Genomic DNA, 71,760 nt, shown 5'->3' with positions numbered 1-71,760 from the left:
GTTCGAGTTGTGACCACTGACCTAGGCCATACTTGACCATCTGCTGAATGAAAAAAAACATGAATTAAAGAACCAAAGAGCATCACTCTTCTATTCAGGCTGGAATTATCTGATTTTACTGAATCTCAACTCTGCCAGTACTAAACTGATTGCAATTTTGCATAAATAACTTAACCTCTGTGTGCTTCGATGACCTCATCTATAAAACTGTGATAATAACGGTCAGCACCTCACAGGGTTGTCATGAGAGCTAAATGACAGTACTCAGAACCAGCCCGACATGTGAGTCAGTCACAGTGCTGCTGCCTCAGCCTCTCCTGTTTATTACTCTCTTTTGGATTTTTATAACATGATTTTTCCAAACTCTTCTAAAAAAGACTGTTTTGGAAAATGGATTTAATCTGGCTTACAACCTGTAAAGAATACATCCTCAATTGTGTGAAACTATGCAAATGTATTTCTTCATTACTAAGAAGTCACTTCTGGAGTTAAGTAGAGGTTCGTGCAGGTTCATGGATCCCTGAAAGTGGTGAGAATGACAGGCCCAAACTGAATTGACACATACTTGATACCAACACATTTCATGACTTAACTAGAGTTTCTCTGCATACGAAATCCATGCCCACCCAAAGTGGAAGTTATCTGAGGGGTTTTGTATTGCACACTGTAGTGCCTGCACAGCTTTGAACTAGATCAGAACTTATATGCCTTTTTGCTAGGAATGCTGTCCTGTTCTTGTCACATAGCAAGTTCTTCTTTCCCTTTTCGAATTTTCTTACGGAGTCACTTCTGTAACATGTTTCTGATACCCCTTCAATGTTATTAGAATTTTCACTGAGTTGTAACTGTTTGTTTACATGTCTGTTTCTGTCACAGCAAATTCCATGAATTCTGGAACATATGCATTTAACTAGAGAGGGTCTAAGCTGTAGGGCCAGGCTGCCTGGATTCAAATCCTGGCTCTGCCACTCATGGGCTTTGTGGCCTAGGGACTGATCCCAGATCTCTCTGAGCCTCAACTTCCACATCTGCAATATAGGGATAGTAACAGTATCTTATAGGGTTTTTGTGAAGAATAAATGGGTGAATAGTTCTAAAACTCTATAGAACAGTGTCTGGCACACAGAAGACATTTAACAAATGTTGGTAATTATTTTTGTTGCTGCAGTTGACTTGATTTTTCTCTTATTTACTTATTTTATCTCATTTCTGCCAGTTGCTCAAATTTACTGTGCTATAACTGAGGACAGATCTAATTGTACTGCTCTTCATTTCTAGGTTTAAGAACTAACCTTTCAAAATATGAATCACAATTTGATCCTGTAGAGATATAGAATGCTGAGAAATGAAAGTTACATATCTAGTGTTGGCAAAAGGTGCATAGTCACAATCCACATTTTAAAAAATTTTCCTGTAACTACTCCCCATTCCCTGATAAGGCCTTCCTATATATATCTTTTTGTATTAGTACAACATACTGATCAACAACCCATCATATCAGGAGCACTTGATACTAACATGACTTATAACTGATTATGTTAACCTTGATCGTTTTATTTAAGGTGGTGTTTGTAAGACTTCTCCACTATAACGTTAGTATTTTTCCTTTTCCATACTTTTATTTGTAAGTGAGTCATTAAGTTCAGGCTACAACGACGTGGGGGGGGGGGGATTAATCTTCACTTCCTAGAGGGGAAGTAGGTACATATATTCTTTGGATATCTTCTGTAAGTCTCTGGTGCTGAGCACACTTATTGCTGCTGGAGTGTCACTGCTTCCAGGTCCTCTCAATGGGAAGAGCTAGGAAACATATTTATATATACAAACCTATGTATGCACATGCCTATCATCTACCTATATCTATCTGTCTATGTGAATGCCCTAACCCAGCACCACAGCAGTCATTTTAGTCTTCTCTCCTTGCTTATTTGTGACTTTTTCTCTGATAACAAGAGACCTGGCTTCCATTATCTACAATTAAGTGTTTATTTGTTTGACCCTAGTATTATGGGTTTAACTGTGCCCTTCCGAAGTTCCTATGTTGAAATCCTAGCCCCCAGTCACTCATAATGTGACCTTATTTGGAGACAGTCTTTACAGAGGTAAGAGGTAAGCAAGTTAAAATAAGGACATTGGGGTGGGCCCTAATGCAATTTGACTGCTTGCTTTATAAAAAGGGGAAATCTGGACACAGACACATGCATGGAGGGGTGACAATGTGAAGGCTCCAGGAGAAGGTGGACATCTACAAGCCAAAGAGAAGGTCCTGGAACAAATCCTTCCCTCAGTCCTCAGAAAGGACCAACTCTGAAAAGAACTTGATTTCAGACTTCTAGTCTTCAGAACTGTGAGAAAATAAATAAATTCCTGTTGCTTAAGTCACCCAGTTTGGTACTTGGTTATGGCAGCCCCAGCAAACGAATACAAATTCTCTAGTATAGAACACAGTAAAAAGAAGAAAACAAAACTCTTCTTGTCTTTAGCTTTATGGTACATAGTCCAAACAGTTTTCCCAAAGTCAGTTCTTTTCCTACCCACTCCTTCAATGAGATTGGATTGTATGTTTGTAATAAGGTTAGACTGATTTATCACAGTCTGAATTCCATCCTAGGATTCCTCAATATCCAGGATGAGTTTTTAATTTGAATACAGCAAATGGAGTTTGATAAAAGTACACAGTCTATTGGTATAAAGTTTATTTAACACCCATTACCTACAGAGTATGGAACAGCTCCTTGACCCTAAAAAATCCCCTCCATCTGCCACGCCTTTGGAGCCAACTCTTCGTCCCTCCTGAACCCAGAAAACCCCTGACGTGTTTCCCATCCCTGGGACTTTGCCTTTCCGTTTCTTAGAAATGGGATTATACAACATACAGCCTTTTGAATTTGGCTCCTTTCACTTAGTGAAAATGCATGAGATTCATCCACATTGTTAAGTGAATTTGTAGCTTTTTCTTTATTTTTGAGTAGTATCCCATTGTACCCTTGTTTATTCCCTCCTGTGGAAAGATATCTTCATTGCTTCTGGTTTTTGGCAATTAGGAATAAAATTGCTATAAATATTTATCTCCAGGTTTGTGTGTGTGTGAACTGCAAGCACTTCATTTTATGGATTCATCCCTGCTGTCGTTACATTGGCTGTCCTGCTGCATGATACTCTGTGATGTGTATTCACCACATTTCATTATCAATTTCCCAGTAACACACCCTCTGATTGTCTCCAAATAACACCATGTAATTTATTTTCTTTATTCATTGTGATTGCAAATATTTCAGTATTTCTTTACTTTCGTTTTACCAGAAACTGTTTTATGGATGAGGAAAAATAATATCCAAACCATATCTAAGACCTTCTTTGCACAGACTGGTTTGCCAAATTTTTTCTTCCATATACTCTATGATAAATGTAGAATTGATGCAATTGTCTTCATAAAAGGATTATTTAATAAAGTATTATGGCTTCTGGTTTGTTTTCAATGATTTCTTTCTTTCCTTTCTCCCTTCCTCCCTCCCTTGCTTCTTTTCTTTCATTTCATTCTCTTAAATATTTACTGAGGGCTTTGCCCTGCTCCTCATTGTCCAAGCCAGGGGTATGCAATCACTCCCCGGGAGCAACTAACAATCTAGCATAGTGTGTTTTGGGGCAGAGGGTCACATGGATACACACACATACATATATGCAGAAGAGAGTCGTCTGAACACAAGGTAAGAGTGTGTAGCCACATCTGCCTTGGTGAGTTAGGAAAGGATCCCAGACAAGATAAAAATTTGAACTAGATGTTGAAGGATAAGTAGAAGGGGAAAACAGAGGGCATACAAACACTTGGCATGTTGAGGGTCTGGCTCAAAGTCACAAAATACTGAGCTCATGACAGTGGGTAGAGGCAGGCAGGTATGGCTGGAAAAAGTGGAGGGGTTCAGATTGGGATGAGCTTTGAAGGCATTTTGTCATGTAGACATCAAAGAGTCACTGAAGGTTTGGTGACAAAGTAGACTTGATTAGACTTGTATTTTAACCATAACTTTGGCAATGTAGATCAGAAAGGAGTGAGACTGGTATTAGGGAAACTGACTGCAAGTCTACTGCAAATAGTTCAGTAAGAAATACTGAAGACCTGCACAGAAGAAATGGTCAATTTTCCACCTTAGTGGTCTGTTTGTGAGAACAAGGAAAAAAAAAATCTGGGAAGATAGAACCATATGTGGTATGTAAATTAGAAAAAAAAAGAAAACAGCCACCATAAAAAGGCAACATAAGGGGTCCTTGTGGTGATGGGCTGTTCTGTATCTTCCTGTGCTGATAGATACAAATATACACATGATAACACTGTGTAAAGGTAAACACAAACACAAGTGGATGCAAGTGAAACGGGAAATCTGAGTAAGATTATGGATTGTGAAAAATTTAACTCAACTCACCCACAATTCCCCACTGGACCTTAGAGTGATTTTATATTAGATTTATATAATAACTTGGAAAAACAAGTGGAAGAAACCACCCAGATTTAAAACTAAGATAATAATTACTCAAGTATTTCTTGTGCAGTTTTTACGTAATTATGGCTGCTGAGGTTGTTTTCTTTTCTGTATATACCACAATAACAGTGTACTTCAGCAGTATAGCAGTATTACAACTCCTTTTGGGTTCCCAGCCTGATTCCGATGTGTGTAGGGGGAGCGGGGTCTTCAATAACAAGCAGTTCTCCAGCAGAGTGTCCGAGAACTCAACTCTATTCTGACCTATCTGCCCCGAGACAGCACCACATTCCCCAGGTTAAGGGCTCCATCCTATAAGACTGCCCTCCATCTCCAACTCCAGAATTCTGTCGGGATCCCCAGGCAGTTTCTTGTGCTTCTCACGGACCAGCTAGATTGGAGGTTCCCACGACCTCTCCCTTAGGTTCGATTAATTTGCTAGAGCGGCTCACAGAACTCAGGAAAACATGTTTACCAGTTTAACAAAGGATACTGTGAAAGATACAGGTTAACAGCCAGATGAAGAGACAGAGGGCAAATGTCCCAAATAAAGGAGCTTCTGTCCCTGTGGAGCTTGTTTCCCAAGCGTAGAAGATGTCTCTGAGAAGCAGGATCCCAGAGAGCCAAAAGGGATAATCTCTTCTCAGGCGTTTTTGTGAGGGCTTCATTGTACAGTCAGGATTGACTAAATTATTGGCCATTGGCTAATGCAGCCTCCAGCCCGTGCCCTTGGGTGGGGTCCAAAAGTCTCATTAACATGACAAACACCCATGTCACCATTAAGACTGCGGTGTTTTCAGGAACTGTACCTAAAACCCGTATATACCTGGGAGATACATATTTGATCATCTGAATGTCCAAATATATATTTCTTAAGACTCATTATATCTCTTGTGCCTTTAGACATTTTACATACTGATTAATGAGAGGGGAGGAAATAAATGTTTATTGAGTACTTAAAGTGCAAGTCATTGGTCTGGGGGCTTAAATATATCTCTGTATTTCATGCTAATGAAGAGGCAGATGTCATTATACTTACTAATGCATTTTACAGAGGGGGCAGCCTAAGGGTCAGAGGGCATAAATACTTTGGCTGGGTCACCGAGTATTGGGATTAGTCTGACTTTCAAGCCTATGCACTTTCCTACTATTTTGGGGCTGAAATACAGACATAGACACATTTAAGATACTGTTCCTGTGGTCAGCTTGTCTGGTTGATAGCTGCAGTGTCTGCATCTGATATTCAGAAATGTGGAATATATAGTACTTTGGTGGTAATTGGTGCGGATTATTTCAGCTCAGAAAAAATGTGTTTTAAAATTTGTGACAAGATAGCTTTGATAAAATACTTTACAAAAATATTATCAGATACTGTTAGAAAACTTCAGGGGAGTTCCCTCCATCTTTAAATAAAACAAAAACAAAAACTTCAGTACAGAATTTATAATGTTTAACTTTCATTAAGTGTTTACTATATGTGAGGTATCATGTTAAGCAACTTACATGTTGTTCAAAATTTCACAGCGAAATACAGATGAAACTTCAGCTGTTTGACTCCCAACCCACAGTTTTAAACTAGTTGACTACAGTGCTATAAAAGTCTACCAAATGAAAATAATGGGGGATGAAGAGAAAATGAACTTTAACTGAAAGTTTAGCACAGTCCAAGATCAGTGACCAGTGCCAATATTTACTGTAATTAAATTAGGTGTGTGACATATGTTGTGTGATTTGGGGGTCTTGGGTCAACATGAAAAGCTTAATGTTATTTGCAGGTCAGTCACCTTCTACTCCTTTGTTTCATTTTATTTTCCTCATAGCTCTTTTACTTACTAATATCTAAAATTATTTCATTGCTTGTCTATCACTTCCTCACCTCACTAGAACATAAGTTCAATAAAATCAAGAAACTTGCCTTTCTTGTTTAATGCTGTATTTCCAGTGTCTCTAGTTGTTCCTGACATATATTTGTTGAATGAATGCATCTATAATTGACCTTCCTGTGCTTAAATGATAAGGGGTTTAGATTTACAAACTGTGATTCAAAAGATCACATGAAAAAGCATGCAGTATTAGCAATTTATTAGTGTTGGTTCCTAGATTGGCTTGAATAAGCTAAAAGAAGGGAAGGAGGAAGCTGAAGGAGGAGGCTGGAGATAAGGGGAAAGAGTGAATATAAACTTGCAGTGATAAGCTCTTAAATATAGAGGTGGGGGTTGAAGTGTCCATCAGAAGTTAGGAGCCTGGGTCAGTGACTGAAATTGACGGGGCTCCCTGTAGTGAGATAGGAACTATCATGAAGGGTAATTTCTTAATTTGGTCTTGGAAGTTCTACAACTACAAAGGTTAATGGAAAGGAGGTGAAAGTCTTTTAGTTCATTTTTAATATGCTAATAACCTTGAATTGTTCATAGCTTTGATTAGAATGCAATGCTCTCGAGGTCCCCATTGAAATGAGTGTCAAGTGTCTGTACATACTGGGCACTGGTCTACCTAGTTTTTTGTATTATGGATTCTTCCTGAAGAGTCAATACTGAGGTTATTATAATGCATGTTAGCCATACATCATTGTTGAGTAGGATATATATGAAGAAAGGTGAGAGAAACAAAATATCATACATGAAGAACCAAAATGAATGAGTAAACTGAGGCATCTGTAGCATAGACTGGAAAAGGCAACTAATTTTAATGAGGCTGGGAGATGCCATGGAGAAAATCTGTATTCTTTAAAAAGTTACGGAGATAGGTGCTAAGCATGAGTACTACAGCATGACTTCAGGCAGTATGAAGTTTCAAGAAACGCAACAATTAGAGAAGAGATTTTCCAAACTTCTTGGTCTCAGGACCTATTTACACATAAAAGAGAACTTTTATGTGCATGATGAAAGGAAAGGAGCGACACACAGCAGCAATTCACCGGAGAACTCCGCTTTATTAGGGAAAGGTGCTGGGTTATATAGGAAGGGGCATGGGGTGATTGTGGTATCACTTCTACGGGGCTGGTGGCTATTGGCTAGGTGCTGGGATTAGGGGGGCGAGGGGTGATTGGGCTTCAGGTGGCGCCGGCGGGAACCGAGGACCCGGAAGAGAAGCAGGAGGTTCGCCATCTTATGGGTGGGGGCCCTTCATTCCCCCCTTTCTCCTCTATGGGGTTGTGGACGTTGCTTTCTCTCTGACTGCTTCCTGCTGAACGGGGGCGGAGAAGGGAGTGAGGGCTTGAGGACTGGGAGGAAAGGGTTGATAGGACTCCCCACAGTAAGGACGAGTAGATGTGGACTTCTTCAGGTTGGAAATCAATGAAGGTTCCCTGTAACCATAGGTCGAGGACTTGTTGATTCCAATGGTGCCAAGAGGATACGGGTGCCAGAAGCCTGGCGTCTGCGGCCATTGTTTCCAGGAACACTTTCCAGAGGAGAGAGGGGTCCATCTCAGCGTGTGGTGAGGAGGTTACGTGAGGGTGAGGGATCTTCTGTGGCTAAAAGCTGGTAGTTCCTGAGTAAAAGCTGGTTGAAAGTTTGATTAGAGATTTTACTGACTTGGGATTTGATAAACTTTACTATACAAGGTAAGAAGAGACAGGCGAGAAGAATGATTATTACAGGGCCTGCAATGGGCCACAGCCAGGTGAGGAAGGGGTTTGTTAGTATTGAAGAGAATGGGTTGGAGGAGTAATACTGTGGGTACCGGGAGTTACCCATATAGTGAATGGTGCAAGACCAGTAGGGACATCCCCGTAGGTGTCTGGCCATCGCCTGCAACAGGCTTGTTTTTGGTCATAGAGGAAGCAGAGGTAGGGAGAATAAAGGTAGCTGCTAGTGAACACCGGTGGAGGGAGGAAAGTGGAGGTATAAAGGCTCGGAGCAGCCTTTCAGAGGGCAGTCTGATGTGGCAATGAGGGCAGTAATTTTTGTTTGATGCTGTGTGTAAGTCTGTCTGACTTTGAATCGCCATACAAAGGAGGCTGGGGTGGCGGGGAAGACAATAGGAATGAGGAAAAAAAGCGAGAGAGAGCGAGGGAACAGTAAAGGAGGAAAAAGTCATGATTCGGGTATGGATGGCAAAGGGGGTGAACGGGATTTTGGAGGAAAGAGGACAGTAAGGTCAGGAGTCTGGAGGGAGGGAGAGTCTGTAAACTTTTGTAGGTTAAGAGATCCTTTAGGTGATGTGGGGACAGAATGGTAAGGGGCACCCCAAATGTCAGTTTATGAGCTTCCTTCTGCAAGAGCTGTCCAGCGGCTAATGCCTGTAGGCAGGGGGCCCATCCCCAAACTGTGGGGTCTAATTGCTTGGATAGATAAGCTACTGGGGCAAAGGATGGGCCATAATATTGGCCTAGGACTCCTAGAGCTTGACTGGACCTCTCATGAATGCATAATGAGAAGGACTTCGACAAATCAGGAAGATAGAGAGCTGAGGCTTCCACAAGGGCTCCACGGAGCTTAATGAAGGAGTGTTGGGGTGAGGAGGATAATGGTTCTTCAGGGGGGCCCTTGCTGAGGTTGTATAGGGGTCTTGCCAACAGGGAGAAGTTAGGGATCCACGCTCTAAAATACTCAGCCAGGCCTAGAAAAGAAAGGATTTCTGTCTTGGTTTTGGGAACGGGCATGTCAGAGAGGAGCCGTTTTCTGTCTAAGGTAATGGACTTTCTTTGTTGAGATAGAAGAAATCGGAGGTAAGTGACAGAAGGGGAAGAGATTTGAGCTTTGACAGGGGATACCCGGTAACTTCTGGAAGCTAGAAGGTTAAGTAGGGAGGCAGTGTCAAGTTGAGACTGTTCCCACGAGGGACTGCAGAGTAGAAGATTGTCCACGTATTGTAATAAGGTGGACTCGGAAGCCCTGTGGCAAAATTGTCTAAGTGAGTTGTTCAGAATGTCTTGTGTATGGGTCCGTCCAGGTGAAGGCAAAAAAATCTTGGGAGGAGGGGTCCAGAGGGATAGAAAAAAATGTGTCCTTGAGATCTAGAACTGAGAAGTGGGAGGCTGAGGCAGGGATCTGCGATAAAAGGGTGTATGGATTTGGGACTAAGGGATGGATAGGGACGATGGCCATGTTAATGAGGTGAAGGTCTTGGACAAGGCGGAAAGATCCGTTGGTTTTTTTAACAGCTAATATGGGGGTATTAAACGGGGAGTGAGTGGGTCTGAGGTAATTTTTGTTTAAAAGATCTTGAATGATGGGTTGGAGGCCTATGAGGGCTGAAGTGGTTAGGGGGTATTGGGCCTGACAGACATACTGAGAGGGGGTCACATAATTTGATAGAGGCAGGAGGACATAGAGCCACGGAGGACATAGAGCAAACTTTGGGATTTACAGGGTGTATGAGGGCGGAACTGGAACTTTCATTGGGTAGAGGGGGGTCGTCGGCTGTGAGGGCCATCAGAAAGGGAGTACTGGGGGCTGTGGGAGTGGATATAGTTATGGAAATATGGAGGAGAGAGAGGATGTCTCGTCCTAGTAAGGGGATGGGACACTGGGGTATAACCAGGAAGGAGTGGGAGAAAGGTATGGGATTGTCTTGGATTGTGCATAAAAGGGGGGGGTTTTAATGGGAAAATCTGTTAACCTCCTACCCCGACTATAGGAGTAATGGCAGGCGTGGTAGGGCCCCGGTATTCTCGCAAGACTGAGAAGGTGGCTCTTGTATCTAGGAGGAAGGAGATGGGGTGACCGTCTACTATTAAAGTAACCCTGGGCTCCTGTTTGGTGATGGAAATGGTCGGGCGAGAAGCCCCCGGGCCCCATCAATCTTCTTCTGCCAGCCCACTATGGAGGGCTTAGGATGGGGGTTGTTCGTCCAGCCTCCCCTTTGGGTGGCTGGGTAATCAGACCCCCAGTGGCCCTTTTTGTGGCATCTGGGGCATGGGGTGGTAGCCCTTGACCAATGTCCTTCTTGTCCGCACTTGAAACAAGCTCCTGTGGGGGGCTTGTTTGTAGAGGAGTGCCCAGGTTGTGGTTTTATCAGCTGGGCCAACATTTGGAAATTGGCCTGATCAGCCTTTTTTTACGGCATTCTTTCTCTTCCTCCCTGTTATGGAAGACTTTAAAGGCCACTGTTAGGACCTCCGTCTGTGGGGTAGCGGGGCCCTGTTCTAACTTTTTGAGTTTAGCTTTAATGTCGGGGTAGCTTTGAACTAGGAAGTATGTCGTAAGGACATGTCTCCCGTCAGGCGTTTCTGGGTCCAGGCTGCTATACTGTAATAGGGCTTGAGTGAGTCTGTCTAAGAACTCAGAGGGTGTCTCCTCCCTCTTTTGAATTATGTCTTGGAGCTTTTGAAAATTGACTACTTTACAAGCTGCCTTTTTCAGACCTGCTATTAAGCAGGAGGCAAAAATATCTTGAGAGCAGAGACCCACGGCGGTGTTATAATCCCAGTGTGGGTCTTGTTCAGGGACAGCGGTGGGGCCAGGGGGATAGGTGGGGTCAGTCCTGTGGGTTTCAGTGGCGTGCGTTTGGGCGAAGTTCCAAACTCGTCTGCGCTCTTCAGGAAGGAGGGTATTGGCCAGGAGCATGAAAATGTCATGATGTGTGAGGCTGTATGACTGGAGGGTCCATTGAAACTCCTTGATATATGTCGTGGGATCAGTGGAAAAGGAACCTAGGCGTTTCTCCAGTTGGGCTAAATCTCCTAAGGAGAAAGGGACGTGAACGCGCACGATGCCTTCGGATCCTGCTACTTCTCGGAGGGGGGCAATAATTTTGGGAGGCCCTCGGGACCGAGTCTGAGGAGGACTGAAGGGTTCTGGCTCAGTCTGTGGGGGAGAAACAGGTGATGGGGGCAAAGACAGAGGAGGCTCCTGGGAATTAGTTGGAGGGGGGCTGAAAGGCTCAGGCTTGATCTGCAGGGGGGTGAGGTGAGGGAGATGGTGGTGGAGGAAGGGGGAAGGGCTGTTGTAGGAGAGGAGGGGGAGGCGGCGGCGGAAGAGGGCGGAGGGGTTGTAGGAGGGGGAGGAGCTGAAGGAGGAAGCCTGTATGGCGGCGGTTCGTCGGCTGGGTCAAAGGTAATCGAGGAGGGACTGGGAGTGTGTGGAGGGGAGGGAGACAGCTTGCGGGCTAGGAGAACTTGGGGGGACGCGGGGGCAGGAGGCGGCGGCGGTGGCGAGGGAGGCGGGAGGAGGAGGCGGAAAGCTTCGGTGTAGGGAATCTCCTTCCAGTTTTTCAGGCGCTGGCAGTAGTTAAAGAGATCGCGAGTGATGTCAGGATCAAGAGCTCCCCCTGCGGGCCATTGGTTGTGATTGTCTAGGGGGCATGTCGGCCAATCTTGGGAGCAGTATTTGCAGAGAAGTTTTGGTTTTATATCAGGTGTCAGGGAGAGGGTGGCTAGATGCCTGAGCAGGCATTCAAGAGGTGAACTTCCAGGGAGGGATGAGGAGGCTCCCATGGCTAAAGGACAGAGAAGGAGACAAACAGGGGAAGATGAACGGAGACCCTCGGACTGGGAGCAGACCGCAAGGAGACAAAGGGCATCCCCGGTGATCCCTGGGGGGTCTGCGGAAACTCGTATACGAGTCGGTTTCTTAGGAAGTGTGGGTCGTCACCCAGACTTCTCTGAGAAGGCAGAGTGCCGGAGTCCGAGGAACCTAGTACTAGGAATTTTCGGCGGAATGAATGGAAGGAGGGGGGTGGGAAGGGAGCGTTCTCATCCGCAAAGGGGTCACCTCGTTTATGGCTGTTGGAGGAGGGCCTGAGGGTCCGCCGCAGCCGTGAAGGCCTAAGGCGGGGAGAGCTCCCTCCTCGTCCCCGAGCGTCAGGGCCTTGCCGGACGATCACGGTCAATGGCGCTGCGATAGCTCGGGGAAGAGCGGCCCGCTCAGAGGGAAAACTTACCCAAAAGCCAAAGAGGAGTGGTGAGTGTGAGGAGCCAGCGCTGGAAAAAGAGGACGAGGGCAAGCTGCTGCTGGTGTTGGGGGGAAGATGGGGCCCAGTTGGGGTGTCCCGTCTCCCGGGTTTCAGCACCAATGAAAGGAAAGGAGCGACACACAGCAGCAATTCACCGGAGAATTCCACTTTATTAGGGAAAGGTGCTGGGTTATATAGGAAGGGGCATGGGGTGATTGTGGTGTTACTTCTACGGGGCTGGTGGCTATTGGCTAGGTGCTGGGATTAGGGGGGCAAGGGGTGATTGGGCTTCAGGTGGCGCCGGCGGGAACCGAGGACCCGGAAGAGAAGAAGGAAGTTCGCCATCTTATGGGTGGGGGCCCTTCACATGATACTGATCTATATTAGAAATTAAAGTTAAGAAATTTGAACAATAGTTAGTTTTAAATAGTAAACCAATTAGATGTTGACATAAAAATATCTTTTATGTGCAAAGTAACTACTTGCCAAAACAAAAAAGTTGAGAGCCATTGTTTTAAGCTTTAGCAAATATCTTTCATGTCTGATTTAACAGCAGATGACTGGATTCTAATTCTTGCCTCTGTTTTCAGTGTTTCCATGTCACATGTTATGTAGGTTGTGGAAAACTCCACTGTACACTTGTGAGAGAAAGAGTGCAAAAACCAAATAACGTTTTAGTATTATTATGGAAATACACTTGCCCTCCCACTTTAAAGGATCTGGGCACCCGCGGACCACATGGTGAGAACCACTGTTTTAAGAATTAATAGTAGTCAATCCATTATCAATTGACAAGTAGCCATGAGATTTCACAGGCCCGAGGATTTACACAGGATTTACTTTTTCAGCAAAACGAAACAATGTCCTCATTAAAAAGCGTCCGGTGAATACACAAATACGCCAGTTCATTCACCCAAAGAACTAAAGCAGAAATGAGGGCTCGTAGGTCAGGTAAAAGGATGAGCGATGGGGATGGAGAGCTCCCCCGGAACCATGCAGACCCACTATCAGGAGAAGCCAAACCGGCAGACGCTGCGAGGTAGTCAGAAGGACAGAACCGTTTTCTTGGGGGCAAAGCTAGGTGGAGAGAGAAAATGGGGACCGGGGACTGGCGAGCTGCAGAATTAGGCCGGAGCAGGGCCGGGAACTAAAGAGCGCTCGCCCTTGGTCTGCGTCTCGCGGGTCAGAGCCCTCCCCGGGGCGATGGGAGCTGGGATTTCCTGAGCAAAGAGACGGCGGGGCGCATAGTAGGGCAGAGGCGGGAACCCAAGCCAGGCGCGGAGGGTTTGGAGGTCGCCGGGTAGAAGGACAGGGCCGTTGCCTAGCAACCCGTCCTGGGCCCGCCTCCCACCGCGTTGCTAGGAGACGGAGAGGCCCGGGGGAGGGCGGCAGAGCGGCCCTACGTGCTGACGCTGATTGTATATGAGCGCGAGCGGCGGGCTCTCGGGTCTCTTTTAGCGCTCTCTGCTCGTGGCACCGCCTCCAGCTCCTTCCTCCCGCCGCCCTGAGTCACAGGCCCCGCCGCTCCGGCCGCCTGGCTCCCCGTGCTAGCCGCCGGTAACGGAGGGGGTCCGGGAGTTCAGGGGAAGCTCTGGCGCCTGGGCGGCCTGCGCGCAGGGTGGGGCCGCAGGGAGGCGACCCGGGGCGGGGGCCGCGGTCGCCAGGACCTCCGGGGCCCGTGCGAGGCCGGAGCGGAGCCGCCCGCGGGCGCTGTGCTGCGGCCTGCGGAGGCCCCCGGGCCGGCGGGTGCTCTCCGGGAGCGGCTGAGGTCGGCGCGGCCTGGTGTGCGCCGGGCCGCCGGCCCCACCGGTTTCTGAGCGCGGCGGCAGCTAGGCCACGGGGACGCCCGGGCCCTGAGGCGCCATTGGCCGCCCCGCCAGGGAGCGAGGGGACCCGGCGTGCGACCGGCCGCGAGTGCGTAGGCCGCCGCCTGGCCGACCACCCTGCTTCCCCAACAGGATTCCCTGAAGAAGGCCGCGGGGGCTGCAAATTCCGGTGGGAGGGAGAGGATGCGCAGGGGGCGGGCGGGCCGCGAGGCCCCGGGGCTCTCCGCCCACTGGAGGCGGTGGCAGCGATTGCCCCGACACGTGGCCGCCGCCTGAGCCGCATAGGACACCCTCTTGGCGCTGGGCGTTCTTGGCCGAAAGTTGGAGAGATGGTGGGTGTAAAAAATGAATAGCCAGCCCAGCCCGTGGGCTTCAAACTCTTCCCTGTTTCTCTTTGGTCTTAATGTTTGAATTGGTACCGGACGACAGTATGAACGTTACGTGACGGATGACGAAGCAGGGCCTCCACTGGAGTTCTTAGCTGTTAACGCGTGTAACTACGGTTAGCTGTTCTTAACAAAATGTTTCTGTGTGTACCTCAGCTACAGTTAGAATATGGGTGGGTGTCTTGACCAGGGTTTTTTACTGGGGGAGAATTGAGGCTAATCAGTCCAGTCTCCTAGACCGTTCTAAGATGGAAGTAAAGGATTTGGCCAGCAGTGTCTTTAACAGTGCTAGGACTGCTATTGCTTTCTTGCAAATGGGTTCCTTTATTGAAGTTCCCAGAATGATACTGAACTAGCTAGCAAGATGAGTTGGGGGTAAGGTGGAATGAAGCGTTGATGTAAACTTAGGCTAATTTGTAGCCTGCTTCCCCGGCAATGCCCTTCTCCCTCAGAAAAGGAGACAGTAAAGGGAGCACGGAATGGAGCCCTATCTGTGAGGGCTAGGCTTTCAGAGTACAAAATGAATGATCCGGGCTTCGGATGTCCTCAAGGAGCCCCTATTTTAGACTAGCATCATCTAATCTGAACAGTTCTGTAATGACTGCACTTTAAATATCGCACTTAAACTGCTTGCTTGGTTTCAGGATACCTGTAAAATGAAATATGCCGTTTTTGAAAATAAGTACCATCAAATACATTTTCAAATTAGTGTTTAGGTGCTGTTTTCTTGTTGTTATAAGAATACTCTCCTTTTTACTTAGGGAGTAATACACATTACCTTTGAATTAGGTATGGGAAACAGAATAAATAACTTAATGGGAGGTAATGAGGTTTTCAGGAATCTTCTGGGACTACAAGTCACATGCTTGTTCTCAGTTGACCAAGTTCAAATTAATGGCCCAGTTCTGAAATGTGTGATTCACTTATAGGAAGACTGAACCTTTGGAGGATAGATGGAACTAAGCATTGGGAGCAAAACAGGCAGGTTGGTTGTCTAGGTAAGAAATGTTGAGTTGTGTTGAGTGATACCAAGAAAAAGTAGGGGTGGGGGGTGGGGTACAGTATTTGTAACATTGTTTACATGAAGAAGCCTTTTACAGTGGTGATCCTAAGTCCCCATGATAAGTCCTACTTGTCCGAAGTTGTTCAGAGTGAGTTCTTGCTGGGCGGAGTAGGGGTTAGAAGCTGAGCGTTGCTGGCTCTGGCCCATGCTGGTAAGTTGTGCAGTATAGTGATCGCGGGCCAGGTGATCACATTCCTGTGCTTGCTGTGGAAGGTGACTGTGTTGTTACCAGTTCTGCCTTTAACCATTGTGGTTTGATACATTTTTACTTGTTCAAAAGTTCAGAGCTTTGTAATTTGAATTATTTTCTAATGTAAAGAGGGTCACAGGATAAGTGATAACAGCACTTAACTGGGTGATTAGTCAGGCAGTGTTTTAAATTATTCAGTCATTTAACACTCCTAGAGGTAGATCTATTAACATTTTCATGAAGAAGCTGAGGTGTAAAGCAGTCAGAGAACTTATGCAAGGTTACGGAACTGAACATTGATGATTTATGGTGAGGATTTTGAATTGTTCTTTAAAGGGAGTTCCTTTGACTTGAACTGTTAAGCTTTTATCTATGAGCTTTGAATTTAAAAACACTGTTGCTTGAGTGGCATTGTGTTCGCAAGAAAAAGATCGAAAACCTAATTTAAGGTCGTGAGGTTTTCCAACATGGAATTTGTTTACATACATTGCGGTATGACTTCTCACCCCCCCCCCCCCCCCCGCCATGTAAGTCGTTTTTGTTTGTTTATGCTAGGTGAATTGTCACCAAATACCATAACAACTCAGGCATATTTTTATGCTGTTGGATCAGATGATAGTCTGTCTTGGTAATGAGAGCCCTTGGACAGAAGGTACATAGTGCTATGAGATAGAAAATTTCGCTTGGGACTCTAATATGAAAGTCAGTTCTAAGTTGGCTATTGATATCACAAGTGAAAAAGTGAGCTAAGGAATATGATAACTGTGAGGTTGTGTTGAAGCCAAATAAAGCCCCTGAACTACTGAAAATGTTACTAATAGAACAAAAATGTCTGAAATACAGATTCACTTGAAGTGCGTTTGGAAGGAGCTGTGAGGTGTCAAGTAAAGGGAAATCTTAATGTCCTTGGGTTATTGCTAGTTACTTTGAACTCTTGCTTTAAAACATTTGTAGTTTTTAAATGTTTGGCTGTTTCACCATGACATAGTAATTTTCTGGAAAGGAATAATAACTAGATGTTACTGTGTAATCTAGCAGGACAGGCTGATGCAGAAGTCACCTTAGCTTTTGGGATAGTGGAGTGGAATGGGCATGGTTTTGGAAGTCAGATTTTAATTAACTGGTTTATTCACTTAACTCCTCTTGCTGAGTCAGTAGCTTTTCTATTTGTAAATATGAAGGAAATCTATTACAATAGTCTTTTACAAAGTGGGCTCTGCAAATGGTAGCTTTCTTTCTCATTGAAAGTGGGGAGAACTTAGAATCTGGAGTGTAAGAAGCTCCTTGATAACCCATGTCTGGACTTCCTGCTTTATAAGATTACAGGATAATTTCTTATGGTCTGTTTCTATCATTTATTTCTTTCCCTCCTTTTCTCCAATGGAAGATTTTCTTTGTGTTCAAGTTCTCAGGTTAAGATTTGCCTTCTGTCATGTTATTATGAAGCATATCTTGACATTGAGATACATAGGTTACATATATTCGTAGTGAATTGAAATGAACCTTTATTTGGAAAGTGACCTTTTTATCTATGGTAATGCTTTTCTTAAAGTCTATTTTTCTTGACGTTAGTACAGTGACCAGCTTTTCGGTTAGGATTTATTTTACTTTGAAACTCTATATGCTTATGTTGCAGATGTATTTCTTATAAAATGGATGTATTGGATTTTCATTAAATCCAGTCTGACAATTTAATGGGAGCCTTTAATCGATTTATGTTGAATTTAAATACTCTGATTTTTTGGTTTAGATCTGGTCTGTTTGTGCTATTTGTCCAAACTATTTTTTGGGGGGGCTTGAGAGATACATATATATAAATTATTTTTCGTCTACTTTGGAAGTTATATGTTTCTAATCTTTTGAGAGTTAACCAAAAATTACAATATGCATGTTTAAGAACGCTAGAATACTTTAATCCATGTCTTCCCCCACTACCCTAACCACTAACTTTAATTTTTTTAACACACTACACATTGTGATACTATTTCTTAAAAAATACTTATTTAGGTCTGTGCAGATACCCTCTTTGCCCTTCATTTCTTCTTGCATTTTAGACCTTTCATTTGGGACACTTACTTCTACCTGGAGAATATACTTACAGACTTTATTAGTGAGAGTGCTGAAGCTATTTTTGCCTGAAAGTATGTTTCACCTTCACTCTTAAAAAAGGATGTTTTGGTTGGTTGTAACATTTTAAGATCATTAGTTATTTCCAGCACATTGTGGATTTTGGTGTCTTTTGAAGAAACGATAGTCTTCTGTGCCTTTAAAGTTAATCTGAGTCTTTTCTCTGTCCTTTTGAGGTGACTTGTCTTTAATACTTTCCCTTTTCACTGATATATTGAAGTGTGGGTTTCTTTATCCTGGCTTGGGATATTTATTTGTAAGGCTGTCTTTCATCAGTTCCAGAAAGTTCTTAGCTATTAATTTCTAAAAATATTTTGCCCATTCTCTCCCCTACTAGAACTTGTATTAAATCTTTGTTAGACTTGATTGCAAAATGTCTTTTGACTCAGCATGTCCTTTTACTCTCTGGGATGTTGCTGGAGATTTCCTCTAAGCTTGCTTCCAGCTTGCTTAATTCTTTCTCCAACTGTGTTTAGTCTACTGTCAGACCTGCCCATTTAGTTTAATTTTCATTATTTCTGTTTCTAGAAGTCCCATTTCTCTACCAGATGTGCTGTGTGACCTTTAATAGATGCTGTGTCTTGCAGGTACTGCTGTAGGCACAATTTTCAAATGTAGTGAGCGTGGGTACCTGTTGTCTTTACAGTTAGAATACGTTTGTAGTCTTTTTGACAGTAGTAGGACAGGTGTCTGTCATATTCTTTTTTTGTTGCTCCTGTTGCTCTTGAAAATTACTCATATGGATGATTTTGAGGCCCTATGATTAAGGTGCCTTTCATGGAACACAGTCCAGCAGAGACCACTTTAAGCTCATCGCTTGGGGTTTTTGGTGGCAACACTAATGAGGTGAATTTGGGCTTTTGTCCAGAACTGGTTTATGATCCCTGAGAATATAGCACTTTGGGGATCCTCCTTTATTTGGATAGTTGCTATAAAAATTTCCTGCCTTGGATGGGTCCAGGGCTTTTGATGTCACCCCACAGTAGTTAAAACCAGAGTTCAAGTGTGAGATTGGTGAAAGTTGCCTTCAGTGGCTGCTTCTGCTTATCCTTTTGCTTCCTGTTGAGTTTTCAGTTTGGGGTTAGTAATTGCTTATTATTTGATTAGCATTTTCCATGCTATTTTGCAATTTCAAGTACTTTTCATTTGTAGAGTTGGTTAGCATAATCTAGCTTGTCATTACCATTCATTTTATTTGATGTTGAATACAGTAAAAAGTAAATAAATGTAGATAATTAATTAACCTAAACCTGTGTTTCTCAGTGTAATCTGATTATCTAGAACCACCTGCCTCAGAAACGACTTTCTTTTGTTCAGAGTGTGGATTTTTGGGTCCCCTCACTCACAGCAACTGTTGATTTAAAAATTGGGCGTAGGAATCTCTTTCTCACTTTAAACAATTTTATTTGTAATTTTAGATTGACAGGAAAGTTGTAAAGAAAGTTTAGAGAGTTCCCATCTGCCCCTTGCCCACTTTCCCCTAATGTTAACATCTTAAATTACCATGTTGCATTTACTGGTCAGCCTGTACATTTATCAAAACTAAAAGAATCTGATTTTAACTATCAACTTACTTATTTTGCAGAAACCCTGACCTTGTGCCGAGGATAATTCAAATTGGACAGAATGTAAAACTAGCTTATGTTGAATGAGTGTTTACTAGATATAAACATGAATTTACTTCTTAATAATAATAATTCAATAAAGGAACAATTTTTTCCTACTTTATATAGATTAAAAATAAGGCCAGGAGTTGTTTGCCTGAGCTAGATTTCCGTGAAACTGGTGTCAACCCAGATGATTTGACTATATAAACATACTTTGAAAAACAAAAGTGTGTACAACCAAGAAATGTAATTTAGCTAGAGTGGTAGATTGGAGAAGGCATCTCTAAAGAAGTAAATGCCACCCTGTTCTATCTTGAATACTCTTTAATAGAATCAGAAGAATTTCATTTTAAGAGTTTTAATTCTAACTATAACCCCACATAGTGGACACAGGATAGCAGTATAGCCATTCTGTGAATATACTAAAGTTTATAAAAATTTGAATTTAGAAGTTTTTTGGGAAAGGGGAGGTTATATATTTTTGATAATTGCTGGATTTACTAGACACTGTATATACACGTTCAACCCAGCAAATTCCAAAATGCTATTAAAATGTATCGGTGTATGGGAAAAACCAAATAATGTAGAATGAAACATAATTTCTCATTTTTTCCCAATCTTTTCTTCTAGGGAATCTACTGTTAGGTTTCTGGTGTTATCTTTATAGAAGGTATTTTATTCATAAGAAAGTATGTGCATATATGAGTATGCATATCCTTTTGTGTTTTTTATATATATATATGTATATGTATATTTTTCCCAATTCAGGTGGGATTTTGCCGTATGTCTTACACCCCTGCTTTGGTACTCTTTACGTATCAACTCAGATCTGCTTCATTTTGACACAACATTTTGTTCTGTTCATATTCCATGCTAATAGTGGGTTTATTTTAATGAGATAAGTAATTATTGCTGCCATATGTACAAGCTTTTTGTACTACCCTGAAGAATACAGTGCAGTGATTGGCAAAAGCAGATATAAACCCTATAATCATGACTTCTGTGAGCTGGTCAGTTGGGGGATTCAGACCTTAGTCAAATAATCACATTATATTTATACAAACAGGGCATCTTATGATGGAAAGAAATAGAACTTTATAGGGGTGGGTACAGCCAAGAAATCTTATTAATCAGAATGTACAAATTGGAGAAGACTTCTCTGAAGAAGTAAACTATCTGAGAGTCAAAAGGATATGTTAACTGGAGTATTGGAAAAACCTTCTGGCTGACCATGGAAAGCATAGTGCTTTAGGTTCTTTATATAATACTTTCTTATGGTAGATTCTCATAAATGAATAAGGCGAGATGGACATATTTAGGGCTTTTGATACTCCTATGGCCAATTTACTCTCCAGAAAAGATAACAGTTTATAGGAAACTAGCCATATGTGGAGTGTATATTTATCAAAATTTTTTCCTAGAATCCTACTTGCGTATCTTTGACTAAGATTCAGTGCTTAATTTTGAATTAGTATTTCTTTGTAATTGTTTGCTAAATACTTTGTTAATGCTGGCTAATGTCCAGCATTCCAAAGAAATTTATCAGTGCTATTACAAATTATTTAAAGCAAGTAAGAAATAGTTAAATAGAGTAAGATACATTAGGAAGAAATATTTCCTTTATAATTTGTCCAGAGGATGGATGTTGGGTCAGTAATAATATTCCCAGCATTAGCACTTGGCTGCTAACATCAGTAATTTCTTAACTCTTTAGGTAATAAACATATAAAATATGTTGGTATGAGGAATCACATCTTACAGCATTTTGTAAGTTAAATACTTAAGGTGTTCTGTCAATTTTCTGCCTGAATACCGCATATTTTACCTTAAGTTTTTTTCTAAAAGCAGCATTTTCCAAGTTAATACTAAACTATAGTAAGAATGCAGGATATGCTCTGATCAGTTTGAACGGTATTCTAATCTGATAATCAAGAACTTCGTGGACAGTGCCAGCATATCCAGGGTAGGTGGTTATCAGTGATGTGACATGAAGTACATTTAAAGAGATGCGGAAGGTTTGATCTGGGTTGGGACCGAGCACTTTGTAACTGTCATTAGATGGTTGAAGAATTGACAATTGATAGGATTATTAAACTTTTTTAATCAAGTTCTTCAGAGTGCATAATGAGAACAATAGGTTGTCAGATTTTGACTTTAACACGAATTTGATAAAAATTAATATTGCTAGAAATGAGGCAGTTTTGTTTTTTGAGGTACTAAGTAACCTCTAAAAATTAGAGCAAAAATTCACCACTCATGGTTGTTAAAGAAATTTGAACAAAGGATCTGTTCTGTAATTACGTCTTGGATTCTTTTCTGTGATTCTAGCATACATCAGACTCTTTACCAGCAATGCTATTATAAAAATCCTTACTGCATGATAGATTCTAGAAGCTTTGTAGTAACTTGATTGTTTGAAGGATTGTCCTTGGAAAAAATTATTTTGGGGACTAGTAAGACAGTCTGTATGTTCCACGATTTTTCTTCTTTAACACTGAAGCTTTTTTAATGGGAGTATACATTTCCTCTTGGGATAATTTTAAATGTGGTATTGATTTAAAGAGCTTTGGCTTCAAATGTTTTTGTTGGTTTTAAGTAAATCATATGCTTCTTTTTTAACATTGACATTTCTCTCCGTAGATATTTGGAGTTCTTACAGCATGGCAGACATTGACAAGTAAGTGGCAGATAGTTGGTTCTTTTTTCAGAGATTTCGCCTCACTTTGTACTGTGATGTAGTGAGCACTATTAATAATGTATTATGAAAATGTATCGTGGTGATTAATGCTTGGTACCTACTGTTATGAAAGTTGGATACCATGTATCCAAGACAAAATATATTTAATCACTCATAAATAGTGTATCATTTACCAGTGTTTATTCTTTGGAAAGTGCGTGAACACAGTAATGAACTGTAAATATTTGCAGAATTAATTTTCACCATACATGTACTTCCCAAAGATTTTACCACTTACATTGTATTGTATATACAAGATAAAATGTATAAAATATTTATGTAGAGTTTAAAGGATATTTTGTGCAAGTTTTAAAAAGTGGAACATTACCATTGCAAATCCTTTGTTCCCTTTCTGCCTTGCATCCTCCACTTTTCCTCACCAGGGGCATAAGCACAGTCTTGGCTTTTGTCTAATTCATTTCTTTGTTTTTCTTTAGTTTTACCACCTACAAATTCTAATCAGTGTTTAATTTTGAAAATTGAATAGTAGTTCAAACTTAGCAGTGTAAAGCAAAAAAGCAGTATTACCACTATTAGTTGAAGTCTCCAAGGTAGGGAATAAAAGAGACTATCTGGGTTGTAGTTTTCCCGAGGCTTTGCAAAGACTGGAGAAGGTGTTGGGCAAGGTCTTGTATCCTGGAAACATACGTTTAATGAAGTTGGCATCTGGCAAGGTCCCAGTATAGGTGGATGTCTTGAAGAAATACGATCAGGAAGAATGGAATATGCCGCACTATTCGTTGCTTGTGGTGTCACACTAGCTAGCCAGTTTAGAGGAGTAGGTTAAGATGGAACTCTCGGGGATGGCAGGAGTAGGATAGGCCTCTCCACAGCTGTTTGCAGGCAGCAGAGCATTGGAGGTGGGAGGGCAGGCAACTTGAGCACAAGGCCAACCATTCAAGTACATAGAGGAATATGGCCAGTCCTCCCACGCCTGCTGTCTTCAGCACAAAAAGGCAGACAGTGGCAGCAGGCGTTTGAGTGAAATGGCTCTCTGAGTCAGTGTCGCCTGGATCACGTGGCTGCAGTCTGGACTGGTTAGCCTCGGGTAGACAGCTCTCATTGTGGATCTGTTCCACCTTCCTGGGGTCTCATTTTGTTTCTTCTCTTTTGGGTTTGCTATTTGCTATATCCTGTGTTGTTTTCTTTTTTGGACCTTTAGTACTTACTTGGAAGAGTACAAGGCAAGTTACTTTGAGATACGGCATGTATGGCATAACTGAAAATGACTACTCTACTTTTACGCTTGATAGTTTGGGTGTAGAATTCTAATTTGGGAATCACTATTCTTCAGAATTTTGAAGGCATTGCTCCATTGTCACCTTGCTTCCGGTATTGCTGTGTTGAAATCCAGTCATAATTCTTGATCATTTGTATGTGACACTTTAAAAAACACATTTATTACTGGAAGCTATTTTGGCTTCAGAGTTCTGAGATTTTCATATTGTTACGTCTTTTTATTATTACTGTTACTTAATCTCGTGTGTTAGGCATTCAGTCTGCACCCTTTCAGTTTGGCAATTCTCTGGCTTTCCCTTCAGGGAATATTCTTGGTTTGTTGATAGTCTTTTCTCTTTCTAGAGCTCCCATTATGTTGTATGTTGGACCGGTTCTTCTAATTAACTTTTTGTCCTATTTTCTGTCTTTGCCTCATTGCTTTCTTTCTGGGCAAAGCTGAAGAGACTTTTAACTCACATACTGAGTTTCTAAATTTCTATTTCAGTTTTCAGGAGCACCCTTGTTTTCTGTTCCTGTTTTTATAGCATCTTCTTCCTTCGCTGATGGCAATGTCTTTTCTCTGGATGTTTCCTTCCCCTGTATAAATCTGTTTGCTCTTAAAGTTTTTCCTTCCCCTATTTGTTCTGGTCTCGGTATAAGAGTTTTTCCTTAGCTAGGAGGTGACAGTAGTACTTGGTTGTCTGTTTGTTTAGATTGGGGTGGGTGGGAGTGCACAGCCGAGGGATGCTTAAAGAAAAGCTGGTGGAAGATTCACGTGTTGGGAGGCTTAATGTCTGGGCATCAGGGTGGACGCCTGTTGTGAGAATGCCATTGTCAAAATGGTGTTTTTTTCTGTGCTGGTCAGTTACCCTAGTAAAGAGTGTCTGGGTAAATAAAGATCGGCTTCCAATGTTCTGGGACCCAAATTGGGAGAAAGATGGCTAGAGAGGGGTTTCTACATTGAACATTGTACTGTGTAGTCCTATATCTTAGATATTCTAGATCTGTATCTTAGATGACCTGTAGCTCAGATATCTTAGCTACTCTAGACTACTTAGTTAACTCTGTGGCCCTCTAGTCTGTGCTACCAGTTAAATCCCTCCAGAGAAGAAACTGCGCTAGTGAGAGAGAGGATCTAAGGGTTTAAATGCTTATTAGATTTTGCTTAGTCCTCCTTGTTTCAGCCACTTTGATCCCCTGCTGTAGTTCCAGAAGTGTCTTTTTTAAGGTTTGCTTGGGCTGGTTCTCAACTTTCCCCACTGCTTTTAGATTTAGATGACATTATTGTAATAGAGTTTTTAAACAAACAGTGAAAGACAAGGAAACAAGAGCCGCAACTTCACTGAGAACTAAAATCCTTTCTCTGGATGTTTCCTTCCCCTGTATAAATCTGTTTGCTCTTAAAGTTTTTCCTTCCCCTTTTTGTTCTGGTCTCAGTGTACGAGTTTTTCCTTAGCTAGGAGGTGACAGTAGTACTTGGTTGTCTGTTAAGATTGGGGTGGGTGTGAGTGCACAGTCGAGGGATGCTTCAAGAAAAGCTTTAGATTTTAGTTCTCAGTGAAGTTGCTGCTCTTGTTTCCTCCTCTTTCACTGTTTGTTTAAAAACTCTATTACCATAATGTCACTGGGGGTTTGGAAGGATTAAGAACCAGATGAGTATGTGCCATTTGGTGTCTTCATCTTGGAACCCTCATTTTGTTGTAAACTTAGACTAAGTTGATTGTGACAGCGTGGTCCTCTCCATACCCCCACCTTATTTAATTTTGGATGCCTGTGAGCTCTTTAAGGGTGGTAGGAAGAGGAGATTCTTTAAAGCAGGAGTCAACTAACTTGCTTTGTAAAGGACTTAGTCCTAAATATTTTAGGGTATTTGGGCCATATGGTCTCTGTTACAGTTACTCAACTCTGCTGTTGTAGTTGAAAGCAGCCACAGACAACACATAAATGCATTAATGTGGCTGTGTTCCAGTAAAGTTTTATTTATAAAAGTAGTAGTGGGCTGGACTTGGCCATGTGGCATACTTTCTGGATCCCTGTTTAAAAGCCTTTAGATTTAGATGTTCAATAAATGGTTGAATCAAATGAACTGGAGCAATAGCTGTTCCATGTTATCAAGTGCTGTTTCTAGCTGTGAAAGCAACTAAATATCTAAATCAAGTATTAAACAGGTAATACAAGGGATTTTTGATTCCCTATGTATTGACTTAGATATCCTTATTCCCCATTTTAAGCTGGTTATAATATGTTCAAAAGCTACATTATTAAGATGAAATGGGGAAAATGTTATGTTACTACTTTTTACCTTCTTTTTCACTAGAACCATTCTTCTGATTTTGCTTAAGCATGAAGTAGACTCAGGTCTATTCCTGAACTTTCACTATTCTTCTCCATTTCTACTATGAAGTAAAGAAAAAGGAGGAAAGTCCAAAGATAGTATAGGCTGCAAGTTTGTTCTGTAACCATCAGGGATCCACGATCTTTGTTTTTCCTACCTTATTCATCCTTAGCTGTTGACTTCCATTCTCTAGGATGCCTCACGGTCCAACATGGCTACTGGAGCTCTAGCCATCACATCCCTAATCTAGGGAGGGAGCAAGATCAAAATGGCCTCCAATCTGTCTACCATCCTGTGAAAGGAGGCTTATTCAGAGTTCTACAAGACTTACTGCTTTTTATCTCAAAGCCAAAGCATAGTCACATAGCTACATCTAGCTAAAAGGTAGGCTGGGAAATGTAGACTATTTAGCTTGGTGTATTGCTAGCTCATAGAAAATCAGGGTGTTTTTACTCAGAAGAGCAAAATCAGTAGATACTGGGTAGAGAGCATACTTTGTGACATCACATTCTCTGAACCAAAACCTATCATACCCCATTTTTAAATCTTCAAGTATAAACTTAACATTTTACCATATGCTTTTAAGTGAAATTTCAAATGCTTCCAATTTGTACTTGTTTATATATGAAGTTAGAGAACTGAATTACCTTTTGAATTTCCTATATCATATTTTCAAAAGAGGCATATTAACTATTAACCTAGATAATGAAGTTTTTCCTTTATATATATATTTACAATTGGTTCATTTGAATCTTGGTGTGATACTGTGATATTATAGCAAAGAACAGTCTGAACTTGACCAAGATTTGGATGATGTTGAAGAAGTAGAAGAAGAAGAAACTGGTGAAGAAACAAAAATCAAAGGTATTATTTTCAATTACTTCAGGAGCCAGTGTTTCCTGGCACATGTCTTTTGGAGGGAGTAGTGAAGGTGGCCTTGTGCACATTCTCTGCTGGCCCACACCTCAGTTCAGTAATGGTTTGTGTTGTGGGGGAGTAGGGCGGGAGAGGGAGGGGAAGGAGTTGGTAGTAGGAGGGCGAGAGAGTGGCCATAAGGGAGAAGGTGCAGTCTGGTGGTGTTGCAAGTCACTGCACCCTGTCCCTGGACTGAGGCATCAGGGAGAGCTGTGGCCAGGCCGCTGCCCCTGAGTTTTGTCTGCACTTAGAAGTGCTGCAGGTGGGAGTGGGAGCTGTTTTGCTGGTACTTCTCAACAAACAATGCTGGCTTAGAGTTATTTGTGAATGTTTAGTATTTAATATGTGGAAAATATGTGGTGTGTATGTATTTTTTACCAAACAACAAAAAAAGAGACCTTTATTAAATGTGGTCAGAGTCATTCAAGGTTTTCTTTAGCACATAATTTTAAAAGAGGGCAGTGAGAATCGGAGTGCTTTAAGTGCACCCTGTGGACATGGGTCAAACATACTCAGGTTTTACGTGACTCAGGTTTTAAGATGACTGAATTTTAGCTTCAGCTTCATCCTGCTGCATTTTCTTAAAAGGTAGAGGACTGTATCCTCAGTGGCCAGTATTCCCATTTCTAAAGGCTTGTTGGCTGTCACACCTTGTACATCATCCAATAATGAGATGAGTATCAGAAGTAAGTTGACCTTACATATACACAATGGAGTATTATTCAGCCATAAGAAGAAAACAAATCCTACCATTTGCAACAGCATGGATGGAGCTTGAGGGTATTATTCTCAGTGAAATAAGCCAGGCAGAGAAAGACAAGTATCAAATGATTTCACTCATCTGTGGAGTATAACAGCAAAGAAAAAAATGAAGGAACAAAACAGCAGCAGACTCACAGAACCCAAGAATGGACTAACAGTTACCAAAGGGAAAGGGACTGGGGAGGATGGGTGGGAAGGGAGGGATAAGGGGGAGAATGGGGCTTTACAGTTAGCACACATAATGTAGGGGGTTAGGGACATGGGGAAGGCAGTGTATACAGAGAAGACAACTGATGATTCTATAGCATCTTACTACACTGATGGACAGTGACTGTAATGGGGTAAGTAGGGGGGGGACTTGATAATAGGGGGAGTCTAGTAACCATAATGTTCAAGTAATTGTGCATTAACGATATAAAAATTAAAAAAAGAATATAAAAAAAATTAAGTTTACCTTTAAAAACATAATTAGGACAATTAATGGTGATTTTTGTTCTGTCTGTATTGATGAAGAAGATCAGAAAGCAAAGTAATTTGTTTTAAATAAATCTAGTTTATCTTTGGATTGAGTATAGTTTTTTTTAGTTGCCATTAATCAAACTGTTTGGCTTTAGTTACAGCCTTTGACCGTCAGAGCTGTTACCTTTCTGTCAGATACACACAGGCACACCATATAAGCAGCAGACATTCAGGCTGCTGCACTATCTGTCTCTGGCTTGAAAAGTCACTGTATTTGCAGTTTTCTGATATGCATTGTCTGCCTTCAAAGATCAAGAAACATAGATAGGCATCTTGATGAAGCATTGAGCTTCCCAAAATACGAGTGGGTAAAATAAAAGATAGCAGGAAGAGAAAGGATATTGTTCATAGTTCTTGTGGCAATGGCCTTGAGTGATGAACTACATTTAGAGATCATTAGGAATCTGAATGTTCCCTAAATAATCAGTTTTCCTAGAGTGAATTTTCTTTAGCTTGCTGGCCATTGCTATTCATACCAATAATTTATGGACTAGTCAGGAAGACTTCAAGATTGGGTGGTCCTATTAAAATAGCGTAATACATTTTCATAAAATCCCTCTTTTGATGCCCTCTTGTTTTTAAAGCGCGTCAGCTGACTGTTCAGATGATGCAAAATCCTCAGATTCTTGCAGCCCTTCAAGAAAGACTTGATGGTCTGGTAGAAACACCAACAGGATACATTGAAAGGTACAAATTCTTTTCCATAGTCCTTATTTATATTTCTCTAATCAATATTGCAGGTGTATCTGTTTTTAAGACCATCTCAGACCTATGTACTTAACAGCAGAAAGCTAATGTCTGTTGGTATCTAGAATAGGATTTTTGTGAACTTAAAATTTTGCAAGGTACCACCAATTTAGAGTTGGTCTCTTAAAGTTTATTTGGCTCATTTCCACAGGGAGTATACTAATCTCTACCATTTCTGAGATTTGTTTAGAAGTTGATTAGAAATGCACAGAACTAGAGTGTAGATTATATATATATATATATATATATATATATTTTGCTTGGCTTTATGATTTTTAAGGTCCACTCATGTTGCAGTCTGTATGTATTTCTATTCTGTAGCTTTCAGCTGCTGAATGTGTCCACACATCCTGCTATGTGTCCACCATGTTTTGTCTTTGATGGATACCTAGATTGCCTCCAAGCTCCATCAATACAAATTCTATTGTAATGGTTATCTTTGTGGCATGTACTGTTAAAGTGTGTAAGGATTTCTTTGGGATATAGTTACCAATGGGATTGTAGTTACGGGTATGCATACCTTAAGTTAGCAGCTTGCTTTCTAGAACAGCTACCCAGAGCATGAAAGTTGCTTTCTCCTTCTGTCCTTGCCAACATTTGGCATCAATCAGCTTTATAGTTTTTTTGTTTTTTACCAATCTTGAGTGATACAGGCTCATTTTTTTTTGTTTTTTGATTTGTAGTGAGTTTTGAGCCTCTTTTCATAATGATTGTGAGCCTTTTCTGTTGCTCATTTGTACCTTTTGTCTTTTTTCCTGTTGGTGCTTACTCTTTTTTGTTTTGCAGGAGTTCTTGTGTATTTTAGGTGTTAATTACTTAAGGAGTTTTAGATTTCATAAATAACAATCTGTTGTGTTATTTCTGTTAGCTTTATCCATAGCATCCTTCATTGAACAGAACAGACATCCTCAAGTTTTTGTTTAGTATTTCAACCCATGACTGTATTTGAGGTTAAAAAGTCCTTTCTACTTCTTTCTGCATTTCCTGTTGACCAGTTTTACATGTCACCTTTAAGGTCTTTTAATCCCTCCGTAGTCCACTTTTGTATTTGGTATAAATAGGCATCTAGTTCCTTTCTTTTCTATTTTAGTGAGCTAGTTTTTATAGCACTTCATGAAAACAGTTTGTTCTTTCCCCATTTGTAATACCACCTTTATTGCATGTCAGTTTATTATAAACACCTGTTGAGTGGTCTTAACATTTCCTTGGTGTCCTATCTGTTTCTGTCACACTTGCTGTGGCTTTACGGTATGTCTTCAGATCCGGCCTGTGGTGCTCTCTTCGTTGCCAGCCCTCCACAGAGCACACTCTTAAGGCTGGCCTGTGTATAGAGCTTTATCCCACATAATAGTTGACAGTAAGTTCATTGGGGTTCTCTTGAAGAAAAAAACCAAACTGGGATTTCTATAGGAATTAACATTGATTATGTAGATTAACATGGTAGATAATTACATGTTTTTTAATATTACATTATCTCATCCATATCCTTGTATTTATTGAGGTTGTACTTTGTCTCCTATGAACAAAATTTTCTTCATAGTCTATTCTTGGTTAATTCCTATATACTCAGTTGTGTCACTGTTGTGAATAGTATCTTGTTTTTTATTTTTTATTGTTATTTTCTGATTGACTGTTCTTGATGTAGATAAGGGTGCTATTGATTTTTTTAAAGTTGATGGTTACCTCCAGAAACAGTGCTACACTTGTTCTGTTTTTTGTCTCCTATAGGCAAAAGATCTTAACCTGCAAGTAAAGCAGTTTTAGCTCTAATCTTACCCATTACATAACACCTCATGGTTTTTTTTTTTCTTTCTTTATAACATTGCCCAAGACTTCTGTCTGGTACTCTTCTGTTGGTACTGTTACATGTTACCCTTTAAAATGGGAATCTTTGTCTTATTTCCAGTCCTAGCCAGGAAAGGATATAAAATCTCCACATTAAATTTGGTTGGTGCCCACTTAGGATTTTTTTTAATGACTTTTTTTCTGTGTCAATTCAGATGATGGTCTTTTGACTTTTTCTTAGAATCTATTAAGTACAATTAAATATTTTTGGAAATACATATTTCAGGTTTCAAACTAGCCTTGCATTATTGGAATAAACTTGATCTTGATGTATTACTATTACACCATTGAATTGGGGTAGTTGATGTTTTATATAGGGTCCTTAACTGGTGAAGTGGGCTTGCATGTGCATATATATGTGCAGAAGAGAAACTTTGAGGGGATAGTACTTTTATCCCCTGGTTTTAGAGTCAGGGTTTCAGTTGCCTAATGAAATGATTAGGGCTGCTTTTACTTTCTCCCATTTTTGTGAACAACTTGTATTAAGACAGAAATTAACTGTTTATTCAGTTGTAAAACTCTTCTGAAAATCAGCTTTCACCTTTGTGGTTTTGGAACTCTCCTTATTTGGGTTTGCTCTATTCTTTCCAATTTCCTCAATTGAACGCTTAGTTCATTTGATGAAAAAAAATTAATCTGTATCTTTTATGGTCTTAGTATTCCATTTTTGTAGATGTTCTTTGCATGTTGAGTGTGCAGATTTACATACTGGAATTAACAGCTCAAGCTTACTAATTTATTGTTCAGCTTCTCTTTATTTCTGCTTAATCAAACAGTTTCTAGGAGGGACTGTGTTAAAGATCCTCATGTAATTTATGTGTAATTCTGCTAGTTGTGGGTTGATAGATTTTGAAGCTGTATTTTTAAGTACGTTTGTGATGTATATATCTTGTTCTGTTTCCAGTTTACCAGTATAAAATGTCCTTGGTATATTGTATTTTTTTTTTCATAAACTCTGTCTGTTATTAAGACAGTTACCCCTAGCTTTATTTTGGTTTTATGTACCTGGCATGTCTTTTTCCATCCTTGTGTCTTACTCTAGTGTGAATGTTTGCTTCTTTATTAGTAATTTCAAATTCTTTACATTTCTTGAAACTGGTATTCTACTTAATTGCTACCATAGTTCCTTATTTTTTAATTTATTGTACTTTTTTTCCTTTTTTGCTCTCCATTGAACAGCTCAACCTGTCTTCTGCTGGTTTTAAAGTTATTGCATTCTGTTTTTTTGTTATTAATGGCAAAGTGGCTTATAACCTAATACTGAAGTTTATTTACCTCTGTTGATTCTTTAAATTTACCAGTGTCTGTGTTGTTTATACAGTTCTCTAGTCTTTATTTATTTCAAGGCAACAATAACGTTTACTAATTATTTGACCACCCATACCTTTTACTCAGAAATTATTTTTTATGACTGTAAATGGTTAGCTGTGTCATATTTCCAGAGCCTGATACACCTCATGCAATTTTTATTTTGCCTTCATTTCTGAATAGTAGTTTGACTGTAATAAAATTGTAAGCTCACAGTTCTTAAACATCTTAAAATTCATTTCTTCTTTCATGTGGTGTTTTCTTTTGAAACCTGGTGTCTGATTCCTTTTCCTCGATAGGTTATTTGCCTTTTCATTGAACACCTTTAGAATTTTCTTTTGTCTTTGATATTCATGAATCATATTAACATGTCTAGGGGTTGGAGTAAGGATTTTCATATTGGTTTTAATTCTGAGAAATTTATTATTCTCATTTCTTCAAATACCCGCCTCCCTTCTCTGTTTTTTCAGCTTTTGCTACTTTTGTCATCCATATCTCAAAAGCTTTTCTGTCTGTCCTGCTGTCTTTCTGGAGAGCTTGTTCAACATCATGGACTTCTCCTTCAGTTGAATCTGTCATGTTTATCCTATTTGTTGGTTACTTTGGTTACTGCATTTTTCATACTTAACACTTCCACTTGTTTAGATTTCTTGGTCTTGTTTCATATTGTTAATATCTTCCCTCATCTCCTTAAATATGTTCACATTATTTAATTTTTAGTCTAATAATGTTGCTTCAGATGACAAATATTTCTTTCATAAAACTTGTATTCTCCTCATGTCTAGTTATTTTGACCTTAGAGCTCAGACACACTGAGTGACATCAGTCACTCCAGTAGTGAGTATGGTGGGAGGAATGAAGATCAGACTCTAGTTTTTGATAGTCCTGTGGAGTTTAAGGGAAAAGGGATGGGGTAGCCTTAGGAGAACTCTAGTCTGTCTCCTCAGGCTAAAAAATATGTGGCAATTCCAGGCAGTTATTCTTGGCTGCTTTGAGAGGAGGCAGTTTCCTTTGGTTGTAATGCATTGTGCCTGGATTGGAGGGCTGGCAGAGGGACTGTTGTAGGCCTTGAGGCAGTCTAGCTATCAGGGTTCTTCCTGTTACCTTGGAAATGCTAGCACTGGGCTCTGTGAAGGGCCAAGGTGATTGTTGAAAAACAGGTGCAGAGCTTACAGCTTTCTTGGAAAAAACTTCCTCCTGACCTGTCTCCACAGCTACCCGCTCTGGCCATCCTCTCCTCTCCCCTCCCCAACTAGCAGCGTGCTGTGTACCAGCTAAGGCTTACTCTGAAGTGCTCTTGAGGCGTGTGTGTATGTCTGTGTGCCTGGAATAGTTCTTGGTTCTAAAGTTCCTAGGATTGATTGTTTTGTTTTGTTTGAGATAAAGAGTGGTGGGGAGGCTATCAACCCATGCTATTTCACTACCTTGACAAAACATTTAAGATTTTTTGAATTAGAAGAAATAAAAACTTGTTATCTGTAGGTACTTGGTTTTTACTCTTGATTATAGTATCTAAAATAGTGGTTAAGTAAAAGAATTATTTGATTTACAACAGTCTGTCTATGGCAGGAAATTCTAACCTGGGGTTTAAATCTGTTGCACATACTCCTTGAAGTTAGGTAAATTTTGAGTGACCATTTTTTGGTTGGTAGAGGGGTTTATAAGTTCAGTCATATTTCACTGAGCTCCTAAGTGAGGCACATATAACCTTTAAAAATCTGTAGTGAATGGAGTGAAATATGAATTACCTCAAAGGTGTTACTAGAAATAATCCCTATCCTTTCATAAAATATTACTCTCATTTAGTATAATTTAAAGTTCCAAATTAAATACAGAGACTAAAAATAAATAGACTATAAAATGATCATTTTTCCTAATACACATTGTGGCTCCCCTCCTTTACCCCTAACCATAACTGATACAGATGAGATGATACATTTTGAAAAATCAAGGTTATCATTGTTACTCTCCAAGTTAGGTTGTTAGTGCATGACTTTCAACTTTATAAGATAGGCTGCATTTTACACGTCAGGTGCTGGCACTGACAGATCCAGTGCTGGAACTTGCTACAGTGAAAGATGAGGGTTCATGGTGTGATTTATATTTTCTTACCAATTTAGTGTACCGGTTAAATTTCCACTTTTGAAATATCTTGTAGTCAAGAAGTCCATGTATTAAATAAAGCTCTTGAATTTTAATTACTTTGAATATACCTTTTACTTCAAATAGGAAACCTATCATGCACTAACTTTTATGCTTCAGTTTCAATTTTATGGAAGAAGTGTGACTCTTGCTTTACTGTGAGCTGGGTAACTAGTGCTTTTTAACCTTTCAGCTTGCCTAGGGTAGTTAAAAGACGAGTGAATGCTCTCAAAAACCTTCAAGTTAAATGTGCACATATAGAAGCCAAATTCTATGAGGAAGTCCATGATCTTGAAAGGAAGTATGCTGTTCTTTACCAGCCTCTATTTGACAAGGTAATGCTTTCTACTATTGTTTTATTTTTTGAGCAGATAATAAAGTCCTGGAAATAAAAACAAATTTGCAGGTGGTTTAGTTTTTAGGTCTCTGGTGGTTTAGTCTTTAAACCACTGCAAAATGGTAATTTAGAAGGATTTGGGAAAACTATCAATAATAGCAATTCAAATTGTTGTATGCATTAATTAAATTTATTAGAATCCTTAATGAGAAACAGCTTTTTTTAGCTCAGATGCCAATATTTTTATGCAAGGTTTTTTTCCCCCCCATCATTTCAGCGATTTGAAATCATTAATGCAATTTATGAACCTACAGAAGAAGAATCTGAGTGGAAACCAGATGAGGAGGATGAAATTTCGGTTGGTATCACCTTTAATTTAGAGTGTTTTTATACCTTGGAAATAATTCTATATTGGATAATGAGTGCAGATGAGCCACTGTTGCTGGGCACCATCTGTACCCAGGTTCACTTTTTCCTTACATTTTTGTAATATTTAAAGTTAATGGGTTCATGTAAACTTCCTTTGAACTTCATGATGACATGCAAAGGATTGTTCTCATTTTTCAGTGAAGAAATGGAGGCTGCTAAGTGACTTGCCCACCATTAATAAATGACAGAGTTGTGACATAAATCTAGTGTTCTGTCACGTGACCCTGTTCATCCAGCCTTGCCATTTTAATGTTGGTAAAGGGAATATAATATTTTGGTTGAGCACCAAGGGGTGAGGTACTGGACAAGGTTTATATTTGTTTGGTTTTTCCTGTTTATTGTAAGTCTTTATTTTTACTGAAGTTTTAAATTTTTTCCCCTAAAACTGTCAGCCCTACAGCGCACAGTTGTGCTTCTCTTTTGGAGAGGGTAGAGTAGTAACAATATTTATAGAAGTAGAGTTTGGTGTGGGTAAGAGCAGTGCTGACATAATCTGACTAGGACTTACTTGGCTGAAAGTTATAATTGGCCATCGAGGGCTTGTTGGTTTCTGTATACTGCATGTAAGTTAAGGGATGGGTAAGCTTTTATCAGGAGGGCTGGTCTAATACAGGTGTCAGTAATGAATGCTGTCATTTACCAAGGAGGAGCTGAAAGAAAAGGCCAAGATTGAAGATGAGAAAAAGGATGAAGAGAAAGAAGACCCCAAGGGAATTCCTGAATTTTGGTTGACTGTTTTTAAGAATGTTGACCTGCTCAGTGATATGGTTCAGGTAATATTAAAAATACCAATTTACTTCAAAGGATAAGTCTTTGAAATTTAAATGGCTGTGATGACCAGTTTCTTCATTGTGAACCTTGATAGAATAATAGCTTTCTTTTGAACACTTGTTATCTGTAGAAGGAAAATTGCAGCTTTGATTAGTATAATCAATAGATTATGATTTATTTTCAAAACTTAGATAATGAAGTGGTTCCTTTGATAATTGCTCATCATTGACTGGTGCTTTCTCACAGCCCTTTGTTGTCTTTAGATTCCTTGTTAAGGAGGTAGGATAGTTTTAACAGTTTCAGTTATCTTAACTCAAAAGACCTTTTCAGTCTGAAACTATTTCAAGGGAGCTTTGCATTTTAAAGGAATACTACAAAAATGTTTCACTCTCACAGGTGTTACTTTCTCTGGGGAGCTGACACAGCTTTCACTTTTTCTAAGAAACTTTACCTCTCCTAGTAGAAACATCTCCTGAGCCTCTGACCACCTACATTGTAGTATTTTTGTTGCCTTATATGTAGTGTGAGTGTTGGAAGTTAATGTGAAGATTTCAAAACAGTAACTCTTGTATTTCTCCTTTAGCAAAGTAAAAAATGATCAAGCAGAAGGGAAAGCTCTTACAGTCTATTTAGTGGTGTATTACCTATTTAGTCACTTTTTTTCTACTACTGGCAGAAGAAAGTAGAACTAAATAAACTAGCTTCAGTATAAGACGTAATCTGGACAGTAAGTCTTATGGCTAACAATTGTAGAAAATCTCACTATAAAATGTCTCCACTAAGTGTTTATTGTCCAGTAATAGAACACTAATCCTAAAATGCTCTGTTACTCATTTTTAATATATTTTTTAATTTGAAGGAACATGACGAACCCATACTGAAGCACTTGAAAGATATTAAAGTGAAGTTCTCAGATGCTGGTCAGCCTATGGTAAAAGAACTTTGAAATATTTCCAATTTGTAACATTAGATGTTTACAGGTAGATAAATGGAACTTTGTAAAAAAAGGTAATATTGAAGGTTTAGAGATGGAATGAAAAGAAATTGGATGTTGATGATGGTGACTCAGTATTTCTTCTCCTCCCTTTAGACATAAAACTATTTTTGAAATGTAGTCAGCCCTTCATCCTGGATAACATAAAAGAAAATACTGATTGTGTATTAAAAGGCACATGTCTGGGAATTACATAAAACAAGACTGTTATAGGGCCCCATCTCCCCTGCACTTTCCTATTACAAAAGATAAAGATAGGCCAACAGATTTTCCCCCAACAGAATAGTCAGTATTATGTGAAATTTGGGCAAAGCGTATAAATATGCTATAGATTCTTCTATTGCATGTAGTAAGGTTGGGCATTTTATCTGTCAAGCTTAGGTTTTGATCTAAGATTTAAATTTCTCTTTGGGGATTGAGGGAAGAAGAGGGCTTGGCAGTTTCTTCAGGTATGCCTTACCTGTTTGTAAACATGTTACTAAATAGTTGTAAGCTGAATTACATTTTATTCAGTTTATTTTGTGCCTTGTTTGCTTTTAACATAATTTGGGATTTATCTGACCCTTTCCCAGAGTAGGAAAAACATCACTTAGAACTTTTTGTTTATGAAAATCACAGATTGTTTTATTTACTAAAGCACTGAAATTGATATAGGAACTTAACTAGTTTTTATATATTTTTTAAGAGTTTTGTCTTAGAGTTTCACTTTGAACCCAATGAATATTTCACAAATGAAGTGTTGACAAAGACATACAGGATGAGGTCAGAACCAGATGATGCTGATCCCTTTTCTTTTGATGGACCAGAAATTATGGGTTGTACAGGGTGAGTTTAATTCTACTTTAACAGGATGTCAAAGCTGTTTTTGTTTTACTTAATGATTTGTGATACTTGGTGTTTACTAGCATATGCTTGATACGTACACATATACACTCATAGTTTATCACCAAACATTTCAATAAAATGTTTTTTGAGAATAGCTTAATTTTTTACCTAGACTTCTTGGCCCATAGTTGTACTGATACTTCTCCAAAGGAGGATTGCACATTTAAATTTATTATATTGTGAGTTTGTGCTCAATGTGAATATATTTATTGAAAAAATTTAAATAAAATATTTTTCTTTATACTGCTACAGAAAGCACTTGAACCAGCTTTTCCCTCTGAAATTTGAAATCTAAATATATTTAATTGGAAAAAATCTCAACTCTCCTAGCAGTTGAAAGTAATGTGTTGTGATAGATTTTTTCCCTTTGTTTTGGAAGGTGCCAGATAGATTGGAAAAAAGGAAAGAATGTCACTTTGAAAACCATTAAGAAGAAGCAAAAACACAAGGGACGTGGGACAGTTCGTACTGTGACTAAAACAGTTTCCAATGATTCTTTCTTCAATTTTTTTGCCCCTCCTGAAGGTAAATAGTGTTTTGGTTTGGTTATTAAGGGTTGTTTTATTATAGGCTTTGATTAATTTTTTTTATTCATTTGAATTTCTTTTCTCAATTTTGCAGTTCCTGAGAGTGGAGATCTGGTAAGTTGAATTTATTTGTTGAACTGTTCACTGTATATAACATTAAAAGACTAGTCCTCAAAAGTGAGGAGTGGGACAGTTGGCTACTGTAACATTTTGTTCTGAGGCTTGCAGCATGGAGAAGACCTTTTTGCATTTGAAATTGTTTCATTCAAAATGCTTACAGAAATGCTGGAAGGCTACAGATTTTCATTTCTTTGGAGACTTGGAAATACTGCTTTGGGGGAAATTCAAGTTCTCAATACTATTTGGGTTTCCTCCCTCATTGAAACTAGATTGTACTGAGCCAGTTATACTATTTTCTAAACTCTAACCACATTCTGACTACAACTCTGTATTTGTTATACCAGTGGAAGTATGGTTTCATATTGTAGCCATAGAGCCAAAACCTATGACTGTGCCTGGCAGATAGCCTTGAATGAGGAACAACAACCTCCGAGAAATCTATATAGGCAGGGTAGGTTAGGTATGTTTTGAATTTGGTTTTCTGTTGACAAGGTTCTTGAAATTAACTGAGGTAGTTTAAATTGTTTGATAAATATGGAATTAGAAATTTTTCATTTTGAATACTTCAGAGTAGTTTTGGCTGAGACCTAGACACCAGATCTGCAAAAGGCATCTATTTCTGCCTGTAAAGAGTAGTAACTGGCTTGGCTCAGAAGGTCTTTTATAGGACAGAAATGGAGATTAGAAAGCAGCATGTGAATTTAGGTAAAAGAAGTTCTGAGCATAAATATAAAGATTCATGCTATTCTGTAGTCAAAAGGTGACGATTTGGAGCTTGTGTTTAAGTGGGTTTTTCTGTTCGTTTTTTGTTAACAAATGTTCATCGTACTGAAAGTCTTGAGTGGTTACAGATAGAACACCTCCACCTGTAATTAGAATTATTTCCTTCAAAGTCCACTCCCCCTTTTTGTGTTCTTTTATTATTGTTTTAGAGTAGATTATGTTGATTAATCAGTAAACATTCATGGAATTCACAAAATGTTAATACATTGTTTAGTATAACAATTTAAATGATTGACATAGTCTCCTTAGGATCAAATAGGACTCTGTCTCCTCATTTGGCGTTATATACCTGCTTGGGTACTGCCTTAGGGAGTGTGAAGTGATCCTTTGTGGTCTTATATTATGTGCCATATACTTAATGTTATAAAACCAGAGATTCTTAGTAATATTCTATATAGAATTTTCAATAGTTAATATTTTAAAAGGAAAATTGCAGTAATGTAACAGTTGCTTCTATATTTTAATTTTAAGCCAGAAAAAAACTAAGGAATAATGAGTTCTAATTTTTATTTCCCAAAATTTCTGTGTGTATGCTTGCCTGCTAAATAACTTTTAAAAATTTTTATTAAAAGCTTATAAACCTAGAGCATGTGTAGATAACTATTTCATCACATTTGTAAGCTAATCTTAAAAGTGAGTTAAAAGTGAAGCTGAGAGTTTCTTCATATGATTTAAACTCAAGAGTCTTGCATATACCAAATTAAATAAAGTAATCAAATTTTCTTTTTCTTAAAAAGGATGATGATGCTGAAGCTATCCTTGCTGCAGACTTTGAAATTGGTCACTTTTTACGTGAGCGTATAATTCCAAGATCAGTGTTATACTTCACTGGGGAAGCTATTGAAGACGACGATGATGATGTGAGTCTGGGCCCTGCAGTGGAATTACTTGGTGAGGGTTTGGAAGTCAGAACTCAGGAGAGGTTTAATATAATGAGCAGATGTGATTTCTAAAAAGCAAGATGGAATAATTCCAAATTAGTTTAATTGTTGATGTCCTGTAGATAACTTTGCTGAATTGTCTTAAATAGGTCCTTCTAAAATCTTTGGGTTCAATTGTTAGTAGTCTTTATTTTCAGGCTAATAGGAAGAGCACTCTGAATTAGTGAAACTTCACAGGTTTGAATAACTGTTGTTGATCTACTACCTGTTTGGTCTTTGACCAAACAAAACACAGCTGGAATGTATTTTAGTGCTTACATAACAATATTTGTTATGGGAAGCATAGAATTTGAATCCAGAGGAATATTAAGTAACAAGACAAAATTAGGTAACCCTCAGAAATTGGATATCTTCATTGCTAAATGACAATCATTCAAGTAGGCTCTAGGTCCTTGTCATGAATTGTATTCCACATATAACTACAGGCAGATAATAATACTTAAGACTAATAATTTTCTGATCACACTTCATCCATGATTGTATTATTGTATTAATGGTTTAAATTGCTGGGTTTAGATCATGATACTGCACTGATAGCCTCAGTTGTTTATTGATCAGTCACTGGAGGAAAAGTACTGTTCCTCTTAAGGTAATAGAGGATACAAGGGTGGATATAACTAATGCTGTTCTCAAATATTTGTTAGCTTCAGTCAAACCTTTTTTTTTTCCCTTTTTAGTATGATGAAGAAGGTGAAGAAGCAGATGAGGTAATGTTTACCAAATGAGCAAATAGTTCTCTGTTTAACACATTGAGAAGCAAATTGAGTGACTTATGTATTCCTTTGCTATAATCATTATCCTGTGATATGGGATAACGTTTTTGGAAAAAAAATATGATTTTAGAATTCTACAGCCAAACAATGTATGTATAAGGTTTCAATAAATAAATTGCAAAACTCAGAACAATTTTTTTATTTCAAATAATTCTGTTCTGCTGCAGGGTTATCAGCTCTTTGAAGAAGTCAAAAGCTGCAGTAAACTTTTTCAACGTTGGCTGCAGTAAATCTTTTCAATAAAAGCTGTCTGGATGTCTCAAGTTGTGTTGGGAAATTTTTCATATTAGAAGCTTTCAAATTAAATTGCATTGTCACCAAACTCTGTAATCATGAAAGTCTGTTGACCCATAGAGTAACTTGTAATAAATTCTCCCTACATTATGAGCCATTTCTCCCTACTATTTACTTACTTCATGGATGCATTTTGAACTTTAATATAGGAAGGGGAAGAAGAAGGAGATGAGGAAAATGATCCAGACTATGACCCAAAGGTGAGCAAAATCAGTGCTGCTTTCTATTCAGTTTAAGACAGGTTAAATAAGAGTTGGTGCTTCTGAATATAAAGCTCATTTTTGTCCATTAAAATCTTCAATAAGAACTGGAGATAAATACATACACACATACATACGTACATACATACGTACATGCATATATATATTGTTTTTTCCTTTTTTGATCCTTACTGGCTTTCAGTAGTACATGTAATTTCAGAATACCTTGCCTAAGAAATTTTTATTTTTGTTCTGACCACATATTTTTCCTAGTTTCAGGCTAAGAATATCCTAGGCTTCTCTTTTAATGATACATTATCTTGGGGCTTTTTTTTTTTTTTTCCAATTTTATAAAAGCATGTTGGGTTCTTTATTCTTTACCATGTTGTTTTTCCTCCATAGGAAACCTTGTAAGCAGAGGTTACGTTTTTTAGTAAGTCATCTGAATGCAGGAGTGCTTGGGAGGGAATAGGGGAGCAGTACTGTTCTTTATAGTCTCCCGACCAGCTCTTCATCTCTGAGAGACCCAGTCTGTTCCCACATTATCAGGGTTCATTTGAAACTTTTGATCTCTCTTTAATGCATTATGCTGGATTATGGATATTTTTACCCAGAAGATTCTTTTAACCTAGTGAGCAGGTAATAGAGGATAGTTAAAACTCGTTAGTTTTAATAGTATGAATTGCTCTTTAACAGCTAAATATGAATAGGTTAGTAATTTCAAATAATTGATCTGTGGAAAGGCAGAAACAATGGCTAATAGGACTAATAATGTACATTGCTTGATTATTTTCTAAGATGATGATGGCTTAGTGGTTTCATTTTATGTAGCTCATACTTTATAAAATTTTGGCTTTAGCATTTTCGTTGAGTTGATAACGTGAATAATTTCCATCATTACTATACCATTTCTCTAATTAGGCAAAAATTTTGATAGAATGGCTTAATACGGTAATTAAGATAGTCAATTGTTGTTGAAAAATTAACTGAAACACATAGAAAAAGATGGATTGACGTGTTATTCTCCTTTAACAGAAGGATCACAACCCCGCAGAGTGCAAGCAGCAGTGAAGCAGGATGGGTGGCCTTGAGGACAGCCTGCACTGTAATAGCCTAAACACAGCTATTATTTACTTACAGCCTTATGTTTTTGTATTTTCTTGGTAGACTCATTTTTTTTTTAAAGGAAAGGAACTGATATTTTAAAGACCAGTTTGTTCTACCTAGCATTTTAACTATAGTTTTTCTGCCAGAAACCTTGAATGCACAGATTCTCTCATGCATGCTCATTTCATTGCTACATAGTTTGGTTCTTCTGAGTATTTTTTATCGTGCAACTGTTAGATTACAGCTGTGAAAATGAACAGAAGTGTTGAATGAAACTTTTTGTTTTGCTAATCTTTTTCCTGAAGAACCAAAGGTATTATTTTAGCTGATAGTTGAATGGGTTTAAGTTTGCTTGCACTCGTGTGCCTTTCATTACTTTGTTATAGAAATGCAGTAACTTATACTAAGATACTTCATCATTAAAAAAATAGAAACTTGTTAAGACAGTTACATGGTTAAGAATTTCCAGTAAGACCATATCTGATAACTTAGATTGTTAAAAAAAGATTTTTTTATTTTAGGTGATATAGTTTAACTATAAAGAAACCTAATTCATAGTATGGTTATTGATTACCACAGGGAGGTGAATAAAACCTAGTCTTTTCAGAAGTTAAGCCTCACTATTTTAACTGTACTTTTAAATTTAGCCTTCATTAATTTAGCGTCTTTTCTTTGTGGTAGGGTCTACCTTCTGCTTCCCTGGAAAGAATGAATTTTACGTCATTTGACAAGCATATTCAAGTTTTTTGCTGTTTGCCTGTTTTTGTTTTTGCAGTCTAAAATAAAAATGTCAAATAAATATTTAGTTCTCACAGGTAATATCTTAATTTCATACTAAAGCAGATAGAAGCAAAAGCCTAGCTTGAATTGTTATACCCAGTTTACCATATTGAAGAAAGAAAGGGTGCCAACTTAGGAAGAGGTACTGCAGCTACTAATAAGAAACTAAAAAAGAATGACAGAATCTTAAATGATGTGTTTTGAAAAGAAATACTCAATGTTAAATTTCATCTCCTTTGGTTAGAACTAGAGTGAGTGAAGGTCCCAAGCCTCTATGGTTAATTTCCACTTTTATTGCTTAAAGTATAAGTATATCATTTACCTGTGCTTCTGTTTACTGTGTATTACAATGGGTAGTACTGTTTACTTAACTACCTCACAGATGTGTTAAGGCATATTAAGTTAAATTTTCTGAAATGTTTCAATCTAATTAAAAGCTCAAAAATTGGGTTAGTATGTACCACAAGTATGCCTTTCAGCATTACCAGAGTTTGATATCGAAACTGGAAAATACAGGTTCTGGATCTGATCAGCAACACTCGAAGTTCTTTGTGTGGCTCCAGTTTTATAATAGGGGTGATGGATGAGCAACTATTTCAAAAGATCTAAGGATTATTTCCAGGTATTTTAGTTGTGACCATCTTGTAGTAAATACTGCAGAGATCAGGGTATTAAAGTAGAAATAAGACCCATATTTAGGGGAGAAAAATGTCATTGAATTTGAGACTGCAGAGCCACATTTAAAATACCTCAGGCTAATTACTGTTAATTTTTTTGTGGTGAACTTAAAAGCTTTGACAGTGAGTGTGGACTATGGCCCAGAGTTTCTGCTCTTAATAAAGTTACATTGAGTCCATTCTTGGAGGTCGTAGAGCTTCCATTTTGAAACCTGAGTATTAAGGTCTTAGATGTGAACACATTTTGTTATTTGTGTAGTACTATCCATTTCTCTCCTGAGATTTTAATTCAAACTACTGGAAATCCTTAACCAATTGCAAAAGTTTATAGGAAAACAATGCCATGAAAACACCTCATATTTTTCCTCTTTATTTCCAAAATGGTTTTGGTTGCTTTGGTTAGACATTCTGTGCCGATTTTGCTTTTTGCTTTTTGGCCCATAGCTCATGTGAACACAGCTTTTTCTAAACTAAAAAAATATTAATCTAAAGATAGAATCCCATTTTTAATGAACTTAAGTAGTAAAACCACTACTGTTTTTTTTCCATTCCTTTAGGAAATAGCTATTGCCAAAGTGGAAGGGGTAGATATTTCGTCTTGTTATATAAGGGGGATGTGGTTTGCAGAGGAATTGTTTCTTAATAAAATTGGAGCTTTGAGGAATTATCAGTGTTCATTTATGCCATGTCTCCAGTTCTAAAATAGTTCTATTCCATTCTAGAAATTTGAAATATGTAATTTGAAATCCTTAATAAAATTTGCATTTTATTTTATAAAATGTACTGGTGATATTTTGGGTGTTTTTTAAAAATATATATACTTTTTTGGAAGAGCAGGGAGTAAAGATGTTTAGAGTAGGCATTCTGTGCTTCAGGCTATGATGGCCTGTTTGTATTTTTCAGAGCAACCTTCCAAGCCAAGCCCTGCTGCATGGAGTTTGTTACTGGAAGACTAGAAAGAAAGGAGTTTCACAGTAATACAGATGTTACTATGAGTTAACTACAGACATTCTTGAGATGCTTCAGGTTTTGTCTTTGCATGTTAGACTGTAGTTACCTCCAGCTCAGGCACTGGTTACCAAGGAATATTTTTTCCTTCTAGAAATGGTAAAATACCATAAAATCACCTATAAAGTAATTGCTTTGAAAAAAATTTGGTGACTGTCGTTTTATGGTCAAGTCTGTAAGTAGACAGTAGTTCCATAAGTTGACTAGTTTTTAGTATAACATGGATTTCTGAAAGTTAAAATTTATGTAATTTCTCAGAATTCTTTTACCTACTTCACTGAAGTAGTATTGGTGTTTCTGTGACATAAAAATACCTTAATTTGTGGGACTGGCTTATAAGTAGTACTTAAGAAAATGGGATTCTGCCTCTGTTTCCTTTAGCTCATTTAAGAACAAATAAAACGGAAAAGGAGACATTCTGTGATTTAGTTAATTCTGTGAATAGGTTAATGATACTGATTGGTATGGCAAGGGCTCTACAATAAATATTAAGTGTTCATACTACTGCTGCTTGTTAAAAGACTACTAATTTGTGAGTTTATCCAAGTGTGGGCCATTCCCATAATTAAAAATAAAACTTGGAGTTACTGTGTAAACCTTACATCATGCAGAAATATTAAACTATTTAATATTCAAATATTTGAGTGCTTGGTTTCAGGGCTTGATTTAGAGTTTGAGTCCATCTTAATGGATTAGTCTTATAAAAAGCTTAGCCTTTTATTTGACTTTAAATCAAGCCAAATGTTACTTGAAATGTATGTACAGACTAAATGGAGAGTTTAAAAGTTCTTTATAAGAATCTTAGTAAAGAAATGCACTAATTTATTTTTTGTTTTCTGCACTATGTGTATACTTTGTAATTGTGAGCTGGATTTTGTTTTGAAATATGTCTTCATAATTTAGTTAATATGCCATTTTAAAGTACAAAGTCTCAGTAGTTGAAAAGTAAATGTGAATGGTAATGGTGGTAGTTAGCTGAGGTTAATTTTAGATGGGTAGTGGTGATTTTATACAAAGGTTTAAAAATCCAGATATTGGAATATAACTTGGATAAAAAGCCAAGTTCTTAGACTGACAAGGGATCAGTTACAGGACTTCAGAGAAATGGGAGCACCTTCCCTGGAGTGTGAAATTACTGATGAGTAAGTGTTTGTCCAGGGAAAACTGGGTATATGCAGTTAATTATACTTTCAAAAAAAACAGTATACTTTGCATCTTGTATTCCTTGCATTTGACATCATACTGTACTTTCAGGTTTTTCATTTGAAAAAAAATTAAGGTGTTGACTGATTTTCTTAAATATAAATGAGAAATGAAACATAACAATTTAGAAATAATAAATTGCCATCAGAAAGTAAGACCCCGCTAGCTGCTTAATCATATTGGAATTTGAGAGCTTGTAGCTTTTGTAGATCAGTTATTGAAGTTTTATTATTTTGAAACTCAGGATAAAATGTTGCTTTACATAAAAGCAGTACTTTTTAGTTCTTCATGTATTTTAAATTTAAAAACAAGAAGGAATTGAGGGTAAGTGATAAAAAATGTAAGTGCCAGAATTTGCAGACATCACAAGTTAATGGTATTAATATTCATAACTTTATCAATAATGAAGTTAGGCATTGATAAACTCTTAATGGAGTAGTCAAATCATTCTTGCTGAAATACTAAAAACTTGAGAGCTTTTAGCTGGGATTTCAAGGGTGTGTAGGAATTTGTGTAGTGAGGGCAGGAGTCTCTGAGCAGAGAGCAGTTCAGGGAAGATACTCAAGTGGGCAACCCAGGGCCCATTGAAGGCGTTGAAAGAATGAAAAAGATACAAGGGGGCTAATCCATGGAAGATTTAGCCATAAAATCCTTTTAAAGGGTTTAAAATTCAAAGCAGCCTGTTGGGATTATTTCAAGTGAGGGTGACTTTACATGAAGGTAACTTCATTTATTTTTATTTTTTACTTTTCTATGAAGTTGTTGATACACACTCTTACGAAGGTTTCACATAAAAAACATTCTGGTTACTACATTCACCCCATTACCAAGTTCCCCCATTCTCCGTTGAAGGCACTGTCCATCAGTGTAGTAAGATGCCACAGTCACTACTGCTCTGTGCTACACTGTATTAACCATGATGCCCCCACACCATGTGTGCCAGTCATAGTACCCCTCTAGCCCTGCCTCCCCACCCTCCCACTCCTCCCCTCCCTCCCTTTTGGTAACTGCCAGTCCCTTTTTGGAATCTGAGTCTGCTGCTGTTTTTGTTCCTTCACAGTTTTGCTTCGTTGTTAACACTCCACAAATGAGGGAAATCATTTGGTACTTGTCTTTCTCTGCCTGGCTTATTTCACTGAGCATAATACCCTCTAGCTCCATCCATGTTGCAAATGGTAGGATTTGTTTCTTACGGCTGAATAATACTCCATTGTGTGTATGTACCACATCTTACATGAAGGTCGTTTTTAAACTAAGATGTGATAGCCTTAGAGTTGTTTGAATATAAGAACATTTGAGTTAGAGGCCTCAGGTAGGTAGAGGCCAGGTCTAAAGAAGGCTAACCTGTCAAGTAAGGGGTGATTTTATAATTTTTTAATGGATTCAAGGTTATCTGCAAGGAATCCTTTCAGTCACATTTCAAGTTTTTTGGGAGGAATGTACGGCAATAGTGCAACTTTTCTTTAACTCTGAAGTAATAGTGAAGTCCTGTATATTTCCACTCAAATCACCATTTACTGATTTTGCTCCATATACTTAATGCATGCATATACAGATGACTCTTGAATAAACAATGTGGGGGTTAGGGTCAGTGATTCCTCGTGTAGTTGAATATCCACAAGTAACTGACTCAAAAGTTTTACTAAATAGCCTACTATTGACCAGAAGAAGCCTTACCAATAACATACAGTTGATTTGTATATATATGTATATATTTTTTACATATATTACTTATGTATCACCACATATATATTGTGTACAGTATTCAAGCTAGAGAAAAGAATAGTTTTTCAAGTTGTAAGAAATCTCAAATGTTATCCGTTTATTGAAAAAACCTGTATACATGGACTTATGCAGTTCATGTTCAAGGGTCAGATGTACACTTCCTAAACTACTTGACAAGAGTTGCAGACCATGTCCCCTTTTACTCCCAAATGCTCTCTTTCCTTGTATGAAGACATTCTTGCACAATCCCAGTATAGTTAATTGAAATGGGTAAATCTATGTAATCATGGTTCATTTTGGTTTGATCCCAGCTTGGCCAGTGGTACCTTTTCAAGCTGATTACTGTGAGCATTTGGTAAGACCTGCATCATCTGAGCACTGCATGCACTATATACTTTATAGCTCAAAAAGATTTTCTGGTCTCATCTCAAGACTTTTTCTGTCCAGCCCTGAAGTTGGCTATTTCTCCAAGGATCCCTGGTTCCTTTCAGTGGACAATGATAACTGAGAAACAGTCTGGGTGCAGAGCGTGATTGTTCCTTGGATGTCTTTGTTTCTAGGCCTTTGCAGATGACAGACTTCGGAAATGTGTTAAAAAATATGAACTAAATATTTAAAAGTTAAAACAGGATTTTTTCTAGCCTTACCCCAGTCCATATTTGTAACTCCCTTCAAACAGGTAGAGTTGGTAGCTGATCCAACTGGGGATTGTAGGTGAGGTTGCTCTGTGGGGAAAAGAAACCATGAATAAAAACGGGAAAGATCTAGCTTTAGATGAAGACTTCAAAACCCCTAAGGAAGGGATCTAACCTAATCACTTAGAGTATAAATAGTTGATGCATTGGGTAATAGAATTCTCAGCAAGGCTCCAATAAATACCGCTTGTTGAGCCTCAGTGTTCTGCTTTGTCTTGCAGAAGATTCGTGAGCACTGCTGAGAACACAGTGCCTGGAATACTTGGAGAGAACTTGGGACGTGAGGTATATATAGATAATGAACATTTTTGAATAAGTAACTGCTTCCCAAACAACCTAGAATACGTGATTGGTACCACCTTTTTAAATTGGTTTTGGCAGCTAATTTCAAAGATAGTTGGGTTTTTTTTCTTGGCTCTGAAGGCAAAATGGATCCTGGTTAAGAGGTTCCCTGTGTGCCTGGTGCACAAAAAACAAACTGGATAATACAGGTCTATGACCCCATTTTGAAGGTTTTTGATGATTGTCATAAAAAGTAAGAAAAATAGAAAATTTGTTGCACTTACCTAAGGTCATCTAGTTAAAAAAATCTCAGTACTTTTTTTAAAGTGTCATTGATATACAATCTTATGAAGGTTTCACATGAACAACATTGGGGTTTCAACATTGACCCATATTAGCAAGTCTCCCCACACACCCCACTGCAATCACTGCCCATCAGCATAGTAAATGCTAGAGTCATTACTTCTCAGTGCTGTACTACCTTCCTCACAACCTACATATATTGTGATTTGTGAATTACAGTGCCCCTTAATCCCCTTCTCCCCCCACCCCCCACCCCCGCAACCTGCCCACACCCACCCCTCCCCTTTGGTAACTGCTAGTCCCTTCTTGGAGTCTGAGTCTGCTGCTGTTTTGTTCATTCAGTTTTGCTTTGTTATACTCCACAAATGAGTGAAACCATTTGGTACTTGTCTTTCTCTTTGTCTTATTTCACTGAGCTTAATACCCTGTAACTCCATCCATGTTGCAAATGGTAGGATTTGTTTTCTTTTTATGGCTGAGTAATATTCCATTGTGTATATTGCCATATCTTTTTCCATTCATCTACTGATGGACACTTAGGTTGCTTCCATATCTTGGCTATTGTAAATAGTGCTGTGATAAACATGGGTGTATATGTCTCTTCGAATTGGGGATCTTGTTTTCTTTGGGTCAGTTCCTAAGAGTGAAATTACTGAGTCAAATGGTATTTCCATTTTTAGTGTTTTGACAAACCTCCATATTGCTTTCCACAATGGCTGAACTAATTCACATTCCCACCAGCACTGTAGGAGGGGTCCCCTTTCTCTGCATCCTCGCCAGCATTTGTTGTTCCTTGTCTTCTGGATGTTGGCCACACTATCTGGTGTGAGATGGTATCTCACTGTGGTTTTAATTTGCATTTCCCTGATGATTAGCAATGTGGAGCATCCCTTAAATGTGCCTATTGGCCATCCATATTTCTTTGGAGAAGTGTCTGTTCAAGTCCCCTATCCATTTTTTAATTGGGTTATTTTTTTGGGGGGTGGTGGTGAGGTGTGTGAGTTATTTATGTATTTTGTATGTTAACCCTTTATCAGATAAGTTGTGTACAAATATATTCTCCCATACTGTAGGATGCCCTTTTGTTCTGCTGATGGTGTCCTTTGCTGTACAGAAGCTTTTTAGTTTTATGTAGTCCCACTTGTTCATTTTTTATTTTGTTTCCCTTGCCCAAGGAGATGTGTTCAGGGAAAGTTGCTCATGTTTATATTCAAGAGATTTTTGCGTGTGTTTTCTCCCATGAGTTTTATGGTTTCATGACTTAGATTCAGGTCTTTGATCCTTTTCAAGTTTACTTTTGTGCATGGAGTTAGACAATCCAGTTTCATTCTCTTACACATAGTTGTCCAGTTTTGCCAACACCAGTTGTTGAAGAGGTTGTCATTTCCTCATTGTATATCCATGACTCCTTTATCGTATATTAATTGACTATATATGCTTGGGTTTATATCTGGGTTATCTAATCTGATCCATTGATCTATTGGTCTATTTGTGTGCCAGTACCAAATTGTCATGATTACTGTGGCTTTGTAGTAGAGCTTGAAGTCAGAGAGTATAATCCCCCCAGCTTTGTTCTTCCTTCTCAGGGTTGCTTTGGCTATTTTGGGGTCTTTTTTATGGTTCCAAATGAATTCTAGAACTATTTTTGTTCTAGTTTGTTGAAGAATGCTGTTGGTATTTTGATGGGGATCACAGTGAATCTGTAGTGTGCTTTAGGCACGATGGCCGTTTTGACAGTATTTTCCTACGCATGAGCACAGGATGTGTTTCCATTTATTGGTGTCATCTTTAATTTCTCTCATGAGTGTCTTGTAGTTTTCTGAGTATAGGTCTTTCACCTCCTTTGTTAGGTTTATTCCTAGGTATTTTTTTATGCAGTTGTAAATGGAGTTTTCCTGATTTCTCTTTCTGCCCATTCGTTGTTAATATATAGAAATGCAACAGAAAATTTTCACTACTTTTAGAAAAGTAATGCATGTTTTTTGTATGCTTATTTACTTTGCTTTCGGATGAATCCAGAAGTCCAGAGTAAAACTAAGTGAAGTCTGATTGTATTTAGATACTGATGCTCCAAACACCCGAGTTGCCATTACTTAGCCCATCTTCTCCATCCCTAACACACACCTGGAACCCTGAACGTTGGGGATGGACAGTCAACAGGTGGACAATGAAATGAGTATCTGTTTTGAAACCAGATGTGATTTTAGTCTTGGATAAGGCCAGTCTGTGTGAGTTTGGAAACTATAGGCTGGATATGTTGTCTTTTCCATGTTGTTACCTGGTTGGCCTTGTTAAGTAGACCTACAAACTTTAGGGTCACTTGGACATGAACCCAGGCTGTCTAACCTGTACTTTGCTTTAGCTCTGCTTGTTCTGCCTCTTGCATTTCCCTCCTGCCATTGATCTTCTATGCATGTACCTTACTAGTTGAACCGTCTCCTTTTCATTGAACGAGTGCCTGCTCTTTGGGTCTTTAGTTCTCAACTGGTTATGAGGAGAAGTATTCTAGGGATGCTTGCTCACTTTTCAGTTCCCTGAGTTCGAGTCTGGGCCTGGAAGTTGGTAGGTATTCACATTTTTGTGTGTGTAGATCAATTAGGATTTGTCTGGATTCCTCCCAGTGTACCAACTATAATGCTGCATGAGGTTATGTAGCAACATAAATTGTCGATTCTCATTAATTTGAGTCTCATAAGTCAACAAAGATACTCCCGAGTTCCTTCATAGTTACATTCCTATATACTGAGAAAACCAAAAAAACCGCTGGGCTGTATATTGGTCTGTAAACTCAGTGGGACTATAGGAATGTGGGGAGTCTTTCAGTAGTTGCAGTTACCTAGTATTGCATAACCAAAACCACTCCCCAAACATTGACAAGGTTTATTTCACTGACTGCTTGGATAGTTTGATTCATCAGGGGCAGCTTTTGAAGAAGGTTAGGGACTGAAATCACTGAAGTCCCTTGGTGCATGGTACTCTGGATGCTGGGTGAGGAAGCTGGGATGTGGCCAGAATTCTGGCTAGACTGCTTCACAGATGGTGGCTGTTCAAGAATTAAGCAAAGGTGGCATTCTTATGACCTCTTCTGGGGAGGTAACCCTTCAGTACTCTTAACTGGTTATGGAGTCTGTTAAACCCACCCAGGTTTAAAGAGGGCTCTACATCTTGCTGGAGAAACAAAATTTTGGAAAGGTGTGGGGGGCTGGAATTTTGTAGAAAGGTAGAGTAGGGCTACAAAAGTGTTGATAGAGTAAAAAGCTAGTTTTCAGCATGACCAGAACCATCAATAAAGCTTAAAATTACATGCAATATGCCTATTTGTGGAGAAAAAATGTTTTATCATATTGGAATCTTTCATCATTTGAACTTTTAAGGACGGTTGAAATTCCTAAATGTGCACATAATTAGCACATTCTGTATCATAATAATGTAAAGCTTGATTAGTAAAGGAACCTAAGTATAAAAATGACCATTAAGTTCAGATTTCTTTTTAAAGTTTGGGTATAGTAATGCAGTGAGGGCGTTAAAGAAAAACTATTGCTATACCACTTGTAGTTTGAACTAGGTGGGACTTTGCTTTTTACAGCATTGTAAACCTTAAATCATTTTTGAAAGACCCAAATATGCATTTAGCTATTTAAAGTAATAGAGCCTGTCTGGCCTCTGCCTGTTCTCCCACCCCTCCCAGAGGCATCTGCACTAGCTTCTCTGCAGATATTCCTCTACACCCTAGTGGTTAGCTGGGTGCTTGCTTTGAGCTAGAGATTTCAGCATATCAAGTATTTGAGAGACCAGTTAATCTGGACTGAATTTTAAAACAGTATTCAGATATCCTTCCCTCACTGCCACTCCCTCCCCAAGTCTGCATACGTATATGTTGGCTCCATAATAAGCCAATTTCAGTGTACCTTAAATACAGATTTCTCCTAGGTGTAAATGTGGACTTGGGACCTTGGTATGGGAGCTCCATAGTTTTCAGAAAGACTTCCATTCTGTTGCTTTGCTGTTCTTGGCATTTGGCTTCTGTCTTTAAAGTTGCTTTATTGTCTGAGGATCATTATGGTTCCTAGCTGTCCTGTCCAGGTTCTAGGCAGCAGGTGGCATGAAGGAGGCAAAAGACTGGCACTTGCCTATCTTTAAAGAAGAGTCTGTGATTCATATTTAACGGTACCGGGGAGACCTGGACCTCTAGAGTCGAAGCTGAGAGATGTAGGAATTGGAGAATGGAGGCTGTCTTGCAAGCCTCATCGGCTGCATAACCTGAAGAGCTTCCGGTCTAGGAAAGGATTGTTTGAGCAAGAATGTCCCGGAATACATGAGCCAAGTAACTACGTTTCAGAAATGAGTACACAGGCCTCAAAGCTAATTTAGGAACACACTCCAGAAATGAGTTCTGACTAGAGTCCTGTTCAAGGCTTTCACTGTTTTTGTGCATGATTGGGTTCCCAGAATTGTATGTGCATAGTTGAGGTCAGGATGGTGACATAAGCAGAAGTGTAAATGGAATCTCATTAGAAACAAAAACTAATTGTTCTAGTTTCTGACGTGTTAAGAGATGCCACTTGTTATTCAAATAATGTTTTCCTTAAATCAGGTAGTTCGCAGTTCTGAGTCGTGTGGTGGTTTTGTTGCCTGTAACATGGGGATTTGTTTTTTCTGATTGGTTTAGTGGCACTGTGGAAGCATGCCATAAAACGATTTCATGGTTTCTATCCGTTCTAAATAGAACGTCCACTTTTTGGACCTGAAAACATTCTTTGAGTTTATCCCTTTGACTTCATGTTCTTGTGTCAGTTGCCCTGTCATCTGATGCAGTCTTGGCGCTAGTCACTGGCCCAGAAATCCCATGTTCCTTTTCTAAGGCGGCCTTGCCGTTTACGCACCCAGCTAGTTCATTGCACCACCTCTTCATCAAGTTTGTAGGAGAATTTGTACTCACTGCCTCTACTTTTCCTCCTCTAGTGAATGTCTGTGTTCTCTCAGACTGCACTGTGTTGTAATAGAAGACTGCAAGGCACGGAGTTGTCCTTGGAATCAAGTCCCTTAAATTGAGAGATTTGCTATCAGATATGAGTTGCAAACAGGAGCATTTACCTAGTCTGAGTAGTAGACTAGGAAAGGCTGTTGGGTGCTGACAGGCCCTTTGTGGAGGACAGGCTTGAATGATCTTCCAGCCAGGGCAGTGCTCAAAATAACTCAAGACAACTTCAGCGGTGCTGCCACTTGGGGGGTTCCATTGTGGAATTCCTGACGCTTCTGTCTCGAAGACCAGAAGTCAAGAATGTCAATATTTGCCGAGTCAGTTTTGTGACGCCGCAGTGTTGGTTCTCAGCCTCGTTCATGGGCTACCTCCCTTTCCCTGCTCAAAAGGTACCGCCTGTGTTCTGGATTCAGGGCAAAATGAAGGCGGTCAAACCCCGGCTCCGTGACATTTTCACATGCCACTTCAGAGTTGATATTACTCTAACAAGTAATTGATCCCCGGACTCCTCAACTCAGTTACTTGTTGAACATCTTCAGTGTCTACTCAGCCTGCCTACATTGTTTGGAGTAACATTATTTCCAGCTAGAACTAACATTTAAACTCCAGCGTGAGTACCGTCAGCCCTTACTCGGCCTCTCTCATGGTCCTCTGCCAGTATGTACAGGGACGAACACGCTGCCATCCAGAATGTTAACTGCCGACAGAGTGCACGTGGAATATGAAGAGGAAGGAATTAACTCGGCAAAAGAATGGGATTTGAATTGTGCTTTGAGGAACAAAACGTTAAAGGATTCAGATGGCAAAGCAAAGACAAGTCACGTGGGTAAGAGCCTGCTTAGGGTTGCGTGGAAGGAGAATGCAAACTGTAAGGGCAAGCAGGGCTTTGTGGAGGACTTCCATGTCGGCAGAAGGACTTGGAATGTTCCCACACTGGGAGGTGACAAGTTTCCTACCACTTCAGGAGTAGGCTGGTAGTGCTGCACGGGACAGTACGGATTCAAGTGGTTGAGCTATTAGTTGAGTGCTGACGAGGATGAGAACTTGAATCGGGCTGTTAGCAGGACAGAAAGGCTGATAATGTTTGATCTACAAATGGGGTGCAGTAACAGTTAAACACACCCGAACACCAGGATACCTTGGCTGTTGATTTGCCCAAAGCTGTTACACAAACTGACCACTAGGCGGCATCATCCATCAACCGGTGAAGTGGCAGATGAGGCCGCCTGGCAGACGCTCAGTTGAAGAGAGTTAAGTTAACTTTTTAAGTCAGTATTTTGGAAAGTAGAATCTTTATAAAGCATCACTACTGCCCATTGACATGACAGAGTGAATGGCTAAGAAGTCTAAATTGCAGTCTGAATGTGGGCCTCTAGGCACTGATGGGGACCTGACTTTACTAGGTTATTTGGCCTGTATTTCTTGCAAGACATTTGAACTTTGCTATATCCAAATCTTTAGTAGTCGTTGCCGTAAATTTCTACTGTATATTGCAAATTAGGAAGTTTATAGAGATTTTATAATCCTGTCAAGTTATAAATGAAAATAAGCACTATTTACTAACTTTACAAGTTCTGTTAAATGTTTTTAACCCAGTATTGATTAATGGACTTTTAAGCGAGTATTCGGCTATTTACTGCTAAGTAAGAGAAACTACTAGAAATTCTGTTCCATTATTGTGTTTCTCATCCTTATGATTACTCTTACTAGAAGTCAGTAGGATGATAGTTTATACAGTACCTCATAATACTAAGTTGCATGTTGCTCAAGAAAGGAAATGTTGGTAGGACTTGTTTTAGATAACACGATGGAATATAATAGCATTTAATACTCAGAGGCCTAGCATGTTGAGTAAGTATAAAAAAGTATGCCAAATATATTTTGGTACAGCAAGTTTTGGAAGTTTTTTTTAAAGTCTTGTTACAGCTTGAAAACTTTTAAAAGGATGCATTATGAAAAATGTCAAAAAGCATTTGAAGACACTAATTTTTTTCTTAATGACATATAAGGGCTTCTGATTTAATAAAAAATTTCTAAATATGTTGAGCCCCTATTATATACCAAGAATTGTGCTAGGTGATTGAGATCCATCAGAACAGTGATCCTTACCCTCTAGAAGAGCTTACATTCTATAGGAAGGGGAACAGAAAGGAGCAACAGGCATAAGAAATTTTTCAGTAGTGTGTCAGAGGTGATACATACTACTGTGGGGAAAATTAAGGGGAATTGGGTGGTTAGGACTTTAGAATAATTAGGATATGACATTTGAGCAAAGACTTGAAAAAGTAATTGGGGTGACTTGATACACTGAAAAGAGATTATAAAACAAGGGTAGAATCATGGAGACAAGTTCGGAGGCCACTGCAGTAATTCAAGGGAGAGATGATGGTGATTTGGATCAGGAGGGCAATGAAGGAAGTGGAGAGAAATGCACAGAATATAGATGTAGTTTAAAGGCATAATTGATGGAATTTTCCTACTTCAATTTGTGGATTAGGTACTGAAAGATCATAAGGGATTATTGCAAGCAGGCCTGCTTCTAAACGTGCAGTCCTGGGGCAGGAGTATAATGGAGACACCAGTGGTTAAATGTTTAAAAGTTTCATTAAATGAACATACATCCAATGCTCCTATCTTGATAAATATACCTTCCTAAGTACATGTAAGGCCAGGTTTGAATTTCAGATTGTTAAAGTCCAGTGCCAGAGCTGATCCTCAGCCCACGTCCCACCTCTTCCCATTCCTGGCTCTGAATTGTGTGGCAGTGGTCTGTCTGCACGTGTGTGGACATCCTAGCTTGTCTGCACCATTACACTTGTGCACACACTGGTGGTAGAAAGGCATTCCCTGGACCAGTTGAGGCCATTCAGGCAGGGGACTTGGAATCCTGAGTGCCTGGAGTGTTGTTCAGAATGAGCAGGAGCTCCAGACAGGTATGTCATTCTGACTGTTCAGGCTCAGGGCTCTGGGAAAGGGCCTCTTGGCTTGTGTGAGGGCAACACTGCTCCAAGGTTCTGGCCTGAGCAACTGTACAGATGGGATTGCGATCAACCTAGAAGGGGCTGCAGGGATCAGGGTGAGGAGATAAGTTTGGGAGTGCATATGTTTGAGTTCTCTGTTGGACCCAGATAGTACTGTAGAGAAGGGTAAAGGAAAATTTTACAATTTCAGTAACACTGGCCTGGAATATATCAAAACCAAAGGTTTGTACTACAGCCATTCTAACCGGTAAAGCTGTTAAAGAAAACATGAACTTTAAGCATTTCCAGATCCTTACTGAAACTGTTTCATCCAGAATTTGTTTCTTACCAATCATTGGTAAACCTGTGGGCTCTAAACCATCCCCAGCACTACTTTTCAACTTTTTATTAGCAAAAGTTCTATGAACTTCGCTTCCTATGGCTTCACATCATCACACTTTTCTTCTGATGAATCACTCAGTGAATGTCTTCACCAATATGTGTTCTCTTGCTTGGCATGCAATAGTAGTATTTTTTATTTTAGTAGTCTTTATTGTATCCTTTGGCAACAAGCAGTTGGATGTAAATTGGGGGTATGAATCTGTATCTTCAGCATATAGAAGTTACTGAAAATGCTGAGTCTGGATGACACCAACAAGCAGAAGTGAGAGTAGATAAAAAAGAGAACCAAGGACCAATTTGGGGGGCACCTCAGCAGTAAAAGGTCTGGGGGACAGGGAGGAACCTGTAGAAGAGATGGGGACAGCGACCACAGAGGCAGAAGAAAAACTAAGAGTGATGCCCTTGAAGCCAAGGGAAAAGCTGAGTCCAAAAGGCAGACGTGATGCACCAGCCAGGTTAGGAAGTTTGAATTAGCCACTTCAAAGTTATTTACCAAAGCAATGATTTTGTTCGCTATCGTTTTTAACTTCAATAACTTTAGGTGACACTTGGAGGTTTTCATTATATCTACAGCTAAATTTGTATTTTTTTAGGAACAGTTACATCCTGTAATTCATTTTCTGGGAATTTGTCTTAGAAACGGACAATATGGCCATTTTTGTGAGTTGGTGGTGACTGCTGAAATAAATTAAGAGCACAGTCATCACTGGTTTGTAAGGTTCCTATACTACTGAGATTTCCAGAGTAAATGCACAGTGGCCAGAGGGCACATTGTGGACTTGCTTCTGAGCTGCTCACAAAGTCAAGAATTCCTGTGACATACCCAGCTGGAAATTCTGAGTTTTAAACTGTCTATAGTCATCATGCTCATCCTTCAGACATTTGGAAGTAATTTAGATAGAATGCATTTGTTGCATCCTGGTAAACAGGCTAGATCACACCAACACTGAATTTTTCCTAAGAAAATGGCTTAGCCTTCCAGATTACATCTTGTGTTTTACCCAGCCAAGTTTGTATTTTATCATTTTTACATATGAAATGTCCCCAACTACGCTTGCCCTCAAGAGACTGAATTGCACACTCAGAGGAAGTATCTTTTCCAAATGGGCTGACGAATGGCATTGTTTAATGGCTGGTCATGTAGAAATTCTCTAGAATGCTCCCTTGTTCTACAGAAGCAGGGAGAGAATGAGATGTTAGGTGTACCGTTTGTCACTGGTATACAGAATTTTTTTTAACATAATCTGACTAGAAATCCTTACATAATTTTAATAGTTGCCCTTCTTAATGTGAAGGCCCCGGGAACTGGGCAAGTGCAATTCAGTGGGACTCAGGATTGTGCTGGAAGGTCCCCCGTTCGCTAAAACATGATTTGTAGATTAAGCTTCAGGACCCTCCTGCGTTTAAAAGTTACCCTTTGTTTTCCATTACCTGGGGATCAAGTTCATATTTCTTCGCACACCAAGTGTTTGACTCTTGTTCAGCTCTTACAGCTCGTCTCACTTCTATCATTTTGTTCCAGCCACATGAAATGAGTGGGTGACTAAGCTCCCCCCTTTTCCTCCTTGGGTACAAGTAGTAGCTTTTCCACTCACTTCGGCCAACTCTGCTGTGTCCGCGTTGGTTTATTCTTGGTGTGATTCTTCGGTTTCTCGGGGTCGGTGCATAGTTGTGGTTCTGCTCACTTAGTGGCTGGATTTCCCCACCAAGAGGTTTGGTTTCGGTTTAGCTCTGTACTGTCTTGCTTCCCTACAATTTCTATAGAAATTACTTACATGTGGGAGTGCGAGGGAACCAGGGGTGAGTACAGCATTTACGCAGCCGGGGATAAACGGGATTGCAGAACAGATCCCGCCCGTTAGGTGTCGGCAAAGAGCGGCCGCGGAGGCCCAACCGGCCAGTTGGAAGGCCACGCTGTGCCTTGGGGCTGGGGCGTTCAGCACCCCAAATTCTTTGAGGTGAGTTACTGCTGGGAGGTGTTGCCGGCTGTATGACTGGGTTAAAAAGGAAGCTGGAGAGCTGTGACCCGGGTAAAGGCGGGCTGGTGCCTGCGCTCCGGGGTGGAGGAAAGGAGGGAGAGGTGCTGTATGAAGTGGATCGCCTTTCTCTTGCAAACGAGGACAGACCGTAGCGCTGTTGCTTGATTTAACCATCTCCCGCTCTGCCCCAGGAAGCTAGTTAGTGACCGTGAGCGAACGTGCGTGGAGAGGCACCGTGTCCTCTCGGCCTTTGCACGTAGTGCTCACGTGAAGTGCTGGGGCCTCCGCGGCTCAGAGCCTCACGCCCGGCCTCCGTGCGCGTCTGGGCCGGGACCGCGAACTCGGCGCGAATGCCCCGGGCTGGCTCCCGGGCGCAGAGCCGGCGGTGTGGGAGCCGCACCCGCCCGCGCGGGCCATCCTCACCCCCCGGGGCCGTCAGCCGGTGCTCCGTGGGCCGGTGCGAAGGCCTCAGCTCCGACGCACAGCTGGGGCGCGCTCGGCAGTCGACGCGAGCGGAGGAGCTGGATTTCCGGGCCGCGGCCCCCTGGCCAGCCCGCCGGCTGAGCGCGGACGCGAGCGGGCGGCGGGGCGGGGCGAGGGCGGCGGGGGCGGGGGCGCGGAGAGGTCCCGGAGCGCTTCTCTGCGACCGGCTCTTCCCCTGCGGGCGCCGGGAGCCGCCTTTTCCGCTGGGTGTCACCCGGCGCGGGGGCGGGGGCCAGTTCAAAAGCGCCGCGAGGGGGTCCGGCCCGCGCCCTTCAGCGAGCGCTCGGCGGAGCGCGGCCGCTCGCGGCTCCGGGACCTTGCAGTGCGTCGGGACGCGGCCGCCCTCCTACCGGGACCCCAAGCCGCCGCCGCCCCGCTTCCTGCACGCTAGCCGCCTCTGCGCACTCCGGGCGGGCGGCCGCGGGGAGGACGGCGCGCGGCTGTTGCTGCCCCGGGCCCGCGCGGCGGCCGGCAGGATGCTGGAGAGCGGCGGCTGCAGGGCGCTGAAGGAGGGCGTGCTGGAGAAGCGCAGCGACGGGCTGCTGCAGCTCTGGAAGAAGAAGTGCTGCATCCTCACCGAGGAGGGGCTGCTGCTCATCCCGCCCAAGCAGCTGCCGCCCCAGGGGCCGCAGCCCGCGCCGGGGCCGGCCGAGGCGCCCCAGCCCGGAGGCCCCGCCGTGGCCAGCCTCGAGCCGCCGGTCAAGCTCAAGGAGCTGCACTTTTCCAACATGAAGACCGTGGACTGCGTGGAGCGCAAGGGCAAGTACATGTATTTCACTGTGGTGATGGCCGAGGGCAAGGAGATCGACTTTCGGTGCCCGCAGGACCAGGGCTGGAACGCCGAGATCACGCTGCAGATGGTGCAGTACAAGAACCGTCAGGCCATCCTGGCCGTCAAGTCTACGCGGCAGAAACAGCAGCATCTGGTCCAGCCGCAGCCCCCGCCACAGCCGCAGCCGCTCCGCCGGCCGCCGCACCCGCAGCCCCCCGGCCTCCGGCCGCTGCGGAGCACCTCCGACTCCGCCTGAAAGGGCAGCGCTGGCGGGCGAGGTACGGTCCGCGGCGCCTGGGTGCCCGGCAGGCTCCGGCGGTGTTGGGGGACTGGGAAGCCTGCCCGCGAGTTTGGCTCTTGGGTGGAAAGCGGGAAATGTTCCCGGGATCTGGGAGGTGGGAAGAAGGGAGGCAAGCTGGGGCCAGGCGGCCGACCGGGAGGGAGGGTAGGAGGGCTCAGCCGGCGGGGTCTTCTCCGCGGCCGCCCTGCGCGCCCCGCGCCGCCCGCGCCCCTCTGTGTCCGGGCATCGGCGGAGCGTCCCGGTGTCTTTACCAGCGCGTTTCGCCGCCGGACTGGCCCGAAGACAACTGGGTCTTGGAGGTCGCTGAGCCGCCCGCCCACTTCATTCCGTGTCATTTTTTTTTACAGGTTTTGAGGACTTGAGCAAGAGGGACGAGCACCTTTCTATTGTCTTCACTTGGGTTGGAAACAGCAGTCTCCCCGCCCGCGCAACATCCAGTAGTTTGGACATTACCAGACTGAGAACTTTATAGAGTCCTCTTAGTTTTCTGCATACTCGTCATCACCACGCAGGAAACGTTTCAGTCCAGAAGGCTTTTATTTATGAACCTTTGAAAGGATCTTCCAGTATGGTGGACCTTCTAGGAGCAATGATGTACTGTAATTTTATTTTAATGTATTTTGATTTATGATTATTTATTAGTTTTTAAAAAATGCTTGTTTTAAGACATTTCTGAATGTAGGCCATTTTCCAAAAACCCTTATTTTCAAAAACCTATTCCCTAGTAAGTTCTAATCTTGGAAAAGAGAAAAAGGCAAGGGGCGGTGGAAGAGAAAGCATAAAGAATTCATTTGTTATTTCTAGGGCATTTTCAGAAGGTCTGATAGTTTCATTCTTGTGCCAGGTGGTTGAAATTAAACTCTGTGATATTACAGTTTTCCTTTTTAAGACTTTTTTTATTTAGACATGTTTTATATAGAATAGAAGTTTAAAGAAGCTGGGTGTTCAAAATCGTGTATATGAGAATCTAATTGCTTTTCTAAAAGGAACTCAATTGTAATGATATCTAAGTCAATACGCTTAAAACATAGCCTATCTATGGCAGGGCACCCGATCTTGAATACTGGTAGGGCTGCGTCTCCTGTAGGAAAAGCCTTGCTTGTATCATCTGCGTGTGAAGAGTTTAATAAGGAGATCTCTATGATTTCTGAGTATGAATGAATTAGGTGTTTCGTTTCAAAAACCATAGTGGGGGGAAAAGAGAATTACTCAACTTGTTTGCGAGAACATTTGTATTCTTATCCACACTAGAGGTTACCCCTTTTCCAAGAGCTTTGCCGACTTCATCTGAATCACATTTTCTGACCCTTTTACTTTGTTCTAGAAGCATACGCTAGATAAGTACAGTCTGTCAATATTTCAAATGATTGGTAGTCATAACTTTTTTTTCATACTGAAAATAATGATTGGGGAAACCATTTTGCTTCTTATTGCTCTAGGAGAAATTTGAGGGTTATCTGTTTTGTCATGTTAGCTAAACTCAAAAACTGAAAAGGAAGGACTGGGTAAACACTGGATTTTCAGTAAGAAAACAACCCCAGTCTTGTTTCAGCAGCCACTTGTTTAGGAGCCTGGGTGTGAGAGGAGGGGATGTGCTTTTAAAGGTAGAACAAACCTCTTCTGTTAAATCGATAGGATGGGTAAAGCCACAGGGCAGATGCTACTTCAGTTTAAAAAGAGCCATAGATGGTACCAAGTTCTCCTGGGGCAGAGCTTCCTGTCTGCATGGCTTTTCTGAGGGGACTTTGTTTTCTATTACCTTTTCCACAAGGTCATGACCAGTATTTTTCTAGCATCTCAATTGGAATGGTTAGTATTAGGCCACTGCTAAGTTACATAGTCAAGAAATGAAAACAGTTTTATGCTAGAGATGTCTTACTCTCCCTCCATCTAGAAAGGAGTTTCAAGGTCAAATTACTTTTTAGTGCAATACTTAAATGATGAAATTTTGAGATCATAACTCTAATCCAAAAAGATGTGGGGAAACAAATTCAAGCAAATGATAAGCAAAACTTAAGTAGGTTCCCACTTCCAATGGCTAAGTTGTGGTGAAAATAACAGCTGCAGAGATGTGAAGCCTCACACGTACGTGTGATGGGCAGTTCAGAGAGCAGATTTGAAGAGTCAGGTTCGCTTGGCTTCTTCAGAGCTACTGCTGTACTTTTTACATAATGCCCCGTCATACTGCGATTTTAGTATGTGCATCATATAACCCCACTTAAACCATAGTTCTGTCCTGATGGAGGGATTTTTCTTTAAAATTCTTGTGCTATTAAAAAGGTAAAATCCATACCAACTACTTTTAAATTTTAGATTTTTGTAGGCTTTTAAAAGGCATTTATGTGTTGTTAGCTGACATGTAGTAGGCTAGGTAGCACCATGGCAAACCTGCCCAGGCTCTCTCGTGGCCGCTAGCGCTGCTGTCCACAAACCCCTCCCTTCAGCATGGCTGTGGCTCTCCATGGGGCCACCAGCATCAGGGTTCTCTGTCTTGTCTTTCCATAGCCCCTCTTCCTTGGTCTACTGTGACATTTCTATGGAGCTGACCCTCTTTAGTGGCTCTTTAGCCTGAACCCTTCTTAACATTAAACTGTGCAACCTTAGGAATTAGAAAGGAGAGGAGTAGGATGGCTTTTGTTGTTTGACTTCCTGAAACTGTTATGGCTTAATAATGTTTCTAGCACAAAAACAAGCATGTTTAACAAAACCAAATATAAATGTGAATCACTTAACTTGTCAGTGACTCTCTTCTACCTGTGGGGACTTTATACAGACCACTTAAGATATTATGAGACCTGACAACTAACCTTCATGGAAAAAAGATAATATACTTCTTCAATCCAAGGAAAAGAAGAAGGGAAGGGCAGGTCCAATAGAAAACCCACCCCTTAAACATGTGACAAGTTGGAGAATTAAAGGGAATGTCCCATTCGCCCTTGGACTTGTGCTGGCACCACGCATCGTGCACAGTGAGCTCAGTAACTCTGTTGGGACAATGAATGAAAGGAGGACAAAATGTGTGACTCCGGCATGCAGGCGGTGGTTTCTCTTGCCTCACACAGCCCTCCCTCACTGGCTCCCACTTGGTCCCTGAGGACTTCGGCTGGGACAGGCCAGCACTGCGGAGCCCTCAGCACCCACACTTTCTCAGCACCATCCACAGCTCTGCCGAAGCCCTCCAGGGAATGCTGAGGTCAGAGAGTAATGGCTATAAAGGGAGGGCCCTTTCAAGTGAACATTTCCCTCCTAGAGGAAACGGGTTCTTGCATGTAGAAATCAAACCAACTGTGATGTCCCTTCTCATGTTTTTCCCAGCCGCAGTGAAAACCCCACCATGTTGCTTTGGGGAGTAGCCTTCACACTGCCTGACAGCAAACCCTGTTAGGAACCTGACTGAAGTTGAAACGCCTGTTTTAACTCTTCTGCTCTCAAAGACCAAACCTCCGTTTCTCTTAAACACCCCTCATTTAAAATTGGGCACCATTCACATCTGTTGCCAGCGTGTGAGTACAAACACATCACTTGTTTCCTGTCCCCCTGGGAAAGTGACGTGGTTTTCGCTTGGCTCCAGCCATTGACAGTGTCATGTTCAGGGGCAGGACTAGAGAGAGCCAGGATGTAAGACTGGAGTGACACAGGAGCAGCCCCATACCGTGTGAAGCGCTGCAGGATGAGGGTGGGCTGCTGAGTGTTTGGTCCTTTCTTTTTTTTTAAAAATGTCAAATGAATTGGTTTTCATTTTTCTGATAAAATGCCCTTAGCAGAATAAAATTTACGTTTGGGAACTGTAGAGCTTGGTAATGAATCCATCTTTGGTAGTGATTCTTTGAAGGGAAATCTACCTTTTTACCAAAAGCTACTTCAGATGTGTTAATTGTGGCATTGTGCTGTATATAGATTTTTAAGAACTGTTTTCTGAATTCTTGACACAGTTTGAAGGGTGACTTTTTGATCTGTAGTATTGAACAGTCAATCTAGGTTTATATAAGATGGGGTATGACAAGGTGATCTGTGACTTTGTTAGCAGGACATTTGCCCAGTGGAGTATAAGATCCAACAGGGTTTTCCAGAAAGGGCATCCGTGTCCAATGAAGGGGGCAGAAGGACTCTGGGTCACTAGAGGCATCTGCATAAGGATGACCCCTCCCTGTATTTCAATGATAGGTGGCCCTTGTAGATCACTGTATTAATGTTGAGAAGAAAGGTAAAACTTACCTGTTTCATTCCACTGTCAGCCTTCTGTTTAAACTTTCAGAATATGCAGATGCCAGCCTCTGAAGAGCAAGCCTCACCATGTACCAAATGCTTTACAAACTGTCACATTTCTTGCATTTAATAGTGTGGTCATAAATTGTGTAAATACGTCTCAAATGATTTTGGAGAGATGTGAATTATTTTTCATATTTTCAAAATGCATTCCACTTCAAATAAAGCATCTATTGAGATGACCAACCTGTGCACCTTTTGAAGATCTGTTTGTCTGCCGTGTACAGTTTGCATTCCCATGGGAGAAAGGTTCCAAAGGACTTGGCTGTTATAATGGCCATGGCCATTCTCGGAGGAAACGGACTATTTCTGAGTTTGGAAATTAAGTTTTTAAAAAACACCTGGGAATTCTGAATAAAGGATATAGAAATTCACTAAGATCTTTTGGTGAAATAATTAGCTTTCAGAATGCTAACAGATTTGAGTTGAATCACAGTACCCCAGAAGTTGAGAAATGGTCCCTAGGGGTTATCTTGAAGGCAGTTCCCTCTGGAGTCCTAGAGAGATTCAGGTCCTCCTAGGTCTCTTGAGAGGGTAAAGCCTTGATTCTGAGAGAACCATCCATCAGACAGGAATCTATAAAGCTCCTTGCTTTGTGTTGAGAGCAGAAGAGAGACTGGATTCTTTAAAGGAAAATAGTATGACTTTACTCTTACAATCTCCTTTGGCATCTAAAAGCCTGTAAGTCTCAAAAGACTTTAAAAGAGGAAATTTGAAGGCAATTTTTTATCCCTTAGCATAACCTTATATTGATTGATAACTTTTATTGCCTGCCCTAGTGTTTTTTGGTTTTGCTTCTAAGATAAAATGAAATCTGAGAAGACAATGACTGCCATTGCGAAGGAACTTCAGGAGTACTGCGTGAAATGAAGCATAGTAGGTGGTAAAGAGCCAGGATTTGGCAGTCCCTGTACATGGGCTCAAGTCCCAGTTTTACTCTTACTACCCCTGTATATCTTGAATTACTTAACCTCGTGGAGACTCAGTATCCTTCTTGGTAAAATAGAGTTAGTAAAAGTACCTACCTCAGGGTTATAGAGAAGATTTACTAGGTCAGTACACATCAAAGTGCTTAGAAACTTTGAGGGCAGATAAAACTGGCTTGGGAATTACAGCCATATGACTATAACATATGGTGTTTTAAGGCTATAAACTGTATTTCTGAGATCTCAGCACCTCTTTAAATGGGAAGAACAGTATGATGGGAACATCCTTGTAGTCAACTTCGAAAAGAGAAAAAAAATTGTGGTACTATTTTTATTTGCTTATTACTTCCTAGTCTTGGTCCACATGCTTACACATTTTAAGTGAGTTACAGTTACTCAAAATGGATGCTCTGCCCAGATTACTGCTTCAGAGCAGAGATGGCCCTCCGGCCCCCAGGAATGGGAGTGCTGGTGGCTGTCGGGCTTAGAGAGTCCTTTCCCTCGAGTTGTCCCCAGCCTGGTCTCAGTGAGAGCCACCTTGCCCTAGCCCGGGGGAAGCATCCAGTGATGGGTCTACGGAGAGTGGATAACAAACAGGCCCTGTATTCTCAATCAGGACAACTGTAAAGTCCACCCAGCTCCCAGCTCTCTGTAGAATAGGCGGAGGCCTGTCTCAGCAGTGAGCTGGTGCTGCAGTCCAGCTCTCTGCCCAGCCCATTTCCCTTGCTCCCTTGGGGGTGAGGGTCCCCAGAACATGGCCCTTTCCCCTCCTCCCCCAACCCAAACCTCCTGCAGTCAAATCTCAGAGTCTCAGAAGCTGTTGCCCAGGGACTCCTGTCTGTGACTGTGTCTGTGTGCAAATATGTATATTATATATACATGTGTATATATAGAATATGTTTACATAGGTATCTCCACCACCATGTTTCTGGGAAGGCTGGTGGTGTGGCAAGGGTGTCTATAGCATAATGGTCAAGCCTACACTTCAGAACAGTAGCTCCCAACTTGGACTGATTTCATCACCCAGGAAACATCTGTGACATTCGGAGACATTTCTGGCTTTCACATCTGGCGGTGGGAGAGGTCAGGGACTCCGCCCAGTGCCCTACATCACACAGGACAGCCTCCCACAGCAAAACATTATCCAGCCCAAAATACCAGTGGTGCCAGAGCTGAGGAACCTTCGTCGGAGTCAGCGAGCCTTGCTCTGAGCCCCGAAGCAGGTGGTTTGGTTTATTTAGTTTTAGTCTTCATGTGTAAGATGCAGACAGTGATAGTCTGGTCTCATGGACTTGCAGACCTAAAATGAGGGACTGTCACCATTCCTGTCCCAAAGTAAGCATTCAATACCTGGTAGTGATCATCCTCATTATTACTATTTGAGGTTATAATTTTGATGGTGATATAATATCTCCTGGAGTTGACGAATTACTTCATTTATTGGCAGGTTGTCACCTAGTGAGTGTCTGTATTGGTGCTGTTGTCGACACTGTTGCAGTAACTGTCTCCCGGCATGCATTGGTGGACTTGACCTTAGTTCTGACTCTGCTTGGCTCACTCAGTCTCCCTGGGTCTTAACAGCCTTGCCCTTGAGGAGATATTACAGGCATACCATAAAGTGGCAGTGAGATCTACATGTGCTCAAGACCCAGAGCTGCCAGTTAACAACTTTACTCGGAGTGAGGCATCTAGTGAAAAATTTTTATCTGGATACCGTTTTAATTCTGAGAGATTAGATATTATATTATATATATATATATATATATATATCTATTATACCTGTATATCTGTATCTAGATATAGATATTATATATGTGTGTGATACACATATGCATATCCCAATTAAAATAATCTGGATTTAAGAAATAGAATGTTATCACAACTGGAAAAATAGTACCAAGTAATTCCTAGTTTTTTGAGCCAAATTCATATTTATATTATAGTGGAAGGAATCAGAACATACAACTGCCCAGAATTATGGAGAGAGTAATGAGCTGAGTAATGAACTCACTGGCCATATGGGTCTATGCAGCAAAGTGTTCTTACTTGCTCTTTTCCTTTTTTTCAAAGATCCCGTTGGGCACTCTCACCACACAGAAAAGCAGACAAACATCATGGTGTAAATGGTCTGCAGCCCGGGCCATACTGCCTGCAGAGTACGACTGGTTATCAGTGATTCGGCAGGATGGCCCAGGGTACTTTGGAGATTCAGACGGCCTGGGGTGAACTGTCGATGTAGGCAGGTCTCCATGTGGGAGGGCTGTTCTGAATCGGGGGTTATTTTGAAGGAACTGTCAGGATCTGAGGACCCAGAGGTCTATCTGCTCTGTTACCTGATGGAGTCCCAGGTGACTGCTCTGGGATAGGGTAGGTGCATGGGTGGCCTGCTCCCTGACACGGCCCTCACCCAAGCCACTAATGTTTGGTTAGGCTCTGGAAATGAAAACTCAAAGATGTAGTCAGCGTGGTTATATCGTGGTTATATCGTATACCCTCCTGCCCCGCTGAAGCCACTTACACCGGGGCAAGCAGGCACATGCTGCTTCCGCAGACCAGAATCCCGAGTTCCCGAAGTGCCTGATGGATGAGTATCCACAAGTGCACAGAAAGAGCCAGAAACCATTCTTGAGGAGTTTCACAATTTCAGTTATGTCTTTGCCCTCCCCAAACTTTCTCCTGAAGCTCAAACAGTTCAGTTCCGACTGAAGCCGACAGGTCAGTTACTCTGCAAGCCTTTTGAACTTCACTGCAGCGGCTCCTGCCTGGAGAGCGCAGGCTGCTGGCTGCCAGCCGCCAAGGAGCCTGCCGCAGATTCAGGCACACTCTAGTTTGCAGCTGCTGAAGACGTGTTCATTTCTGCAAGGCTTGGCTGCAGTTTGTAATCACACACAGACCTTTTTCTTTTTTTTTTTTGGTATCATTAATGTACAATTATATGAGCAACATAATGGTTACTAGACTCCCCCCATTATCAAGTCCCCACCCCATACCCCATTACAGTCACTGTTCATCAGCGTAGTAAGATGCTATAGAATCACTACTTGTCTTTTCTGTGTTGTACTGCTCTCCCTGTGCCCCTCCCCACATTATGCACACACAGACCTTTAATACCCCTTCTAAGCAACCCCGATACATACATACGAGTGTGTGTGCATGTGCGCACGCACACGCATACACACGTGTGTATGTTCACTTTCCTTGCTGGGCCCTTTCATGGCTTGCGTAGGTGGGGTGGCTGGTCTTTGTGGAGACCTGGTATCCACCGGGTTTAGGCAGCAAGGGCGGGGCAGGGCTGGCTCAGCAGAGCCTTGAGCGACCTGCTTTGAGGGTCAGTCCCATCTGCCTAAGCCCCTGTTCAAGGTGGAGGTCTGTGCGGCGCCAGGTCCCTTTGTAATTTCCTGTTGCCGCTTGTCTCCACCACCACTGGAGGGAATGACTCCACTCACGGGTGAGAACTATTCAGTATCTTTCTCTCTTAGTTTCTGACAGTAAAGGAGACTCTTAAGGTAGGTATCAGTCTATGAGTTGTGTTTGCTAGTGTGTGAGCGAACGTGTCTTGCTACAGTGCACTGGCTCAGTATAAAATAATGGTACTTATTGCCAGGGGTTTTGGTTAAACCTTTGATGCCTGTATAAAGGGCCAGGTAGCTACCAGAAGACCAGAGCTGCATGGCTGTCTCTACTGCTAGTGGACCCTGGTTTATATTTGCCTTCTATAAAGTGGTGGGAATTCATACCTCTCCTCTGCTTGCATAAATGGTGAAGTTGAGACCAGGGTCAAAAATGGAATTTTAGGAGTTTAGATAAAGTCTCCTTCATCCCTCCCTCTTCATTTGCAGAGGAAGAAAATGAAGCTAGGAAGGGCCAGTGACCTGCCTACACAGCTAGTTAAAGCCAAAGACAGGACTGGAGCCTGAATCCAGCTCTCTTGATTCTTAATTAATGCTCTTGTCATGGTCTCACCACTTTGTGGTGATTTATGTAAATTTATGGTGTAAAAAGGCTTGGAAGGTAATTTGCGTAAATTTATGGTGTTGTTATTCTTGCAAGTAATCACTTGAAGCATCACATCTTTCCCCTCAAAAAGTAGATTTTTATTTAAGTTATACAAAGCATCTCAAGGCATTTAAAGATACTGAGAATTAACTGTTTAATTCTACAGCTCTATAAACTGAGTTGTGACTTAGACCTTCCAAATATAATTCAGGTGGATTAACAGAAACCTTAAGCAAGAGGAAAATTCACAAAAGAAAGCAGATACGTATTTTGAAATGGACATATTTTCAGATATGGCTGTTATAATATGTTTTTTCTTAAAAATTAATCGGAAGTCATTTATTTGGAAACTGGTTTAAAAAGCTGTTGGGAAGTATTTTCTCATATGACTCTTAAATATTCATAGAATGTTTCCAGTGTTACTAGTCACCCTGAGGCCTTGGAATTATGTCTGGGGCTAGAAATGTTGAAGTGACTTGAAAGTTTATACAGTTACTTGAGAAGGTAGCTGACTGGCTTTCCTAGCCTCTCTGTGGGCGTCTGGAGAAATATGTTGAGGGTAATGGATCCTGGGCATCCATGAAATCCTAATAGGTGGGGTGATAAAACATGCTGCTGCACTTCCAGGGACCTAGGAAAATGTAACCCACATCTCCCAAATCATAAATAACGGGTTTGTGACCTATCAAAGACGATAAATGCCCAAAGTAAGTAACTTGGGGAAGATTTCAGAGATCATTCCTTTAATGAGAGAACAGGGGAGAAAAAAAGGAAAGGGATCCCTGTTAAATACATGTACTTCAGCATCCAGGAAACAAGTTTTTAATTCAAAATTATGTATGACCCCAGATGACGCCATTATTTCCCTCACATAAAATGACCTTTCACAGGGCTTCATTCATAGCACTTGGCTCCCTCCCAGAGTCACAGCACTTGTCACAAGGCAGCGGGTTGCCTGCTCATTCTTCTGCAAGTGACAACAGCAAGGCCTTGATAGGGGCGAGGCTGACAGCCTCTCTCTGGCAGCTGGTCGTCTGCATGCATGACCCGGTACTCCGAGAGCCTGGGAAAACACTTTGATTTCAATGTGACTTAAAAAACAATATCTAGTTGAACCAAATGACTGTGTCATATAGGTTCACAGAGCCATTGTTGTGAGATTAGCTGGTTGCTTGGTGGCCCTAAACTATTCATGACCATATCAGTGTCCTAATCAGAGTGCTCTCTTATTTGTATGCATTGCACTTAACATAAAAGTCAACGTTCTCACCTCAAATATACTGCACAGAAATTAATGTACAGACAGGGATGAGAGACAGGCTATTTGTGAACTAGCAATTCAGAAGAATCAGGAATGAAATGGTAGAGTATGAATTGTAAGGGTGGACAGGTGGATTCTCTCCTCCTGGTAGGCAGGGTGGGGGGTCCAAACAGGCCTGGGAAGTTAGGATCTCTCACAAGAAAATGTAGAGGAAAGGAAGGTATTTTTCTAAAGACTTCCTCAATGGATGTTTTCCCCAAGTACCAATGCAAATTCCCCTTTTTGCATTATGTAAAGCTCCTATGGACATTCAAGGCTTTGGTGTGTTTTTAACAAGTTATTAAGAACAACTTTTTTTAAAAATGAAAATTGATTTAAAGGAAAAGGGAATGAAGAATTCAGCTTTCTTTTTCCTTTAAAGATTTTTTTCCTCCTCTAAACGAATCTCTGAAAAGGGAAAATACAGAACAAAGTGAAACTTCCGTGAGTTTTCTGTAGGCTCAAATCTGAAGAGATTTTCTGCAATTTGGCTGGAGTTTGAAAAGCTGACATTCA

The 71,760-nt window shown here is 40.7% G+C and overlaps 2 protein-coding genes across 8 annotated transcripts; both read left to right on the top strand.

The window, feature by feature from the left end:
• The first annotated feature begins 13,699 nt into the window (after positions 1–13,699).
• NAP1L1 (nucleosome assembly protein 1 like 1) lies at positions 13,700–43,002 on the top strand. 7 transcript variants are annotated; one of them, XM_057487517.1, is made up of 17 exons: positions 13,703–13,874; positions 22,157–22,193; positions 26,000–26,190; positions 26,585–26,670; positions 28,587–28,689; positions 34,238–34,379; positions 34,659–34,739; positions 35,455–35,583; positions 36,441–36,512; positions 37,261–37,400; positions 37,840–37,985; positions 38,082–38,101; positions 39,628–39,750; positions 40,509–40,538; positions 41,048–41,098; positions 42,134–42,203; positions 42,887–43,002. In XM_057487517.1, exons 5-16 carry the CDS (start codon positions 28,607–28,609, stop codon positions 42,167–42,169), a joined length of 1,053 nt encoding a protein of 350 aa, XP_057343500.1. In that variant the 5' UTR covers positions 13,703–13,874; positions 22,157–22,193; positions 26,000–26,190; positions 26,585–26,670; positions 28,587–28,606; the 3' UTR covers positions 42,170–42,203; positions 42,887–43,002. The 7 variants fall into 7 exon arrangements, with proteins under 7 accessions (XP_057343498.1, XP_036734511.1, XP_057343500.1 ...); XM_057487515.1 differs by lacking the exon at positions 26,000–26,190 and having other exon boundaries at positions 13,700–13,874; positions 35,458–35,583; XM_036878611.2 differs by lacking the exons at positions 13,703–13,874; positions 26,000–26,190 and having other exon boundaries at positions 22,162–22,193.
• Positions 43,003–58,188: 15,186 nt separating this feature from the next.
• PHLDA1 (pleckstrin homology like domain family A member 1) lies at positions 58,189–65,214 on the top strand. The gene is given in 4 exon segments (XM_057487520.1): positions 58,189–59,911; positions 59,914–59,983; positions 59,985–60,733; positions 61,104–65,214. Coding segments are annotated over 3 exon segments (1,158 nt in total). The 5' UTR covers positions 58,189–59,550; the 3' UTR covers positions 60,712–60,733; positions 61,104–65,214.
• Positions 65,215–71,760: the final 6,546 nt, after the last annotated feature.

The sequence above is a fragment of the Manis pentadactyla genome, chromosome 10 (genome assembly GCF_030020395.1).
Source record: "Manis pentadactyla isolate mManPen7 chromosome 10, mManPen7.hap1, whole genome shotgun sequence".
NCBI classification, from domain to species: domain Eukaryota; kingdom Metazoa; phylum Chordata; class Mammalia; order Pholidota; family Manidae; genus Manis; species Manis pentadactyla.
The sequence above is the reverse complement of the archived record's forward strand: the minus strand, read 5'-3'. Positions and strand labels throughout refer to the sequence as shown.

Bases quoted from the DNA above. Each gene is read 5' to 3' on its own strand.
- NAP1L1 (XM_036878611.2), top strand. The intron at 35,584-36,440 runs GTAATATTAAAA...TTTAATTTGAAG, and splicing joins TGCTCAGTGATATGGTTCAG to GAACATGACGAACCCATACT. The intron at 41,099-42,133 runs GTGAGCAAAATC...CTCCTTTAACAG, and splicing joins ATCCAGACTATGACCCAAAG to AAGGATCACAACCCCGCAGA.